Source organism: Populus trichocarpa, chromosome 3 (assembly GCF_000002775.5).
Source record: "Populus trichocarpa isolate Nisqually-1 chromosome 3, P.trichocarpa_v4.1, whole genome shotgun sequence".
Classification (NCBI taxonomy): domain Eukaryota; kingdom Viridiplantae; phylum Streptophyta; class Magnoliopsida; order Malpighiales; family Salicaceae; genus Populus; species Populus trichocarpa.
In genome coordinates, this window is record NC_037287.2 from 2,729,278 (window position 1) to 2,784,522 (window position 55,245).

The following is a 55,245-nucleotide window of genomic DNA, read 5'->3' on the forward strand; positions in this document are numbered from 1 at the left end:
TTTCTTATCTAACTCAAATTTCAAATTTAATTACTTAAAAGTTATTCTAATATGACCCAATCGACTTGACAAGTCTGAAGACAATCTAGATAATAGGTAGAAATGTGATCTAACTTAATTTTTTTTTAAGATGTACTTTTCTTTTTATTGAAACGACGACATATTAGATCGATCAGAGTTTCGTGACTTAACTTATTGAACTCGTAATTCTGATTATGAACTCCATTGAATTTAATAAATGTATTTATGTTTGCTATGTATACGGTTTTGTAATTTCAAACAAACTTCCTGGTATTTAGTTCATATTTGATTTTACAAAAATCTATTTCAAAATTAAATTTCCCATTGAGTTTTTGCTAATCAATAAGGTTTAAGTTTCTAATATTATATTTCTAAGTCAGAACCAATTTTCTTTTTTTTAAAAATGATATTGTTTTGTTTAAAAAATTGATCTAGTTAACCCAATAACTCACAAGTAGATCAACAATTCAACAAAATAGATTTTGAACAGGATCAAAACCTAAACCAGGTTGGACGATCAGACCATAAGTTGCATCTTATTTTTGTCTGTGCAATACAACAATACTTACAAACAATAAATAACTAATTTGTATACATCTTTTTGTCACATCTTTATATATAGTTTTTGAAGAATAAATTGGAACTTATTAAGATAATATTCTTTTAATTCTCAATGCTATTTGTAATCAATAAGAAAGATATGGACAAGTCGTGCGATTCACATGGATTGAACCCCACATCTTCCTCGGAATCGACAACACAATAACCCTGACCATGCTCGACCTTGAGGTGAGTTATAAAATGTTCTTCCAAACTAGATGCACAGCTACGCCTTTGGGAGGGAGGGAGGGAGAGAGCTCGGGCGGGGAGAGGTGAGGGATGTTGGACCAAAGTGAAATAGATGACTTTATTCTTTTCCAGATTCCTTCTAAAAATATTAACGGGTAAACACTCGCTCGCACGCCCGCGCACACGCACGCATATAATGATTAAAATTTGAGTTAAATTCTATTTAACTAGTGTCTGTATTTTTGTTAAACAAACAGATTAATCCTCAAGTTGATTTAAATAATTAATTGATACTTGAATCACATTTTACCGTCAAGTTAGCGGCACAAGGTAAGGAAATATTGCTGAGAAGCTCAACATTTTCCTAACGAGAAATTAATGAAGCGAACAAATTTTTTATTTTTTAGATTTGATTTTTATTATTTTGATTATTATTTATTTTATTTGAGATAATTTATGAAATTATATTTTTTTTTAATTTCATTCTCATTCAACCTTTTAATTTGTAAGATTTGTTCCTCATTATTTTAATAAACTTGAAAAAAATAAAACATTAATAAGTTATTTTCCAGCTCGTTTTCCATGACATAACCAAACACTGGAAAGTGTTTTCCAACTTATTTTCCATTACACTACCAAACATCGAAAAATAATTCACTTTTCCAAAATTCACTTTTCAAAAGAAAACTACTTTCCAGCAAACAAACGGGAGAATTGTATTCTTGTGCTGCTTCACTGTTCATAACTAACAAACTAAAAGAATTATATATATATATATATATATATATATATATATATATATATATATATATATATATAAGAGTGCTTCACTGTATGTGAATCCTGTGGCTTCAGTCTTTATCGCACTCCGTCTCTCTTTTTCGTGTTTCTTCTCGCGCGGTGGGTGTTCCTGCGCTTTCTTCTCATTTGTGAGTTTGGATAAACTCCTAGCATTAGTGATGTATTGTCACCAAGAGAAAAAACTTCAAGTGGTATAATTTCTCAGTGTGAATTTATCAAGGGCATTGTATATTTCACTTGGATTAGTAAAAGAGTACAATACTCAAGTACGGTTAGTACTTGAGGTGTGGATGTAAGCTTACTGAACCACATTAAAAATCGAGTTTGCAATATCTATTTCTTTATCTATTTACTTTAAACACTTTAATTATATTATTGATTATTGTGTTATATGTGTTTAGTGTGTTTATTTGCATTATTTGACATAATTAGTGCAACACCTAATTCACCCCCCTTATATGTTATTGTTGTTTTAATCCTAGAATTACGTAAGTATCAATCAAATTTGTTTTTATCATAAACTTTAGAAAAGTGCATAATGTTTTTTTATGTTGACGTGAAAGAAAAATATTTGTAATTATTTGTATTGTTATAGTTTCGATTGAAAATCCCATTGTGTCTCATAGAAAAACAAATAAATAAAAACATAATTGCAAAGTTAAATTGTTTATTAAATTGTTTTTTTTTTGTGCAGAATTAGTGTGTTAAATTTTTGTGATTCATTTTAATTAATATTATTTGAGATTATATAAGTGTGATATATAATTGCAAAGTTAATCTTGTTATTGAGATAATAGATGGATAAAACTATCCATATAAAATAATATTACAATCACATTGCTATTACCAAAGAGCAAGTAATAAATTGTTTTATGATAATTTATTGTCAATTTATTGATTTTAATTTGTGGCTATCCATACAAAATAGATCTCCTAGACCTATCAAATTAAAAATGGTATTGAGATTTCTAAAACTAGAAGTGAATATTCAGACAATGATAAAAAGTTATTTTTTATGGATGTTAAAGCCATGAATATTTTATATTATGGATTGGGTAAAAGTGAATTTGATAGAATTATATTCTATAAAGATGTTGGATGGCTATTGATTTTATCATTGATAAGAATATATTTTGATACATAGTAAAAGCTAATTAATAATGTCATGTGATAGTGTCCGTCCTATCCCACATGATCAAATTAATTTAGGTTATAATAGAAAAAACAAATAAGCATCTCTTTTATTGCAATAATAATCTCTTTTAATTATCATAATATTAAAATATTTGATTAAATTATTCTATGCATAGAAAAGTAATTCAGTCATGAATATATATATTTTTTTTTATTAACGTAGGTGTCTAGGTCAGCTTGCGCGCATCTCGACTAATCCCACGGACCCTCAAGTTAACGACCATGTAAATCTCCAGTGACCCTGAAATTTATGACATTCGAACTGGCGATTTCTAAAAAGCAAACCTAAATTATAACCAATTGAGTTATATCTCTCAGAATCATAAAAATGTAATTTTGGTAGTTAATATTGTGAGGTGATAGTGTACAGAATCAAATTTAGGTTAAAATAGAAAAAACAAATAATCATTTATTTTATAAAATGTTTTAGATAAAATGAAATAAACCATTTTAAAATAATGAAGCGTAAATGTTTTCATTAATTTGAAAACTTTAATTGGTTATCCTCGTCTGCATACAAAGTAACATAAAAATTTAATGCCAACTTACCTGTACACGTGTACCCTCTACGATGATTGACGGGATCTGAGAAATCTTGGGCCACTCGGAGCCATTCTCCTTTCTACAATTTTCTGATAGAAGTGGGCATTCTGAAATCCCCAATTCCTTTAATTTGGAGAGGCGTTGAATGACTGTTGAGCTTGGCATATACTTGAGATTCTTGCAATCCCAAATCCAGAGAGATCGAAGAGAAGAAAGGTTGGCCAACCATTCTGGCAATGCTTCCTCAAATTCCTCTCCCCTGAAATCACATATCCACAGTGACTCAAGGGCAGTGAGGTGTTGTAGTTCGTGGGGTACACTCTTCAGTTTATCCCATCCTCATATCCACAGTGACTCAAGGGCAGTGAGGTGTTGTAGTTCGTGGGGTACACTCATCAGTTTATCCCATCCTCATATCCATAGTCTTTCAAGGGAGCCACTCAAGTTGAGGTGTTGGATTGAGTTTAAAACTCCTGCAGGAAAAGCCTCCAGCTTCTCTGAGTAACCACCGATGCTCAATTCCTTCAGTTGGGTGAAGCCGCCTAAGCAATCCTCCTCTGGGAAATGACTCAAACTCCGACACCAACTGATTTCTAATTGAACAAGAGAACGCAATTGTCGTAAAGCATGCCAATCAAAACTGATGAGCTCATCACAACCTTTAATCACTAAACTTCAAAGCCAAGACAATTCTTGCAAATCACCGATATGGATAAGCTCTTTGCAATTCTCTATCCGCAATTCCTCTAGAGATGCGCAACATTGTAGTCCGCTTGGAAGAGCTCCCATTTTACATCTATAAATAAACAATTTCTTCAAAGAATATTTCAATTCTCGGAAATCTCCAGGAATTGAGATCAACTCAGGGCAATTCCATATGATCAATTCCACCAGAGCTGCGGAGTGTTGTACGCTTGGAATTGATGCCAGCTTCTCACAATTAATTATCATCAAAATTCTAAGAGATGTGATGCCATGAAATTCACCACATAAATATCTCAGTTCATCACATTTTCGAATTACAAATTGTACAAGAGATGAAGGGTGACATATCGGAATGCTTTTCAACTTGCCACACCCCTCAATGCACAACTTTTCAAGACAAGGAAATACTTGATCACCTTCTCCACCTGGTACCATCCATTCTTCAAGACCATCCATACTGGATAGAGTGAGTTCTTTCAGTGCTAGAAACAGCACTGCTGCACTGCCACTACTACTATAGAACTCATTGCCTATACATTTCACACTAGGCATTCCAGTTATGTGAAGAATCTTAAGGCGAGGAAGACATCCAAGTGTTGGGAGTTGTCTGCTCTTGCTGCAACCGTTCAACGTTAGGACCGTCAGATTATTGAGTTGCAATGTAGACATCCATGATGGGAAATATTCACCACAGTAACCCTTGATTGTGAAGCTTCTTATGTCTGGGTGAGGTTGCAGGCCTTCCAGCGCATCCTCGCTGTTAACACTATTGTTACCTTTATCACTCCATTCAAACACCAATTTGTTCATTCTTTTTTCACGCAGTTTTGCCTTCTCAGCTTCTTCTGTCTCTAACTTGATCAAGCTTGCATATCTTCAATGCTCCTCTTAGTTCATTCAAACATCCCAGCTCTTCTACCATATGATTTGGACCCACAACAAAAAAAAGGCAGAGTTTGAAGGCGTGTTAAGAGTCTCACCTCAGCTGGCACTAGCTTTGGATCATCAAAATGAAGATGTCTCAAGCTGACTTTTCTCATTTTCTTGGGAAACTTTTCTAGTGACTTGCAATCAGTGAATCTTAATGTTTCCAAAAGGTAGAGCTTGGTGATGGATTCTGGCAATATCCTAATAGCAGTGTCGGAGACATCAAGATATCTCAAATGTCTCGGCTTGCAAATTGAATCTGGTAACTCTGTGATATCAGACCGTCGCAATTTGAGAGTTCTCAACCTGTTGAATTTCCAAGATCCATTTAATACATCAACCATTGAGAAAACAGTACGCAATTTTTTAGCATCACCCACTGGAAAAACAGTAAGCAATTTTCTAGCATAACCCGCTTTTAATGCTGACTCAACATCCCCACAAGAAATTAGATTGAGATGACGAATATGAGATGCGCCATCTACAGCCGAATCCACCTCCAGATTTAACGTTTCTGATTTTGAGACCTCCAATGCAAGGTCATGCACAAGATCATGCATCTTGCAACTTGTTACGATCTCATACGCATTCCTTTCAACATCTTGGAAAAAGGAATTTGCAAGCAAGTCATTGAAACACTTGTTGCCTTCGTCTTCCATCCTCCCATTTGATGGCCTTAGAAAACCTTCAGCCATCCAAAGTTGAATTAGCTCTTCCCTTTCAATTTCAAAATCTTTAGGAAAAATGGAACAGTATGCAAAACATTTTTTCAATGTTGGCGATGACAAGTAATCGAAACTTAATCTCAATACGCGGAAAGCTTTATTTCCATCATGAGAATCCCAAATTCTACTGTTTAGAATTGACTGCCACTCCTGCGTCTCCTTTTGCCGCAGCGTTCCTCCCAAAACATTGGCAAGCAACGAAAGCCCTCCACATTTCTACGCAATATCTTTTCCAATAGACTCCAAGTCTGAAGCTATTGTTTCTCGTCCACCCCTGCTCACCTTTTGCTTGATAATGGACCAACATTGATCAGCTGATAGTCTCCCTGGCTCGTGCTGAATCCCAGGAGAAGTCTCCATCATGTCTGCTACTTTCTTACTGTGGGTTATAACAACAACAGCATTCCCGTTCTTGCGGTTAATTTTTAACAGTTGCTCCTTCAAATCATCCCACTTATCATGGTCTTCATTCCACACATCATCAAGAATAAGAAAAAATGTCTTCTTTTCCAGCTTTTTCTTAAGGTTTTCCATAATTGCATTTAGGTTGCTCAACCCACCCGTAGTTTTGTCAATCATTTGCAACAATGCTCCTAAAATCTTCACTTTATTAAAATCATTAGAAACGCAAACCCATAGAGTCACATCAAAATATTCTCTCCCTCACTGCTTCTCAAACGTTTTTTGCTACAGTAGTCTTTCCAAGGCCAACCATCCCCACTATAGGGACAACCGAAAGGACACGGTGTTTGGTCAAGCTAGTCAGCATATCCATAACTATAGAGACATCATCCTTCCTTCCTACAATTTCTGAGCGGTCAAGGAAGGAATCTGTCTCTCGATCTGGACCCCAACTAACTTCTTGAGCACTATCTACTGGTAGAGATGTCAATCCAAGCCCAAATCCGGATGCATCTTTCCGGATTTCATCCAGGGCTTCATTGATCTTCTTAACTTTTTGACCCATAATCAAACGGAATGCAACGGGGTTGTGGAGTGAAAAGCAGTCACATACCTTTCCCTTCTTTTGTTCTTTGCGGAGAATCTCATACGCAAACTCGTCTAGAACATCTTCAGCATCATAAGCTACAACCTGTAGGTTCTGCAGCCAACGCTTCACAGACTCGTCTGTTACTGCCCTTCTGGCTGCGTCTTGGAGCACATCTTTGATCGTGGTCAAGGACTGGTTGAGCTTTCGCAGCTGGCCCTCAAATCCCCAAGCAAGTCTGATCCCTTCAGCAGCAATGGAACTCAGCCTTTTCAAAGTCTCCTCCATGGCAAACGTAAGAAGAAGCTCTGCTGCCAATTTATTTTTTTGGAGAATCAAAGAAGATATTTTGAGCACAAAAGAGAGAGAAGTATGGTGTGAAATAATAAAAGATGAAACGAAGTGTGTTTTGAAATGATGAGATACATTCAACTTTAGAGCATAGTTGCATGAGGGTCCCTTCCTCCCCAATTGATTGATGGTTGCTGGCAGCATCTTCCACGAACCACTACTGTCAAGTTTTCATACCAAATACCATGCCGACAGGAGGAACCGATTCAAAGCTATTGGTCATGAACATGAGGAACCGATTCAAAGCTGAATACTTACGTTATCAACAGGAGAATATGACATATGACTTCATGCAGTGGGAGAACACCTCCTTCCTAGGATCTCCCCATTCCTGCAGTAAACAAAAAGTGATAAGCAAGTACTAGCATCTAGCCACCGACAGATAATATAATTGGAGCAGGCAAACCCATAAATGTACCCCACAGTAAACAAAGAAGTGAAAATCACGTTCCACTGAAAGCCAGATTTAAAGGTGGATACAGTTCAAATTTCATACCTTTACAAGGGAAACAAGGCTTACTGACGCAGCAAGAAAATTAACAGAGGGATCCTCACGTTCACCCTCAAAAGTTTATCTGGAATCCACCAGAAAATGAGAGAAAGTCTCAAAACTGTATTGAATATTTGGAATACAAAGTGACTGTAAGGCAACGCTTACATTAACTATTTATTCTACTTGAAACATGCATGATTAATTATACCTATTGAATGTTATTTAAATCTTAGCGTACAATACTCATGACCTTTTCTTCTTCCCAATGCATCTATCAATTTGTGCTTCAAATTTCCCTGCCAAGCGTTCTGCTTCAGGCTCCTCCACTTTGAAAGAAATCGCCTCTGAGTTGTCTTCAAAATAAAGAGCTTCATCTTCATGGTACTCATACAAATCTGTAACATTAAAAGTGCTTGAAATTCTCATAGATGCAGGCAGGTCAATAACATAGGCATTATCATTGATCTTCCTTAAAATCTTATAAGGTCCATACTTGCGCGGCTTCAGCTTGCTGTAGGTTCCAACAGGGAATCGCTCCTTTCGGAGAAAAACCATCACATAATCTCCTTCATTGAAAACTTTAGCACGCCTATGCTTGTCTGTAGTAGCTTTGTACCTAGCATTGGTTTTTTTCCAGCTTATCTCGCACTTCTTCTTTAACCTCAATAACACCTTAACAATTGACTTGCTGCTTCTGCAGTGGCCCGAAATGGTACATGGCAAATTCCAAAGATCAGCTTGGAGATTAATTTCAAGTAGTACTATTTGGGGTATATGGTTGCTGAGGAACAAAATTGTTTTTGAGGAGGGAACAAAATGGTTTCTATTTGGTTGCATTCTCAAGATTCAAATTTCAATTATACAGAAAATGACCTCTTAAGATCTTCTGATGGCATCAAATTATGGTGTAATAAGAAATCTTAGGTAGTCTTCTTGTTGTTTGCTGTAGTAGATCATTTTTTTTTTATCTCTTGTATTTCTTTTTGGCTATTCGCTTTATGGCCTTCTCAATATACTCTCGATGATTATCAAAAAAAAAAACCTCAATAACATCTTTAGCCATATGCTGAGCGCCTATGCTAACTCCATGAGCTTTGGGAAGTTTTACCAAGTCAACGACATGGTTAGGAATTGAAGTATATACCAAAGAGAAAGGGGACTTTCCTGTGGCACTATGAACTGCGTTATTGTAAGCAAACTCTACTTGCGGCAAGGCATTGTCCCACTTCTTTGATTTATCAATACATACACTTCGAATCATGTTGCCAAGCGTTCTATTAGTCACCTCTGTCTGGCCATCTGTTTGTGGATGTGATGTACTGCTATGCTTCAAGGTAGTACCGAAAAGCTTCCATAGAGTAATCCAGAAATGACTCAGAAATTTGGTGTCACGATCAGATGTAATAGTTTTGGGTACACCATGCAAACGCACCACCTCCCTGAAAAATAGTTTGGCTATATGAGTAGCGTCAGAAGTCTTTCTACAAGCTATAAAATGTGCCATCTTAGAGAACCTGTCAACCACAACAAACACAGAATCAACCCCACTTTGCGTTTGAGGAAGCCCCAACACAAAATCCATGGACAAGTCTTGCCAAATATCGCTAGGAACCGGTAAAGGCATGTAAAATCCAGTATTTTGAGTTTGTCCCTTTGACACCTGACAAACATAGCAGTTTCTCACAATTTTGCCAACGTCCTTCTTCAACTGAGGCCAAAAATAACGTTCCTCAACTCCTGCAATGGTTTTGTCTCTTCCTAGGTGCCCGCTCAAACCGCCTCCATGAATATCTTGAATAAGCTTCTCTCGTAAGGATGAGCTGGGAATGCATAACCTGTTGCCTTTAAACAAATACCCTTCTCTCATGTGGTAGTCTGAAACTGGTTGACTCTGAGCACACTTCACCCAAACTTCTTTGAAATCAAGATCAACTTCATATAATTCCTTTAGAAATTCAAATCCCACAATCTCTTGTGCTAAAGTAATCAACAAGTCTGCTCTTCAACTCAAAGCATTAGCAACACGATTGAGAGACCCAGATTTATGCTTAATCACAAAAGGGAACTTATGAAGGAAAGTGGCCCATCTGACATGCATTTTACTCACACTCTTCTGGCTGTTAATAAACTTCAAGGCTTCATGATCAGTGTAAAGAACAAATTCTCGTTGCACTAGATAATGCTCCCATTGTTTCAAAGCACGCACAACTGCATAAAATTCTTGATCATAAATACTCCACTTTTGACGAGCCTCACTTAATTTTTCACTGAAGAATGCCACTGGTCTTTTTTCTTGAGACAACACAGCTCCCACCCCCAATCCACTTGCATCACATTCGACTTCGAATATCTTTTCGAAGTTGGGAAGGGCCAAAACTGGTGCAGTGCTAAGCTTTTCTTTAATCAACGCAAAACTTTTATCTTGTGCTTCACCCCAATGAAACTTTCCTTGCTTGAGACATTCAGTAATAGGGGCTGCAAGGGTACTAAAGTTTCGTACAAAATGCCTGTAAAAAGTAGCAAGGCCATGGAAACTATGTAACTCACTTACAGTTTTTGGAGTTGGCCATTCTCTGATTGCACGTACTTTGTCCTGATCCACATGAATTCCATCTTCGCTCACAATATACCCAAAAAATAGCAGTTTATTTGTAAAGAATGTGCACTTCTTCAAATTAATATAAAGCTTGTTCTCTTTCAAAACATCCAGAACCTGTCTTAATTGCACCAAATGTTCTTCTTTGTTTTTACTGTAAATTAGAATATCATCAAAATACACAACTACAAATGACCTAGTAAAAGGACGCAAAACCTGGTTCATGAGTTGCATGAAAGTACTTGGTGCATTTGATAATCCGAATGGCATCACCAGCCATTCATACAGACCCTCCTTGCTCTTAAATGTCGTCTTCCATTCGTCCCCTGGTTTAATTCGAATCTGGTGATAGCCACTGCGCAAATCAATTTTCGAAAACACCTTGGAACCCTCAAGGACATCCAGCATATCCTCCAACCGCGGAATTGGAAATCTATATTTGATGGTGATTTTATTAATGGCTCTGCTGTCAACACACATACGCCAGGTGTTATCCTTTTTTGGCACTAGCAAGACAGGAACTGCACAAGGACTCATGCTCTCACGAATAAATCCTTTTTTCCAGCAGCTCTTCGATCTTCTCCTTCAAGATCACATTCTCCTTCGGGCTCATTCGATAATGAGGAAGATTAGGTAGGCTTGCTCCAGGGACTAAATCAATCTGATGTTGAATATCTCTCATAGGAGGAAGTTGTGCTGGTAAATCCTCAAAAACCAAATCTTCATACTCACTCAAAATTTCCTGCACTACTTTTGGAACGTGACTTGAAACAGCATTTGTCACCATAAGCCCCTTAAGAACAATTGGATACATGCATCCAACTTCTTTAATAATGTCTTCAAACTCGTGGCTATTCTTGGAGATAGCTAGAAAATTTGAACTCCCAACTTGTGGTTTTTCTAATTTTCTAGATTGATCAACAGGAGCAAGTGCAATTTTATGAGAAACCCACTCAAAGATAAACACATTATCACGCCCTTTGTGGGTAGCATCAACATCAAACTGCCAAGGCCTTCCTAGTAATACATGGCTGGCATCCATATCAATTACATCGCACCAAATCTCATGTTTGTAATGCTTACCAATAGAAAGAGGAACCCTACATGCTTCTATCACCTTTACTGATGGCCCTCACTTCACCCACCCTAACATATAAGGATTCTTATGCATTTCTGTTGGAAGTTTTAAATAATCAACCAGCTTTTTTGACACAAAATTCTCACAGCTGCCTCCATCTACAATCAATGTGCACACCTTGTTGTCAACAGAACATAAGGAACGAAATATGTGATTCCTCTGTCCTTCTTGTTTAGGTGAAAGGAGAGCTCGTTGTAGCACCATGCTGAGCACTTCATCTTCTTCAATAGCAGTACGATTCATCATCAAATTAACAACCTCGTTATTATCTTCATATGCAAACTCAGCCCCATCATAATCATCATCATAATTTCCACTATGATCATCAGCTTCTTCGGTTCCTTCTACAAGGTTCGCTTGCTTCCGCTTTGGACAGTTATTTGATCGGTGGCCAGGCTGGAAACACCTATAGCAGACATCACCAGTTGCTCTAGCGTATGGGCCATGGTTTGGTCTCTGATTTCGATTCTGATTTATGTCATTGTTCTGGCTGCTCTCTCCTCTGTAATTCTGCCCTTTATAATTATTTCTTTGGATCGGCTGGACCTCTTTCTTCTCCTTGTTAGGAACATATGAATCTGCTGTCTTCCTCGGGTAATTATTGTTGTTGCCATAATTCATTTTTTTCTCGTTCTGTTCACGTTCCTTCAATTCTTTCTCTAACTGTTGTGCCTTCATAGCCATATTTTGAGCCTCATGGATGTCCCAGAAAACTTGTAACCCTATTCTATCCTGTATTGATGTCGTCAATCCATTGACATATCTTGATACCGTCTGCCCCTGAGTCTCATTCAACGAATTTCTCTCTACCAACCGTAAGAACTCATCAGTATAATCCTTTATTGTCCTGCTTCCCTGGGTACAATTATGGTAAAGGCGATAAAGATGCTGCTCATAATCTACTGGAAGGAAACGGTCCATCATCAATTGTTTCATCCTTCGTCATGTCCTGATCGGTTGTTTGGCCTGTCTCTGTCGTGACTTCTGCAAATTATCCCACCATACAGCTGCACTCCCTTTTAAGCGAAAAGCTGCTATCTTCGTCATCCTCTCTTCTGGTACTGACATAATCTCAAAAAATCTCTCTACCTCCACAAGCCAATCTAAAAATGCTTCAATGGATAGATGACCATTAAAATAAGGGATGTCGGCCTTCATCCGATAATCTTCAATGGGTTGTCAATTATTTAGATTAGCAGCAAATGCGTTCTCGGGACATTCCATCTCCTCCTCAGAATTCGATTCAATCTCCTCCCGTTGACGACGACCATCACGGTTGCCTCTGCCTCCACCACGTTGGTTATCTCGTTCATTGTTGTTGTTGTTGTTGTTGTTGTTTCCCATGTTGAGAAGCAATTGTCGAATCTCTTCAACGCTCATAGCAAGAGCGTCGAACTCTCTCCTGGAAACTGGTTCCCCACCAGGAAGGGGCCGATCATTGTTCGGGTCATTTGCCATCAAGCCAAGGCAAACCTGCTCTGATACCAATTGACGCAGCAAGAAAATTAACAGAGGGATCCTCACGTTCACCCTCAAAAGTTTATCTGGAATCCACCAGAAAATGAGAGAAAGTCTCAAAACTGTATTGAATATTTGGAATACAAAGTGACTGTAAGGCAACGCTTACATTGACTATTTATTCTACTTGAAACATGCATGATTAATTATACATATTGAATGCTATTTAAATCTTAGCGTACAATACTCATGACCTTTTCTTCTTCCCAATGCACCTATCAATTTGTGCTTCAAATTCCCCTGCCAAGCGTTCTGCATCAACAGGAGCATATGACTTCATGCAGTGGGAGAACACCTCCTTCCTAGGATCTCCCCATTCCTGCAGTAAACAAAAAGTGATAAGCAAGTACTAGCATCTAGCCACCGACACCTAATATAGTTGCAGGCAAACCCATAAATGTACCCCACAGTAAACAAAGAAGTGAAAATCACGTTCCACTGAAAGCCAGATTTAAAGGTGGATACAGGTCAAATTTCATATCTTTACAAGGGAAACAAGGCTTACCTCCCACTCTGAAGTTGTAAGCGGGATGGTTGGATCAAGCATTGTAGCCAAAGCATCTACAAAAGGTACTCCAGCAAAAGCAACTTTAAACAAATCAGGCCTCATATTAAGGACGGAGCCGATAAGCAACCCCCCTGCATTCCTTCCTTCAATGCACAGTTTTTCCTTTGGACAGAACCTCTGTTCTATTCAATACTCAGCACAAGCAATAATATCTGTGAAAGTATTCTTTTTCTTTAAGTACTTCCGATTCTCGTACCACTGCCTTCCCATTCCACCACCTCCACGAATATAAAACCACGATCTAGTAAAGATAACCTTGATGCCTTGAACGAGGGATCTATGCATACCTACTCCTAATAAAAGATTCAATGATAACATCAAGCATTTCAAGTTGAACTTTAAAATACAAGTGAGGAATGAGAAATACTTAAATCTTTAGACTCCACATTGTTAATGACATTCCATCCTAGTTAACATGCATGCAAACTTGAAAATTCAATGCTACTGGTGACTGACAAATTTGAAAAGAAGAGTGCATATTGAGTTTAAACTTTAAAGTACAGCTGCTTCCTGCAAAAACTCTAAAGATTAAGATTGTCTCAACATCCTTGCCGATCAGGACCTCATCTTGGAAGAATCATAACAATATCAAAGTGTTTTCTGGATGAACAGAATAAAAGGAAATGTTTGTCTAGTGACTCTAGGTATATATTGCCAATCTATGACTAAATAGCTAATAAGCAAATTAGAATGTAAAAGAGCAAACTCTTCATGAAAGACATCCTGTGAGACTGAAGTGAATAAACTATTACTGTAGAGGCATAGTCAACTTTTTTTAAAAAAGATCAAGTTCATTAAAATGTATGGATTGGTATAGTTTAGGACTTTTGGTAGTATGATAAATGTGTTTAAATCATAGCCAAGCTATAGAAGTCAAAACCAAGAATAAAAAATAACTAAATCATAGCTAAGCTAGCTTTTTAATAGTGTAAAAAAAAATGTATAATGGAGAAAGATAAACAAAATCAGAAACCAGGGCAGGTTGGGGGATTTAGATCTTTGCCCAACACTTTTGCGATGTTTTTAAAATAAAAGAGAATATAAAAAAGTAACAAAGCCCTTGAAGGCTTAGAAGTAGGTATAAATGAATAAAACTTGATAAATATATATATAAAAAAAAAGGGGAAAGAGGGATTTGAAAATTGAGGGTGAGTGATGGTAGGAGAGAAGAAAAGGGAAAGAAGAAGAGAAAAGAGAGAAAGATAAAGGAAGGAAAAGAAAGTTAGAGAAAATAAGTATAAAGAAAAGTGGTTTGACAACAATGTCGCACACGACATCGCGGCGGCCCACAAAAATATTGATCGATTATGGAAAAAGAACATATTTCTGGCATCTGGTTCTTTTAAGGGAAAATGTCTTGTCTAAGGAGTCGCCACCTAGTATTACGGTCACTAGGAACCCTAACTGGTCAACAGAGATTCTATGGCTCGGGATTGGTTACGTAAAAGGGAAGATATTATCACCCCTTAAACGTTCTGCCTGAGGCAGACTGCATTGTTGGTTTTGTCTTAAATTGCTAAATGTTTATTAGTTTATGCTTTGATAATTTGCTTATAATATTCTTGACTCTGACGCCAGTGAATATTCGAGCTCGAATAATTCCAACTCTGGCGTTGGTAAAAATTCGTAACTACAAAAAAAATTAGATCAATATTTTTTATTACATACTCTAGCGCTAGTGAATAAATAAATAAATTTATTTTTACGCATGCACATATTTTTTTATTTTTCTAGCTAAATAAAATAAAATATAACGAATAAAAATAATATAAATTTAAACCGGTATTTTTATTCCTGACTCTGGCGTCAGTGAATAAACCAATAAATTTACATTATTTTTATTCATGCATACACATTTTTTATTTTCTATCTCTATTTTTCTGTTTTTTTATTTTTTTTTGGGCTGGGCTGGGCCCAGCTCAGCCCATGTGGCTGGGCTGGACTCAGCAGGCCTAGCCAGGTCAAAGGCTTGACCCGGCTGGCCATTTTTCTATTTTTTACCCGCAGGCGTGCGTGAACCGCTCACGCACGCCTGTTACAGCAACATGCAATTAAAATGCAGGGAGGGGCAACGCAACTTACCTGTTGCTGCACTGGAAGACGGGGATGACAACTGACCAGCGTTACTCCTCTCTGTTACTGCTTTCTGTCTACTCCTCTGTTTTAGCTTTCCTTGTTCTGTCGTCTTCTTCTTTTTTGTTTCTGTTTGTTCCCCTGCTAGTCGTCTTCCCCGCTCGTCCGCGGCCGTCTATGTTTGTTCTTCTCGTCCACCGGTTCTGTCCTCTCTTTTTCGTGTTTCTCCTCAGTTTTTCTTCCTTCTCTGTGGCCTTCTCTTGCTTATAAAGCCAGAGAATGGCCTTTCTTCACGCGTTCGTGCCTCACGATCGTGAGGCACGAACGCCTCTGTTTCTTAGAGAAGAAACAGGGGCAGAAAACTTGCTCCCCTCTGTACAGTTTCTGTTCTTGCGTCTTGTTGTGTTGAGCCTGTGCTTTGGGGAGAGGGGAAATTGGAATCCCCTAAGCTGGAGTTCCGAAGGAGTGCCAGCAATCTCTCCGGCCTGTTTCAGCGTTTCTTCCTTTTTTTATTTCTGCTTGTTTATTTCTAGTCCCCCTCTATTCGTGGCTCTCTTTTTTTCCATTCGTTTCTGTGATTCCTTTTTTTCTCTGCTCCCTCTCTGTCTCCTGGATTTTTTTTTCTTTTCGGTCGCTCACAGTTTTTCTTTTCTTTTCTCCCCCGGTTCTGTGAGTTCCCCCCCTCGGTTCTGTCCCTCTCTCTACTGTCTTTTTTTTCTTTCCTGTGGCCTTTCGTTCTCTGGCTTTTATAGCCAGAGAACAATGCCGTTTCATCCATTGATTGCAGGTGTAATGGTGGTGGCGGGCGGCTGAACCGTTGAGGAAGACGAACAGTGTCGGCACCGTTTTTGTGTTTAATGGTTGTTTTCATTTTAGCCCTTGAAGTTTTAAAAGTTTTGTAATTAAGCCCTTCGTTTAAACTGTAATTGGCCCCTGCATTTGTGCGCCATTTCCAATGTAGTCCTTGGATTTCAATTTTGCAATTTGGACCCTCAATTAATCCCAAACTTTGCTGTTTCTTCAATTAAGTCCCTGATTTCATTAATTTAATTAAATCCAAGTCCAATTAAGTCTCAAAACTTATCAATTATCCAATTAAACCCTTGATTTGATTAATTAAATTAATTTCAAGCTTAATTAAGTCTCAAAACTTATCAATTCACCAATTAAACCCTTAATTGAATTAATTAGATTAATTTAATTAAATCTCAAAACTTCCAATCATGTTGCCCTTAACCCAAATTTTAATTCATTCTTCATTTATTTCATTTTACTTGCTTTTCATCATTATTATTTTTTCATCATCATTTTTTTTTATATCCTTTTCAGTAAATGAAATAATAATAATAATTAAAATAAAGGGTCAAAATTTGGGTTATGACAGTTGCCCCCTCTTTATAATATTTACTATACAAAGATATTGGAAAATTTCATTTTCTTTTAGCTTTGTGTAGTAAATTTATAAAGAAAAGTAGATACAGAAAGAACCTTTGCTTCTTTTTTTTTTTTAGTCTTGAAAACTTTGAAAACAATAGATTGACACACGACCTTTACAGAGAGAAGAAAACAATAAATTGTTCCAGGCGACCTGCCCGATAGGAAGAATAAAACGCGAAAAGGGTTTCGCGAGTGGTCTTATTGTTCCAGGCGACCTGCCCGATGAAGAATAAAACGCGAAAAGGGTTTCGCGAGTGGTCAAATTGTTCCAGGCGACCTGCCCGATAGGAAGAGTAAAACGCGAAAAGGGTTTCGCGAGTGGTCAAATTGTTCCAGGCGACCTGCCCGATAGGAAGAGTAAAACGCGAAAAGGGTTTCGCGAGTGGTCAAATTGTTCCAGGCGACCTGCCCGATAGGAAGAGTAAAACGCGAAAAGGGTTTCGCGAGTGGTCTAATTGTTCCAGGCGACCTGCCCGATGAAGAGTAAAACACGAAAAGGGTTTCGCGAGTGGTCTAATTGTTCCAGGCGACCTGCCCGATAGGAAGAGTAAAACGCGAAAAGGGTTTCGCGAGTGGTCTAATTGTTCCAGGTGACCTGCCCGATAGGAAGAGTAAAACGCGAAAAGGGTTTCGCGAGTGGTCTAATTGTTCCAGGCGACCTGCCCGATGAAGAATAAAACGCGAAAAGGGTTTCGCGAGTGGTCAAATTGTTCCAGGCGACCTGCCCGATAGGAAGAGTAAAACGCGAAAAGGGTTTCGCGAGTGGTCAAATTGTTCCAGGCGACCTGCCCGATGAAGAATAAAACGAGGAAATTGTTTTTTTTTTTTTGACAAATACAAAGAAAAGGGTCTCTTTGTAATGGGTGACCTGCCCAAGTAAAAAAATAAAGAAAAAAGAAAAAGAAAGGGTCTCATTGTGATGGGTGACCTACCCAAGTAAAAAGAGAAAGGAAAATGAGGGCTCGAAGGCGCACTCAAAAGGATGGTCGAGGGCTCGAAGACGCGCTCGAAATGAAGCGAGGGCTCAAAGGCGCGATCGAAATGAAGCGAGGGATCAAAGGCGCGCTCGAGAAAAAGGGAGGGCTCAAAGGCGTGCTCGAAATGAAGCGAGGGCTCAAAGGCGCGCTCGAGAAAAAGCGAGGGCTCAAAGGCGCGCTTGAAATGAAGCGAGGGCTCAAAGGCGTGTTCGAAAGAGATGAGGACTCGAAGGTGCACTCAAAAAAGAGGTAGGGTTAGGAAACGCACTACCTTGGATGGTCAAGGGCTCAAAGGCGCACTTGAAAAGAGATGAGGGCTCGAAGGCGCGCTAAAAATGATGATCGAAGGCTCGAAGGCGCATTTGAAGGAGATAAGGCTCGAAGGCGCACTTGAAAGGAGATAAGGGCTTGAAAGCGCCATAAAAAATGAAAGATCAAAGGCTCGAAGGCGCATTTGAAGGAGGTAGACAAACACAGAGATTTTCAGGTGGCCTAATTCTCATGGGCGGCCTGTCCAGGTTGAAAAATTTTAAAAAACGAAAAGTTTTCAAAAGTAATTTCAATCTTTGGCCATTTCAAAGTTGGCCTTCCACTTGATGGATTTCGTTGGAATTTTCTGTAATGAAATTTGCAAAACTCATTGTTCAATGTCTCAAAGATGATATGCATGCATCTTTACCTGTTTTGAAATATAGGCCCCCATTTCTTCTTAGTCTTCTTGTTGCTTGACTGATGAGGACTTGCTACCTCTGATTTGGGTCCTCTTTGTCGCTTGGCTTCTAACCTACTCGAGTTGGCCCATGTAAGTCTATTTCCAGATTTGTTTGCACAACTCAGCCTTTGTGGTGCTCCATTGTGACCCACTTGCTTGCTAGAGATTTTCTATCTCGTCAAATGATTTGAGAGGATCATTCATTACTCCTCGTCTCACTGCTAAAAACATTTGGTGTCACTTGCTGAAATGATCAAACTGTCTTTCATAAACCAAAATGCCCCCTTGTCTTGTTGTAGGAAATGTTCCTCTCTTTTTCTAGAAGAGATAGATTTTCTTTAAATACAATGTTACCCCCTTGTACTGGTCATTGCCCCCAAGTGTGCTATGTCACTGACTTAGATGAATAATGGTTTTAAGAAGCCATTCTCTCATTTCTCTCCTTTTCAGTTTGGTGAAGGAGTATGGGTCTAGAATGAATCTTGAAATCTTGATCTTGCATTTTGAAAACAAAAACTGTTTCGATGTGAGTCTAAAACACTTTGCTTTTGAAATCTTGCAACTCCTTGGTTATTTCATTTCTTGGAAAAGAGATTATTTGCTCTTGTGTTTGGCAATGAGGTCTTCGGTGGAAATATGTCATGAGATGACCCTTTGTTTTAAAGTGAAGGACTCGAGAAAAAGCTCGAGGTTTTGTATGAGAAAAACTTGTCTCTTTTTGAACATTCATTTTTATCAGCATGAATAATAATGAGTAGTTTATTCTTGATGTCATGAATCTTATGAAAAGTATCTTTGCATTTTGAGAGCATTGTTTATTGTTCTAGGTTGCTTGCTTGCTTGATTAGAAAAGACTTCTACAGGCACGTAACGTAGGCTGTGGTTTTTGGCTATGAAAGAAAAGGATTCATAAGGCTCAAAGAGTGTTTCAGGGTTTCAAAGACTGAAGATCACGATCAACAGTTTGACTCTTGACGTCATTCATATTTTCTTTTGCCGCTCTTCTTTGATTTGCCCTTTTTTCTTTTCTTTTTTTCTTTTTCATTGCTTTGCTAGAGCATACTCACTTTATCTTGGTTACCACTTTTTTCTTGTGATTTGGGCATGCCCCCTAGCATTTGAGTTTCTTGGGCTCTTTTGCCTTTTGGCTTTCTCACGGCTTTATCATCTTTCTTGATCATTGAAATTTCACTTGCCCCCCGGTGTGGGGTGTGATCCTAGTCGGGATTTTTTTTTTCATGAAAGAAAAATTATTCAGGCTCAAAAAGGGATCTCAAGGGATGTACTTATTTCAGAACGTGAAAGGAATAACAAAGATGGCCTTTCCTCATTTCAAGCGCAAGCAGTTAAGATCAATAAACTTTGACCTCATCCAATATGATAGTTTGGTCTTTGCAAAGATGCATTTCAAGGGTCATGAGCAACGAGTTCACTACATACCATTATTCATACATTTAAAAACATATGATTCAAGAGTCATGGGGTAAGGGTGTTTATTCATTTCTTTTTTTCTTTTCTTTTCTTTTTCATAATTTTTATGGTTTATAATTTAGTCACCTCAATGATGGAGCTGCTTGATTCACTTGTCATTCTACAAGTAGAATGTGAAAAATATCATTTTTGAATGAACATCAAATTATTTTTGAAATCAAAATACCAGATCAAATTTTCAAAACTCCAATAGGGAAATGGATTTTGGTACAAGAGATGAATTGCATCTATGAGATCACGCGAGGCTTCAAAGGTGTATTCGTGAGTTCTTATAAGAAAAACTCTCTTAATCAGAATAATGCTTGGTCGTGAACACGATTGAATGACAAACTCATTATTTCATTGAAGCTTAGGAAAAGAAGTTCAACAATAAAGATCTTATGCCAACATGAATACTAGCATGATAACACATAAAGGGGCTAAACATTTAGTGATCATTGATTGGAATTTCTGAAATTTTTCAATCATTCATTCTCCTCAACAAGGGCATCTTTTCAACAATCAATTGAAGTGATATGTAGACCATTCTCAACCTAACATCACCAAAGCTTTATCTTCAAGATAGTTGATTTCTGGGAATTGGTGTGAAGAAATTAGCTATAGGGACGATAAGTGACTTGGCCACCACTTTCATTGTCCTTTCCTTTTTCGGTGAAACCGTTCTTTTCAGTTGGATCAACAATTTTACCTAACCCAATGGCTTGTTCAATCCTCTCAACTTTGATAACCAGGTCAGTAAAATGTTGTGCAAAGCTTTTAACCAAGAATTCAAAGTATGGAGCTTTAAAAGTGTTGGAAAATAAACTGATCATCTCTTTTTCCAACATGGGAGGATTAACTTGTGCAGCTACCTCACTCCATCTCCGGGCATATTCTCTTATGGACTCCTTGTTGTTCTTCTCCATAGCTTGCAAGCTTAAACGATTAGGGCCCACATCTATATTGAACTTATATTGTCTCATGAAGGCATCAACTAAGTCCTTCCATTTTTTAACCTTGGTATTATTTAATCGCATATACCAAGTGAGGGCAGCACCACTTAAGTTGTCTTGAAAGAAATGAATCAGCAATTTCTCATCATCAACTACCTCAACCATTTTGTTGCAGTATGCCTTAAGATGAGTTATAAGGGATTGGGTTCCCGTATATTTAATAAATTTTGGCACCCTAAACTTCTTAGGAATGACTACGTTAGGCACCAAACACATATTGACAGCTTTCACCAGGTCACACAAATGGTTTCCCTCAACTGCCCTTATCCTCTCTTCTAAGGCAGTCCATTTTTCCAAACCCTCTTCTTTCACCATCTTGCCCTTTTGAGATTCTTTCTCGGTAGAATCAATGGTAGACGAAATTCTTGAGGGGTATGCTAACTGAAAATGCATAGCTTGTTGAAATTCAGCTGACACCCTATTTGCCCCCAGATTCTGTGGATCAAAATGAGTTATATGCATATCTTCAGGTTGAGCTATAAGTATTGCTTTTCCGGATTTATCTCTCAAGGCCTGCTCGAGTAGACTAGTAAGCCTTGCAACTTCTTCTTTTAAGATTATCCACCTCTTTTTGATGTTGGGCTTCCAACTGGGCTCTTTCTTCGTTTTCCATTTGTCTTTTTCTCGAATGAGTGTTATAGACGGGTTTCAAGGGGAACCTATATTTTAACCTGCTAAATGTAAATCATGCAATTTATGCAAAAATGTTGATTAAAAAAAATACGTATGAAATGCAAACTTGTCCTTCACGGGGTGACAACCTAGTGGGAAGATCCTAATTATTGAGTGCATCAAGGGGTTGGTCATTATCTAGTTTCAAAGGGTCTCTCGCATGCTCAGTAATCGTCCATGAAAGGTCGATATGAGACTTACAAGTAGTGTGAAAATAGAGGCCCTGAGTAATATCAGTTTGGCATATCAACCACTTCCAAGTAAACAATCAAGCGAGAGTTGGATGGTTTCACGAGTCTTACCCAGGCTAAAGCCATTGGGGTACCGTTACTCCCCCACTTATCCTAGGTTGTAAAGTGTGTGCTCTCAAAGTGATGCATGACAATATAAACAAGGGTGCATGCTAAAGCAGTAAATACAGGAAAAATAAACAAATAAACACAACAATCAAAATAGCAATAATAAGACAAAAGACAAAGCTTAATCCTAACTTCCCCAGTGGAGTCGCCATCCTGTCGCACCCGACATCGCGGCGGCCCACAAAAATATTGATCGATTATGGAAAAAGAACAGATTTCTGGCATCTGGTTCTTTTAAGGGAAAATGTCTTGTCTAAGGAGTCGTCACCTAGTATTACGGTCACTAGGAACCCTAACTGGTCAACAGAGATTCTATGGCTCGGGATTGGTTACGTAAAAGGGAAGATATTATCACCCCTTAAACGTTCTGCCTGAGGCAGACTGCATTGTTGGTTTTGTCTTAAATTGCTAAATGTTTATTAGTTTATGCTTTGATAATTTGCTTATAATATTCTTGACTCTGACGCCAGTGAATATTCGAGCTCGAATAATTCCAACTCTGGCGTTGGTAAAAATTCGTAGCTACAAAAAAAATTAGATCAATATTTTTTATTACATACTCTAGCACTAGTGAATAAACAAATAAATTTATTTTTACGCATGCACATATTTTTTTATTTTTCTAGCTAAATAAAATAAAATACAACGAATAAAAATAATATAAATTTAAACCGGTATTTTTATTCCTAACTCTGGCGTCAGTGAATAAACCAATAAATTTACATTATTTTTATTTATGCATACACATTTTTTATTTTCTATCTCTATTTTTCTATTTTTTTATTGTTTTTTATTTTTTTTATTTTTTTTTGGGCTGGGCTGGACTCAGCAGGCCTAGCCGGGTCAAAGGCTTGACCCGGCTGGCCATTTTTCTATTTTTTACCCGCAGGCGTGCGTGAACCGCTCACGCACGCCTGTTACAGCAACATGCAATTAAAATGCAGGGAGGGGCAACGCAACTTACCTGTTGCTGCACTGGAAGACGGGGATGACAACTGACCAGCGTTACTCCTCTCTGTTACTGCTTTCTGTCTACTCCTCTGTTTTAGCTTTCCTTGTTCTGTCGTCTTCTTCTTTTTTGTTTCTGTTTGTTCCCCTGCTAGTCGTCTTCCCCGCTCGTCCGCGGCCGTCTATGTTTGTTCTTCTCGTCCACCGGTTCTGTCCTCTCTTTTTCGTGTTTCTCCTCAGTTTTTCTTCCTTCTCTGTGGCCTTCTCTTGCTTATAAAGCCAGAGAATGGCCTTTCTTCACGCGTTCGTGCCTCACGATCGTGAGGCACGAACGCCTCTGTTTCTTAGAGAAGAAACAGGGGCAGAAAACTTGCTCCCCTCTGTACAGTTTCTGTTCTTGCGTCTTGTTGTGTTGAGCCTGTGCTTTGGGGAGAGGGGAAATTGGAATCCCCTAAGCTGGAGTTCCGAAGGAGTGCCAGCAATCTCTCCGGCCTGTTTCAGCGTTTCTTCCTTTTTTTATTTCTGCTTGTTTATTTCTAGTCCCCCTCTATTCGTGGCTCTCTTTTTTTCCATTCGTTTCTGTGATTCCTTTTTTTCTCTGCTCCCTCTCTGTCTCCTGGATTTTTTTTTCTTTTCGGTCGCTCACAGTTTTTCTTTTCTTTTCTCCCCCGGTTCTGTGAGTTCCCCCCCTCGGTTCTGTCCCTCTCTCTACTGTCTTTTTTTTCTTTCCTGTGGCCTTTCGTTCTCTGGCTTTTATAGCCAGAGAACAATGCCGTTTCATCCATTGATTGCAGGTGTAATGGTGGTGGCGGGCGGCTGAACCGTTGAGGAAGACGAACAGTGTCGGCACCGTTTTTGTGTTTAATGGTTGTTTTCATTTTAGCCCTTGAAGTTTTAAAAGTTTTGTAATTAAGCCCTTCATTTAAACTGTAATTGGCCCCCTGCATTTGTGCGCCATTTCCAATGTAGTCCTTGGATTTCAATTTTGCAATTTGGACCCTCAATTAATCCCAAACTTTGTTATTTCTTCAATTAAGTCCCTGATTTCATTAATTTAATTAAATCCAAGTCCAATTGAGTCTTAAAACTTATCAATTATCCAATTAAACCCTTGATTTGATTAATTAAATTAATTTCAAGCTTAATTAAGTCTCAAAACTTATCAATTCACCAATTAAACCCTTAATTGAATTAATTAGATTAATTTAATTAAATCTCAAAACTTCCAATCATGTTGCCCTTAACCCAAATTTTAATTCATTCTTCATTTATTTCATTTTACTTGCTTTTCATCATTATTATTTTTTCATCATCATTTTTTTTTATATCCTTTTCAGTAAATGAAATAATAATAATAATTAAAATAAAGGGTCAAAATTTGGGTTATGACAAACAACAAAGTTTTTTTCTTCTTTCCATCTTTTCTCTCTCTTGAATTTTAGTATTAAACCTGATCACCTCGAGTTTAAAAATCAATCAAATGTAGAGTTTAAAAACAAAGGAACAATATGACATTGTTATTAAACCTGATCTCATTGACAACCTTGAAACATCTCGACTTGACTTCTTACCTAGCATAGGTTTAACAATAATTCGCAAGGGAGTTGTCCGTACATGGCCTAGTTGGCTTGACATGTGCAAATTAAGGCAACTCAAATGACCAATAAAAATATGGTTTGAATTTTAAAAAAGAAACTCAAGATGACATCTTTTTTTAACATTGAGATGACAATATATTATATCAACTCGAGTTTCGCGGTTTACTCGTCAAATGCGCAACCATATCATGAACTCCATTGGGTTTAAAAAATATTTTTTATATAATGATGCAATAACTAAAATAGATACTTACAAAATTAAGCACTAAACAAATTTAGAGACGTTTATTTGAGACTATGATAACTACATATAAATGAAACAAAAACAAATTAAGATGACCAATTCAAAACCAACAAAATATTAAAGTGAAATTGAAAGGAAAAAAAATGGCAAAAATCATTCAATCAAAAGAAGAAAAAATTAGAAGATAGAATATATTTTTTTAAAAGGAAGAGGATATGAATAGTGAAGTAGGAGGGAAAACCCTAACTTTTTTAGTATAATAAATAATTTTTAAATTAAATTAAAATCTTTATCTCATACAATTATACCCAAAAAAAGTTAAATAAAAAAGGGAAGAAAATGTCTAAAGACCGATTTGTGAAAAAATGAAAGGAAAAAAAATGAAAAAAAAACCAAATCATGAACGAAAAAAAATATAAGGACCACTTTAAAAAAAACCAAAAAATATATATAAAGAGAATCATAACGTTTTTAGTATAGTAGTTTATTTCTAATTAAATTGAAAACTTTATCTTATACAATGAGGCCAAAATAAGAATTAAATAAAAAATAAGGACTAATTTGTAAATCCTGGGAAAAATAAAGGTTGCTTAAATTGCAAACTAACTACATGAGAAATTAAAGTAAAGAAATTTATGCATATGGTTAAATAAAAACAAGAATTCAGAAATTTTTTAATATAAATTTCCAAGCGAAATAATTCGAGACATTATAAATAAACCTGGTAAGGTTGAGGGTTGTATTTAATTGAAAAGAATAATACACTTAAAGGAAATGGGGCCTAAGTATAAATAAGAGAAATTATACAGTATAAATACTCATCTCCTTACCAAAAATCTGCAGCAACCATAAGAAAAGAAAAGAGGGAGTTTTGTATCCATTCTTGCAAAATCAAGAGAGAAACACCAAAATTTCAAGAATCCATCCAAGATTAAGCGTTTATAGATGGAATAAAGACTTGTAGGTAAGGGATTAATAAGAAAATTGAACAAGAAGAGAAGATAGAGGGTCGATTGTCATTAGAAAAGAAAGGAGGGAGTTGAAAATCTTCAACTGGTTGAAGATCAAAACCTTATTTCATACCGGGTAAGGTGTTCTAAACATGATCTTATAATTCATTTCAAATCCGATAATGAATTGATGCCTTGATGTTTAATTATAGATTAGGGTTCTTAGACTTGAATTGGGGAAAAAGTATTTGGTGTTAAAATTAAGTTAATTCATGTGAGGTATGTGATTGGGGATGTGAAACCATGATAATTTACTAGAAAATGTAGTTTGTGAAAGTTATGTGAAAAGGGAAGGGGGTGACGAATCTGGACAGACTCGTCTCCTGACTTTCGGTAAGATTTAGGATAGAAAGATGAGGGAATTAGGACTAGGTTTCTCATAGAAATTATATTTTTGGATGTTAGCTAACTAAGGAAATTAGTCTTGCTCAATTTAGAGTTGTAAAACTCCAGTTATGGATTATAAACCGAAACTGGGTCATGACAAACCCTATAGCACGGCTTTTACAAGCCCAAAACAACAGTAAATTTTTTTTTTGTACTTGACACACATCGTGTCGGAAATTGACGAACATGTTCTCTTCACATCATCAATATATAATCCATACATCAACAACAATCAACATTTCATTTAAAAGTGAATCTTACATAAACTTATAATATTATGTTTGCATGATTAGAAGTTCGCATTTAAAATATACATGCATAGTCATGAGTTTGTATTCTATCCTACAAATAGTCATCATGAATTTAATGTAAAAGGATCTAATAATAGTTATACATTCAGTACATTGATTCATATAAAATACATCATGATTTAGAATGCAACTACATGATTCCTTGCAAAAGTAGGTTCCCATGTATCGGGTTTCCTAGGCACCTTGTTGGTATGACGTCCCTACTGCAGTACAAAACATTTACAAGAATGTAATTACTTAATAATAATAATAATAATAATAATAATAATAATAATAACAACAACAACAACAATAAGAAAATGGTCTGGCAGTTTAACGAAGCATTAACATTATCTCATGTTTGAAGCGTGACATTTGTAGTTCCTTAATGTTCTTGGTATACATAACTTGCAGTATATATATATATATATATATATATATATATATATATATATATATATATATATATATATATACACCAATTCTTGCAATCAACTATAATCTTAAATCCGGCCATTCTTTTAAGACATCATTTGTCGAGGTTAACTATTCACTCACCCCGGCCATCCCCTTCGAATTCCATCAGCCAAAACTAATCAACCGTTTGTCCTGGTCATCCCTTTGGATGCCATTAGCCGAAGCTAATCGTTCATTTATTCCGGTCATCCATTCGGATGCTATTAGCCGAAGCTAATCAATCGTTTGTCGCCGAAGCTAATCAATCGTTTGTCGCCGAAGCTAATCAGTCGTTTGTTCCGGTCATCCATTTGGATGCCATTAGCCGAAGCTAATCAATCGTTTGTCCTGGTCATCCCTTCGGATTCCCGGTCATCCCTTCGGATGCCATTAGCCGAAGCTAATCAATCGTTTGTCTCGGTCATCGCTTTGGATTCCCGGTCATCCCTTCGGATGCCATTAGCCGAAGCTAATCAATCGTTTGTCCCAGTCATCCCTTCGGATGCCATTAGCCGAAGCTATTCGTTCATTTATTCCGGTCATCCATTCGGATGCCATTAGCCGAAGCTAATCAATCGTTTGTCCCGGTCATGCCTTCGGATGCCATTAGCCGAAGCTAATCATTCATTTGTCCCGGTCATCCATTCGGATGCCATTAGCCGAAGCTAATCAATCATTTGTCAACATTTAAGCATTTGGCAATCCGATATCTGAATTAACACAATACGACAACGTTCATGATAAGGTATTTCAATGTTCAAGGTCATCTCTTCAGATGCCTTTAGCTGAAGCTAATCGTTCATTTGTTAACATTTAAGCATTTGACACTCTGGTATCTGAATTAACACAATACAGTAATATTCATGATAAAGTATTTTCATTATTCAACATTATTTAAAAGGAAGGTGAAAGTCACCTACCTGCAGTAGAAGCTCTAATTGTGCTCCCCTGTTGCTGCTGTTGCACCACACCGGTGGTGCCTCCTGCAGTCACAGACTCATCTCATAAATTTTCCTCATTCAAGGATATGTTTTATAATAATCATATCAATAGCTAATAAATCTTTCTTTCAATCATTTCTTTCTTTATATCTTATGTTTTTCTCATTACACCCATTAATGTTGTCATCCTTTATCCAACCATAGTTATCATTCCTTCAGGCCGATATTATAGAGAATCCATATTCATCCATTACTCATATGTTACTTTCTTATGCATGTTCATTTCCTCATAATAACATACATACATATATCATGTATATTTTCAGAGTTAGTATATCAATGTGCAAGTGTTCGTATGACTCAATTCCTTTATATAGTATTCACGTGAAAGTCTACTGTTACTGTCTAACTTTGAACTGTTACTGTCCACTTTCCAACTATTACTGTCTAACTTTGAGCTATTACTGTCCAATTTCCAGCTGTTACTGTCCAATTTCCAACTGTTACTGTCTAACTTTGAGCTGTTACTGTTTGACTTTTCCAACCGTTACTGTTTGACTTTGAACTGTTACTGTTTGACTTTTCCAACCGTTACTGTCTGACTTTGAACCGTTACTGTTTGACTTTTCCAACCGTTACTGTTTGACTTTTCCAACCGTTACTGTTTGACTTTGAACTGTTACTGTCTAGACATTTGAACTGTTACTGTCTATACTTTGAACTATTACTGTCTAGACATTTGAACTGTTACTGTCTACACTTTGAACTGTTACTGTCTACACTTTGAACTGTTACTGTCTAGATATTTGAACTGTTACTGTTTGACTTTTCCAACTATTACTGTCTAACTTTGAGCTGTTACTGTCTGAACACTCATCAGATTTTTAACTATATCTAGACTTATAGAACTCTGTTTCAAGCGAGATTAGTCTCTTTGGAAAGCTAATACACAAGGCTACAAGTTCTTTGAAGGAAGGAGAACCCAGTTCTACCTTTGAGATAGTCAAAATTGCTCATCAACAAACACTACCCTACAGGGTCTGTCAAGACCCAATCTCGATTGATGACCCATAGCTGGGGTTCTACAGCTCCAGATTGAGCAAGACCAATTTCTTAGTTAGCTAACATCCAAAACTACAATTACTATGAGAAACTTGATCTTAATTCTCTCATTCTTCTACTCGAATTCTCTCTAAATGTTAGGAGACGAATCTGTCCAGATTCATCAACCTTTCCATTTACACATAACATCCACAATTTAACTCTTTCTCTATCATCTCAACCCCTGGTCATATCACATGTCGTTTAAGACTATAAAAAAAAGAATATCTTTATAAGAGCCAATTTATCTTATTTATTTCAATTTTCCCTCTTAACGTCAAAATAAAACATTCTTGTCGATTTTACAAACTTTCCGAACAATATTCTTCTAAACACAATCCTTGACACAGTTCCTATAAACCATAAATAACAAACGAATAATATTCCAAACAAGCTATACTGTCAAGTTATAATGCATTATTATGAGTATAACATATCCAAATATTAACTTCATCAAATGGTGAAATTTCCAGAAATATGGGTTTAACCGAACTGACCTCAAACTTGCAGACCTATTGTGCGAGATATACAACTTCTATACCAAATGTTTGTTTCAGATCTCCACCGTTCAGAATCTAGAAAAAAACAGGAAGAACAACATATCCAAGTTATAGCCTAATCCAACGGTGGTGGAAGGAGAAAACAGACAGCAAAGAAGACTCTCCAGAAGTGTATTTTCCCAAATATTTTCCTCCCTCGATATCTCTCAAACGGGGACTGATATAGAAAATCCCTACGGTGACAATGTACACAACATGGATGAGAACAACATACCTGAATATCGTGCTGATCCAATGGTGGAAGGTGGAGTTATAGCTGTCGGTTGATTTACCATCAATATATCTTCTCTCCAGCCTCTCTCTAAACTCTCTCTTACTCTTGCCAGTCACTCCAAGAGAGAAAATAGAATGATATTTATAGTTCTAACATCTTGTTAATTGCACATTTATCCCCACCCCTTTTATCATTTATATATAAACTCCCAACCTTCTGTTATTTGCATATTGACCTCTATTGATCTTACATATTCATTTTGTCCTCACAAAGTTTTTTCTTTTCAATGATTTAGTACTATATTCACTTTTCATTTCATTAATTTCACTATTTTTATCTTGATTAGGTTTCTTTAATTTAATTTAACTCATTTTACTATTGGTTAAATTTCTCATCTTTTAAATACCCAGAAAAATTATAACCGAGGGTTTACATGTAGCCCCATGTCTTAGCTTTCCAACACGACCAACCTCGCTTAAAACGGAGTCTTAGAACTCTAGATATAGTTAAAAATCAGAGCAGAGGTCGGAATATAACATTTGTAGACAGTAACACTTGAAGACAGTAATAGTTCAATGTCTAGGTAGTAATGGTTAAAGACAGTAACAGTTCAATGCCTAGACATTAACGGTTCAATGTCTAGACAGTAATGGTTCAAGGTCTAGACAGTAACGGTTCAAGTTCTGGACAATAACAGTTAGACAGTAACAGTTCGAGGTTTAAACAGTAATAGTTCAAATATAAAGAAAAGAATGATAACTATAGTTGGACAAAGAATGATGATATTAATAGATGAAATGAGAGAACATAAAATATAAAGAAAGGAATAATTGAAAGAAAAACCTGTATTGGCTGTTAATATGGTTATTATGAAATGTATCCTTGAATGAGAATCACTTATGAGATTATGCCTGTGATTACCAGGAGGGACCACAAGCGTTGTGCAGCGGCAGCAGCAGGGGAGCACGAGTAGAGCTTCTACTGCAGGTAGGTGATCCGAACCTATACTTTCTAGTTAAACTCCATGATTTAATATGTTATTGATGTGATATGTGAATTACCGAATGTTGGATATTATGGGAAATGAGGAAATTTTGCGTAATGATGTCGATATTTTGAATAGTATTCAAGGTGAAAGGATGTTGTGTGAATTGCCAAGTGATGAAATTATCGCTAACAAAGAAAATATGAGAAGTGTGATATGGGGCATGGACTAGCATACATTTAGTGTATGTTAGGATCCCAGCATATATTTAGTGTATGTTAGGATCCCGGGTAAGGGGATCACCTTGCATTGACTCCTGCGGGGTGATGATGATACCAGTGAAAGTGGTATCAGTAATGTGTTAAGCAAAAATAATCATGGTTGGTCTTATGAAATCTTGAATGGAGGTTGATAATGAAAGAGGAAACAATTTTTAGTAGTTGAAGGAGAAAGAGTTTCCAATGAAAACCAGAAGGGAGAAGTGAATAAAATATGAATGCATGTTTGCCTTTTTAAATTGCTGGATATTTGTATTGTTATATTATTGTGATATTCATGTTTCAATAATATTTATTTTGTTTCAAAACCATCTCATGCACGACAGGAGTAGATCCTAGCTTATGTTCAACTTTTGTAATTTAGGTTCTAGGGAGTATACCCTTGTATTTTGTAATATTACAACTTTATATAACTTAATTTGTATAATTGATGTTTAAACTTGAATAGATGAATTTAATTCTATAGCTTGTATAACCATGTTCCATGTATGCATGTTTATATCTTTTATCCATCCATAATGATAATTGTTGTTCAAAAACATTGTGGTTGATATGAACGATGATGTTTGTGGGATTGAGACTCAGGATGATTGGGTTGAATTGAGTTAGGAGATGTGGGATATTAGAAGTGTAAACAAGTCGTATGATGATAACTTGGTACCTCTCGATATATGGGAGACTCTGTTGAAATTTTAGTAAAAATTTCGATAAATTTTAATATGAATACCATGTACATATATATCACTCTGTTTATCAGTTAACATGAGATCGTTGCTTTATCCCTGATATGGGGGTGCTACATAATTTGCAAAAAAAAAAAAACCAAATCAAAAAGAAAAATAAAGTGTTTCACTATTCATATAAAAATGAAACACTATTATAATATCCAATGAGACAAGTGGCCCACACTTTTGGCTATCCTAATTTTTTTAACACAAAAAAAAGTTTCAACATTGTCAAATGTGAGAAAAAAATATTTTAAAAACAATTATCTACGTGCAAGAGAAGAGAGATTTGGTTTGAGAATGCATACTAAAAATCTAAATATATATATATATATATATATATATATATATATATATATATATTAGAAATATACTAAAACTGCTCAGCCTTTCATTGTAGCAATTCACAGTGAAAGGCTGAGCTATTTTTTTTTTCTTTTGATAAATTTTGTTTTGTTTAATTTAGTTTGTTAATGTTACTAAAACTGCTCAGCCTTTCACTATAGCAATCCACAGTGAAAGGCTGAGCTGTTTTTTTTTCTTTTTTCATTTTTAAGCTGTTTTTTTAAGTTATTTTTCTTCATTTTTTTTGTTTTTTTTAATAAATAGAAATATACTAAACCTGCTCAGCCTTTCACTGTAGCAATCCATAGTGAAAGGTTGAGCTATTTCTTTTTTTTTTTTCATTTTTTAAGATGTTTTTTTTTAAGTTATTTTTCTTCATTTTTTTTGTTTTTTCTTTGTTTTTTTTTAATAAATTTTGTTTTGTTTAATTTAGTTTAAGTTATTTTGTTTTCATTTTTTTAAATTTTTTCTTTTTTGATGCCTTTATCTTCTTTTTTTTTCTTTCTTTGTTTTTTTTCTTTTCATAAATTTTGTTTTGTTTAATTTAGTTTGTTAATGTTACTAAAATTGCTCAGCCTTTTACTGTAGCAATCCACAGTGAAAGGCTGAGCTGTTTCTTTTTTTTTTTTCTTTTTTTAAGATGTTTTTTTTAAGTTATTTTTCTTCATTTTTTTTTCTTTGTTTTTTTATAATAAATAGAAATATACTAAAATTGCTAAGCCTTTCACTGTAGCAATCCACAGTGAAAGGCTGAGCTATTTCTTTTCTTTTTTAAGTTTTTAAGCAGTTTTTTTAAGTTATTTTTCTTCATTTTTTTTTCTTTGTTTTTTTTTAATAAATTTTTTTTGTTTAATTTAGTTTAAGTTTTTGTTTTCATTTTTTTTAAAATTTTTTTCTTTTTTGATGCCTTTAGCTTTTTTCTTTATTTGTTTGTTTTTTTTCTTTTGATAAATTCTGTTTTGTTTAATTTAGTTTGTTAATGTTACTAAAACTGCTCAGCCTTTCACTATAGCAATCCACAGTAAAAGGCTGAGCTGTTTTTTTTTTCATTTTTTAAGTTATTTTTTAAAGTTATTTTTCTTCATTTTTTTTGTTTTTTCTTTGTTTTTCTTAATAAATTTTGTTTGTTTAATTTTGTTTAAGTTATTTTTTTTATTTTTTGATGCCTTTAGCTTTTTTCTTTCTTTCTTTGTTTTTTTTTCTTTTGATAAATTTTGTTTTGTTTAATTTAGTTTGTTAATGTTAATATCTTTTTAATTTAGTTATCAGACTTTTATGACATTGATCCCGGGTTTAACACGTTAACTTGGTTTCACGAGTTAACCCAGATTTTTTTTCTTTTTAATTAATTTTTTTCGTTTACTTTAGTTTTTAATATTAAATTTCTTTCTATTTAGTTATCAGACTTTCATGACACATATCTCAGGTTTCACGGGTTAACTTGGTTTCACGAGTTAACCCAGTTAATTCTGGATTAACCCGTCCATTTTTTTTGTTTTTTTATTTTGTTAATGTTAATTTATTTTTTATTTAGTTATCAGACTTTCATGATAAGGATGTCAGGTTTAACAGGTTAATCTGATTTGATGAGTTAACCCAGAGTTTTTTTTGTTTTTTTCTTTTTAATTAATTTTTTTCGTTTACTTTAGTTTGTTAATGTTAAATTTCTTTCTATTTAGTTATCAGACTTTCATGACACATATCCCAGGTCTGACGAGTTAACTTGGTTTTACGGGTTGATTCTGGTTTAACTCGTCCATTTTTATTTGTTTTTTTCTTTTGTTAATGTTAAATTTTTTTTATTTATTTATCAGACTTTTATGACATGGATCCCGGGTTTAACGGGTTAACCTGGTTTGACAAGGTAACCCGAAGTTTTTTTTTCTTTTTAATTAATTTTTTTTGTTTAATTTAGTTTGTTAATGTTAAATTTCTTTCTATTTAATTATCAGACTTTCATGACACATATCTCAGGTTTGACTGGTTAACCTGGTTTCACGGTTTAACTGAGTTAATTCTTGGTTAAGCCCTCAACTTTTTTTTTCCTATTTAGTTATCAAACTTTCATGACATGAATCCCAAGTTTGATGGGTTAACCTGGTTTGAAGGGTTAACCCAGTTAATTCAGATTTTTTTCTTTTTCTTCATTAATTTTTTTCTTCATGTTGGTCACTACAAGATTTCACAGTTTTACCGATGGAAAAATTCCGTCGGTGTGTGATTAGACGTTCGTCGGTGATTTTTTTACCGATGTCATCACCGACGGATTACGTCCGTCGGCGATTCCCCATTCCGTCGCTATATCGGTCGGAAAAACAAAAAAACCATTTGCCGATGGTTTTACAGATGGAATTTGCGCCCCAAAAAAAAAAGATTCCCGCTTGAAATATACCAACGGATTTTTAGTCCGTCGGTATATTGTGATTGACCGACGGTAAATAACCATCGGTAAATCTGTCGGTGAGTGTATGAAATACCGACAGAATATGTCCGTCTGTAAATTCATCGGTAATTGTGGAAGCTACTGTTAAATACCGACGGATTAATTCCGTCAGTAAATCTGTCGGTGAGTGTTTAAAATACCGACCGAATTCATCCGTCGGTAAAATCCTTGGTAATAGTTTTTTTCTTAATTTGTTTTTAAAAAATTATTTAGGATATATAATATAAAACTATATAAATTAATTGCAATACAAACCAATTATGCAAATAAAATTTATATTAAACATAAAAAAAAACAAAGTTAAATAATATTCATTACAAACTGAATATGTTTCAAGAAAAATATTAACTGAAGTTTTAAAGGTAAATAATGTTGATTACAAATTAATATAAAGATGGTGGAGCTGGAGGAGGAGGAGGAGATCCTGGCAGAGGCTGGTGGTTATACGGCCATAAAAGATTAGGCGCACATGTTCCGCTATTTGACAATTTCATAATTATTTCGTGAAGGTGTTCATAAGCCGCTTTTTGCTGTTCATGAGCCGCTTCATACTCCGCTTTTTGTTGTGCTTGAGACGCTTTGAGTTGCTCGGACTCTGCTCTTTGTTCCACTCTTTGTTGTGCATGAGACGCTTTGAGTTGTGCGTACTCCGCTTTTAGGTTATCGTATTTCTCGGTGAGTTGCTGCAAAGCCACGAACTCCTTAGATTGGGAGCTCAATATTGATTGGGAGCTCCCAATGGTTGAAACACTACGGGTCGACCGCAAGTTGTCGGCCGTAGTGTTGGAGAGCCCGTAAACCCGATTTTTATCGGGTCCACCTGACGAGCCAACCTCCATCCACAAATCCAGATCGAATTCTGGATGGGTCAAAGTATCGTCCCTGTATCTCTCCCTCAACCGATTATTATAGGTCTCCTGAAAATAAATAAAAAAAGTAATCATCATGTTCAATACAATAAACATAATAACTTACAAAATAAAATGGTTGAACAAACATACCACGAAATGCTGAGCACGATTATCAACGAACTGTTGCGCTCCCTTCTGGCGGTCTTGACTCCGCACGTGCGTCTCCACAAACAGCTCCATCAGGCTCGGCTCACGTTCAAGAGACACAACCTATAATGAAAAAAGATATATTAACAACAACTGAATTTAACGATATATTTCATTTAAATTAATCTTACCATCTGTTTCGCATGTGCAGCAAATGGAACGGAGCCGCCAGTGTGCGTTGTCACCCAGCCATGAATTGGCTGATTCCGGTTGCCAGCACCGGACTGTGAGCGTCGTGTGAACCGCTCAGACGTCATGTGCTCAAGATAGTGCGGCCATATATCTTCCGGGATGTATATCGGTTTGAAATCCCTCCAAACCGCAACATCGTTCCAGCCTTGAAAAAAAAACCGGTTTTTTCTTTGTTTTTTTCTTTTTAATTAATCTATTTAATTATCATACTTTTATGACACGATCTTGCAGCCAGACCCACATCCAAGGCTCTTGGATCTGGTGTTGCAGTCAGATTCACTTAAACTTGAGTCATGTGAGTATAATATTATAAATATTACTCTTGGGTCAAGCGTTGCAGTTAGACCCAAGACTTTTTGGTATATCTTTGCAGAAAGACCTAACACTCTTAGATCTTAGCCTTTTTTATATTTTTTATGCAAGAAAAAACAATTAACCCATGGGTATGCCTTTGTTTTTTTCCCTTTTCTTTTCCTTTTTAAGCATTTTATTGTGGACTGCACAATGCAGTCCACAGTGAAAAAGCTGATGCCTTTAATTTTTTTCTGGCTTTTTTCTTTTTTTTCTTTTTTAATTATTATTTTTAATTTACTTTCTTAATATTAAATTTTTTTCTATTTAATTATCAGACTTTTATGACACAAATCCCGGGTTTGATGGGTTAGCCCAGTTAATTCTGGGGTAACCCGTCAATTTTTTTTTTCTATTTAGTTATCAAACTTTCACGACACAAATCCAATGTTTGACGGGTTAACCTGGTTTGAAGAGTTAACCCAGTTAATTCGGATTTTTTTCTTTTTCTTCATTAGTTATTTTCTTCATGTTGGTTTTTTTTCTATGTTTTTTTTTTCTTTTTACTTAATCTATTTAATTATCACACTTTTATGATACGACCTTGCAGCCAGACCCACATCCAAGGTTATTGGGTCTGGTATTGCAGCCAAACCCACTTAAACTTGGGTCATGCAAGTTTAATGTTATTATTAATATTATAAATATTACTCTTGGGTCAGAAGTTGCAGCCAAAACCAAGACTCTTGGGTATAGTTTTGCAGAAAGACCTAACACTTTTAAATCTTAGCTTTTTTTGATATTTTTTATGCAAAAAAAAATTGACCCGCGGTAAAGTTGATTCATCTAACTAGTATAAACCTAAAAGATATCAATGATTCAAGTGATTCATTATAAACTGTGAGGTAAAACACTATGGATTAGCACAATATATTTACCTTTTTCCCTACTCTATACCAAACAATTTACTTGTTAACGAGGTAAAGTTGTCCTTTTTATGTGATCTAAAAGTTATTTGTAAATTGATTGGGGATAATTTAATAGGTGTACTCTTTATTTGCACATTAAAACTACATCGTTGCCCTTGCAAGCAAAAAAACAATTGACCTTTTGTTCAAGGTTTATTTTGTCTTTTCTATTTTATTTACATAGTAAAATGAAATCAATACCCTTGAGAGTTCAAAAATATTCATTTTTTAGTCATTTCCATGTTTTGTTTTGTGTACTGTAAAATGACAAAGTTAACCTTAGAATTAAAAAAATCTAAAATTAGCTTGGGATAGCGTTTTCATCCTTGTAATATAGTTTTTTTTTTATAATATTTAGATGCTCTTAGGAACTATTTAGTAATTTAAAGTATTGAAATATTAATAAATCAATAAAAAGCTGACATATACATAGCACGTGTTAGCATGTCATAGTCCACCATATCTTCAGGAGGCGTGTGATAATCCAATGTGTAATGTAAAGATGTAGTTGATCATGTGGCATGTGTCGTCATATTCACATAGTGGTTTGACAGCAACAAAGTTTTTTCTTCTTTCCATCTTTTCTCTCTCTTGAATTTTAGTATTCAAAAATTTAGTTGTAGCCTTTAAAAATTGTATTTATATTAATGTAACTCTTTTATTTTTCCGATCTTATGTTTTCTGTTTTTTCATATCAACACGACAACAAAGGAAAATACCATGCAACATAAAATTTATTTCCCCTTAGAATCAATGCAACAAGCACACAGATAAGCAACGACATGGAATTTAGCATAGTTATGTATACACTTTACTTTTCTTACTAAAATTAAACTATTTTTTTTTAATCTATGTCAACATATAATCAATTTGTTCTCGACAGATTATCTATTCCATGTATAACCGGATCATCATACATATATACAGAACAAATATATTAGAAAATAAATTGTTTTAAGATTATTAAAACACCTTAAATAGTTCATAAAATTATTGTTCCTTTTTACTATAACGATCAAGTTTCCATGTAATATAAAACATGCATATAAATTAATAACCCAAATAAATATAAAATTAAGGAAATGATCAATTCTTTAGCCTTAAAATAATTTATCATTTGCTCTCTAATACTAGTAGTGTGATTGCATTATTTTATAAGTAACTTAATATTTTATTTTTGATAGCATAGCCAAGAATAAACAGCAAACCAGAATTTAAATGGTATTTGCTATAAACATATTGATAAAAAAATATATAATAGAAAAGAGTTTATAAAAACAAAAACAATGTCTGAGTTAGAATAATTTTTCCATTAATGAGAAGGCCCGCCGCAGACAAAGAGGACAGGTTCAATGAAGCCTTCCAGATCCTGTTTGTTTTTGCATTTAAAAAGTTTTTTTGAAAAAAATTGAATTTTTTTATTTTTTCTTTACTTCAAATTAATATTCTTTTAATGTTTTCAAATTATTTTGATGTGCTAATATCAAAAATAATTTTTAAAAAATAAAAAAAATATTATTTTAATATATTTTTAAATAAAAAATACTTTAAAAAACAAACACAACTATGCAGCACTATTCAATACACAACACCGGTCGATGAAAAGACACCAGGGAGCCTCAACAGCCGAGAAGAAATGCGAAAAACAGAGACGGAGCGCGGTAAAGACTGTTAAGCCACAGAATTCACACACAGTGCACTGTGTTTTAATGAGCGCTCTTAGTTTATATACTAGAAACATGGCCTGTGCTACGCCGCGGGTCAATTTTTTTTGCATAAAAAATATCAAAAAAAGTTAAAATCTAAGAGTGCTAGGTTTTTCTACAAAGTTATACCTAAGAGCATTGGGTTTGTCTGCTACTCCTGACCCAAAAGTTATATTTATAATATTAATAATAATATTAAAATTGTATGACCCAAGTTTAAGTGAGTTTGGTTGCAACATCAAACCCGGAGCCTTGAATATGAGTCTGGTTGCAAGGTCTTGTTATAAAAGTGTGATAATTAAAAAGAAAAAAAAATTAATATTACAGAATGAAATTAAAAAAAAAGATTAATTGAAAAGAAAAAAAAATAAAGCAAAGCATTATTCCGATGAATAATGCTTTGCAAGGAGGGGTACAGTAAAATCCCCTTATGAGATCACAATAATCTAATGAACAGTAAATAAAACAAATCATAAAGTTTAATTCTTAATCAAATCGATATTAAAAGATGAAATTGAAAGAAAAAAACTACTTAAGAAAAAGAAAAAAAAATTGAATCAACTGGTTTAACATGTCAAACCTGGGATTCGTGTTATGAAATTGTAAGAAAAAAGATTGATATCTCTTAGTTATAGTTAATTACAATATTTAAAGAAGAAATTGGAAGAAAAAAAATAATAAAGAAAAAGAAAAAAAAATCTGAATCAACTAGGTTAGTCCACCAAATCAGGTTAATCCATCAAACCTGGGATTCGTTTCATGAGAGTGATAACTAAATAGAAAAAAATTAATATTAATAAACTAAAGTGAACAAAAAAAAGATTAATTAAAAAGAAAAAAACAAAGGAAAAAAAAACCTACAGGAAGAAAAAAACTAATGAAGAAAAAGAAAAAAAATCTGAATTAACTGGATTAACCCGTCAAATCTAGGATTCGTGTCATGAAAATTTGATAACTGAAGAGGAAAAAAAAATTACGGGTTAACCCGTCAAACCCGGAATCTGTGTCATGAAAGTTTGATAACTAAATAGAAAAAATTTAACATTAACAAACTAAATCAAATGAAAAAATTAATTAAAAAGAAAAACCAGAAAAAAAATTCGAGTTAAACCGTCAAACCCAGAACCCGTGTCATGAAAGTTGATAACTAAATAGAAAAAAATTTAACGTTAACAAAAAAAAATATTCATTAAAAAAAACAAAGAAAAAAAACAGCTTAAAAAACACAAAGAAAAAGTAAAAAAAGAAAAAAAAACAGCTTAAAAAAACAAAGCAAAAAGCAAAAAAAAATAAAACAGTTCAGCGTTTCACTGTGGACTGCACTCGAAAAAATTAATTAAAAAGAAAAACCAGAAAAAAAAATTCGGGTTAACTCGTCAAACCCGGAACTTGTGTCATGAAAGTTTGATAACTAAATAGAAAAAAAATTAACTTTAACAAAAAAATATTCATTAAAAAAACAAAGAAAAAAACAGCTTAAAAAAAGAAAAAAAGAAAGCAAAAAGAAAGAAAAAACAACTTAAAAAAAAAAGAAAAAAAAGAAAGAAAACAGCTCAGCGTTTCACTGTGGACTGCACTGTGCAGTCTACAGTAAAACTAGCTATTGTTATAATATATGTGTGTGTGTGTGTGTAAAATTCCTAGTTTGTTAGTTATGAACAGTGAAGAAGAATACAGTTCTTTTAGTTTGTTAGCGAATTTTTTTATGGTAAAATAAATGTTGAAAAAACCTGTATATTTATTTTTATTGTAGTTCAAAGTATTAATATAAAAAATATTATTATTTATGATATAAAAATTATTATTTTTAATATCATTAAAAGTATTAATACTAAAAAATATTATTATTTGTGGCCTCAGCGTCACGTCGGGTTTGACCCAATGCATAGGCAGGGTAACCCAAGCGTCAGGTCTCGCCACGTGGCGCGCGGGTCTTGCTAGGTGCCGTGGGCAAGGCAGCCCAAGTACAAAGTGTCCCACATGGAGGCGCGGGCCTGGCTTACACCCAGGGCAAGGGCAAGCTAGCCCCAACACCACGTGGCACTCGGGCTTGACCCAGTGCAAGGACTGGTCAGCCCAGGCGCCAAGTGTCATCACATGGGGGCTCGGGCATGACTGATACCCAGGGTAACCCCACCAAAACTTGAAGTGACTATTTTCTCCTCAACAATCCATTCAGTGCCAAATGCATCCTAGTGAAAAGACAACACCACCCCTCCACCGCTATCTTTGCAACTCTTTGTGGCAAGGGATGAGCTGTCATTACACTGCTCCAATCCACAGTGCTTTGAGTCTAGGTAAACAGTAAGAGGAGCACTGAGCCCTTTTAGTATATTGTATAATATAATATTTTCTTTCAAATATATTAATTATATTAATTATAATAAAAATAATAATATTTCTTACATAGGCGTCAACCCAAGCGCCACTTGTGTGCTGGGTCTGCCCAGCATACAGGCAGACAGTCCAAGCATCCAAGGCTAGGTAGACCGAGCGCCAGGTGGCTATAGCCTGAGGCGCGTCCAGCAAGCGTGGCCTACCTAGCACCCAGGCCTGACAGCTAAGTGCCAAGTGTCTGCAACCCCAATGGACGTGCCTCCAGCGGACGTGCCTCTAGCCTGGCTCTCGGGTCCTGCAGGCTGTAGCCTTACAACATGCCCCCATCAAATAGTGTAGTCCATAGTGAAAGCACTCACAATCTATAGTACTCGTGCTATAGTGTAGAATAGTGCAATTCACAATGAATTCACTTACAAAGCATATTAGCCCGCACTACAGTGTTAAAGTGAAACACTGATAAGTTTGAGTTATAGTTTATATATATTCTTTTAGTTTTAGTTTTAGTTTGTTAGTTATGAACAGTGAAGGAGCACAAGAATACAATTCTTTTGGTTTGTTAACGAATCTGAAAAAGAATAAAGTCAACTGTCAAGCTCTGTACACTTTGGTCTGACATTCCTCACCTCTCCCCACCTGAGCTCTCTCTCTTTCCCTCCTCCGCTCTAGGAAACCGCCGCCTCCGCCGCCACCTCAACCAATAAGGCTTCAAATCTCCACCAGGTGCTTCCTTTTCTATCATGTTTTTTATTTTTAAAATTTAAGTCTTCATTTTCATTTATTTAATTGAAATTATTATCCAGAGAGAGAAATTTGATTTTAATAAGTAAATTAAAAAGATATATAATCGGACCCGATGAAATCGCTGCTCGTGAACGCAACTCGTAGAAAGGCGCAATCAGGTGGTATCACAAAACATGTAGAATTGCATGGCATCTAATAGAGTTCAAAGTTATGCTGGTTTACAAGCGGCTCTGCCTGCAGTCTCTAGTGTAACCTAGACTATCCCCACCACTGTTGTCCAGAATCCTAACATGCAGAGTATCCCTGGTGTTTCACAGAATTCAGTGGGGAATTCAATGGGACAAGGGAATCTCTCCACAATGTTTGCCAATTCTTAGAGACAAATGTCGGGTAATGCTTTTTTTGGTAGCTTTATGTGCCACTGCTGCCACTTATGGCATTAGAAATGCCACTGCTATTGGAACTATTGCAATCACACATGCATTTGTCACCACACGATGCCCTCCAGTGCGCTACACCAACTTTTCACCTCTCATAATTGTTCTAGTCAGCAATGCTCTTTTAGGTAGCTTTATGTGCTACTGCTGCCACTTATGGCATTAGTAATGCCATTGCTATTGAAACCATTGCAATCACAGACGCATTTGTTACCACATCATACCCTCTAGTGCATTGCACCAGCTGCTCACCTCTCATTCTGGATTTATAGGGTCTGTCCGTCTGTTTGAATGATTACATAACGTTTAGATGGAGTTCCTAGTACTCCTAGTCTGAAAAGGACTTGAATTCCTCTGTAGGAAAATAGTAATAGTCCTATCTAGAATAGGAAAAACCTAATGAAGCTAATGAAGCTCGTAATTTTATTAGTTAGGAAGCACTGTAAGTTCCATGATTGCAGCAACTAAGAAATGATTAATCATTGATAAGATGAATGAAGGTAAAAATATTCAAATTTCTAGGTCAAGAGGATTGCTTTCTTGGTTCTGGCAAGGCAGTTTTTTATTGCAAAGCTCTCCCTTTCTATTTTTTCCCTATATTTGTTGTGTGGTGAATTATTATTTTATTATTTATTTCCAACAAGTCCTATTGTCATTACTTCTTACTGCATTAGACAGACTTAAAAATAAGAGTGCACTATTTCTGAATGACTTACAGTTTATCTTTGCATGATTCGTTCTGAAACACGTGACAATGGAAGAAAAAAGAAAGTAAGTGGACCATTGACCATATCCAGTATTGTTAAATTTTATAGAAGGTGGATTTTCTTGCTCCGATTTCAATGCTTTGATTGAATAACTGAGGTGGGGTCGCCATTGAAACAGAGGCAGATGTAAGTGTTGTCACACATGCATAGAATATTTTGTTTCTACTAGGTAATGGTTTTGGCAATTTATTCTCAAAGAAATCTTGAGAGTTGAAAGAGTAATCACACCTCAGGAATGAGAAGTCCAGCTTATATATTTAGCCGAAATAACTAGTCAAATAGAAAGGCTGAGCTTAGAGATAGTACACTACAAATTAAGCACCCAACAACTAGACAAACAATCATCACAAACCAGGAAAGATCGTCTCCTCAGTAACAAATTCACCTTCTGAAGTTGGAGAACTTGTGAAAACTAGCCACCACAAAATAGTAGCAAGTATCTATGCAGTCTTCGATGAAGTACAACCACCTGCGTCGCCAATATGGATTGATGTAGAGAACAGTTGCAATCGTCATCACCACAACCGTGTAACATACACCGAAACTGATGTAGAAAAACTCCATGTCTATGAAACCATCATCTCCTTGTTCATCATTATGCACTGGCTGCAACGGCACTGCTTCCTCACTACAATTGTTTTGCAATGGAGTTCCACACAAGAAAGGATTTCCTTTGTAACAGCTTGCATCAAAGGTCCCAAACTGATATTTTCTCTCAGGCGTCTTACCTGACAAGTTATTGTGCGCCACACTAAAAACTTCCAGTGTGGTAATTTCAGTAAGTTGTGGAGGGATGGCACCATTCAAGTTGTTGTAAGAAAGATCCAAACTCTCAATATGCTTTAGGTTTGAGAATGTTGCAGGGATAGATCCAGTGAGATTGTTGTGTGATAAGTTTAATGACAGTATCGCACTTAAGTTTCCAAATTCTGGTGGGATTGCTCCTACGAAGTTGTTATTGGAGAGATCAATACCATACATATAGTTAAGAATTTTCCCCATGTAACTATAATACATATTTTTAGTTGTAAATTCTATCACTTCTGTAAAGTTAAGCTGAAAACCTTTTTCCAAGTTGTACATACTATCCACTAATGGTGGACCCATTGTTTCATAATAAGCTTCTTTTATGGACTTGGTTAGAAAAACATATCTGAGATACACGAACGCTTTCTGGGAACTTTCCTTGAAAGTAAGATTGCCCAAACAAGAGGGTAGTGGACCAAAGAGCTGGTTTTGTGAAACATCCAAAATGTTTAATTTTTCTAATAAGCATAACTGAACAGGGAGCTCACCATCAAAGTGATTAGCCTTTAGAAGAAGAACACTCAATGATGAAAGATTGCCAATCCAATTTGGAATGGAGCCGGTGAAGCTGTTGTCTCGAAGATCCATCGTAACCAGGGAAGAGCTGTTATAAAATCCATGTGTTAATGGACCGCTCAATCTATTTTCGGATAGATGCACATGGATTAGAGTCCGTGGACTGAAACAAGATGGTATATATCCAGACAAGTTGTTCTTAGAAAGGTCCAAATATAAAAGCTGGTCAAGCTTACAAAAGTCTCCTGGGATCGGACCTTTAAAATGGTTTTTGGACAAATCAATTGACCTAAGGAATGTAGAATTGACGAACCATCTTGGAACCTTACCTGAAAATTGATTGTTACTCAAATCCAATACAACCCACTCTTTCCACCCATTTAACGGAAAATCTGATATCTGACCCCAAAAGTTGTTACCACTTAGGAAGAGAACATCAAGGCTAGAAGAATTGAACACCGAGGTTGGTATTTGCCCACCCAAATTGTTGTTTGATAGGTTGAGAAACATTATAGCTGTTAGTTGTTCTAGTTTTACTATAGACAATTGATTGTTGGACAAATCTAAAACTGAAAAAGAGCTAATATTTCCTAAACAAGAAGGAATACCACCTGTGAATCCATTCTTAGCCATCTTTAAGCTCCATAGATTTGGAAAGATCAAACAAATATCTTTTGGAATTTGACCATTCATGTTGTTGTTGGATATATCTAATTCGATCATATTCGAATATGGGTGATCTTGCAACTGCAAAGCACCAACAAAGGAGTTCTCGCTCAGCCATAGTTCCTCCAATCGTGTATTGTTCTTCAACAACCACGATGGAAACATTCCGGTGATGTTGTTGTGGGAGAGATCAAGGACTCTTAAGTCGTATTGGTAATAGAGGAAGTCGGGAATTTCTACATTGAGTGCTTTCGTTGTTTTTGACAATCGAAAAAAGACTAGTTGGAACTTTGGAATCAAATTATCAAAGGCAGCAGGTTCTGTTACTAGTTTGTTGTTCTCACTGGAGAAAAACTTGAGGCTTGAGTGGTTCATGAAAGGCTTCATTGAAGTGGGAACTTCAAAGAGATTATTTGATAATGAGAGGAATTCAAGGGATATGAGATTGGTAAAAGGACCGGAGGCAATATTTCCAATAAACTGGTTTTCAGAAACATCTAATAGTTGTAGAGAGGACAAGTTTCCCAAACAATCTGGGAGTGAACCTCCAAAATTATTTCCAGAGAGATCTAACTGCTTTAGATTCTTCAATTCACACCAACCTGTATAATTTATCTCGAAACAGTCAAAATAGTCTTGAAAGAATCTTTTATTGATGATGTGATTATAGTTGTTAATTTACCTTGAACGGGTAGGGTGCCATGGAGGTCACATCCAGCAACAGACAAAACTTTAAGAGCATGCAATGCTCCAATGTTCTGGAGAAAGTTTATTGGGAGAGAAGTATTATCTAGATACAATTCTTCAAGGGTGCTTGAATAGAAGAAAGTCCCTGTGAAAAAGAAAGAAGAAGAGATATGATGAAAATAGTGGTGGTACAGAATAGCCATGCCATTCAATATTATTAATTAAGATTTTAAGAAACTAAACTATGATTAACCTTGACTTAAATTAGTATCCTTGAGAGAAAGGGTCTTCAGGGATGGCAATGACTGCAGGAATTCCAGCTTCCTTAAACCTATGATGTGTAGAATTGAAAACAGGCAATCAAGTAAGTATTGAAACTAAGTGTGATCTTGATCGAGTTTTTAAACCTATCATAAAGAAATGAAGCATGCTGAGATTTCAAAAGGTATTGTTAAGAAATGAAGTAAATAATAGAAGATGCCAAGAGATATTCACAACTTTACCATTGATAGTCGTCGATCCTAGCAACATGTTGCCTGATAAATTTAAAGACTTGAGAGAAGAAAGTCCATGCAGATGTGATAAAATGCTGTCGTTGAATATATTATAGCTCAGGTCCAGGTTCTCGAGTTTCCCCAAATGTGATGATATGATCTCAAAACCTGCATAATATATAGAAACTAAATATAATTAGAATTGATGAGATGCTGTTGTTCAATTGATATATGATTCTCAAATTAATTACACATAAAAAGAACAATTTTTAATTGTAAAATAGGATGTGTACACTTCAAAGATTAAGAAACAATTTTTAATCATTCTAATTTTGATCTTATTGGAAAAAAAAAACAATTTATGAATATAAAGTCGTTGAAGATAATCATACATGATAAAATGCTATCAATAAAATATTGATCATCAGATAAATATAAAATCTTTATTTTTTTATGATAATATAATGAGTATTATTGATTATTCTTCTTGTTTTAATTATCGATTATAAGTTTTGAATAATTATTTGGTTTATTAGTTTTGAATAATATAATATTTTTAAAGATAATACAAATAAAGTGTTTTTTCGACACCGATTCTATGTTGCTAGTCATGAACCTAGAACTCGTGTTGCGACAAAATTGATCTTTACATGGAAATAGAAGTCCTCATTTTTGTTGATAAAGAAACGATATAATTAAGAGAATGTCATGTGAAGCATTTAGGTAGAAACTGTGTAATATACCTGATCCTGTCAACATATTATCTGATAGATCCAAAGACTTGAGGGATGAAAGCCCACTAAGAATTGATAAGATGCTGCTGTTCAATTGATTGCCACTCAGGTCAAGGTTCTCTAACTTTCCCAGCCTCATCGGTTGGAGTTGAAAACCTACAAGATATATATTCTCAAATTATACATAAAAAATATAATTTTTTTGAGGAAGATAGATTGCAAGTCCTCAATTTTCTTGATAAAGAAACCGTATAAAAGAATGCCACGTAAAGCAGTTAGGTAGAAATTATATATAACTTACTATTGATACTAGCAGATCCTGTCAACTGATTATATGCTAGATCTAAGAACTTGAGAGATGAGAATCCAGTTAGAGAAGAAAAAATGCTATCGTTGCATTGATTCCCACTTAGATGAAGGTTTTCCATCTTTTTCAACCTTGATGACAAGACTTTGAAACCTGCATGATGTTTCTCAAAAGCATATTGGAAGGAAATAAATGCATAGAAAGAAATGATATTAGAAGGAGAAAAGAAAAGGTTTCGAAGCTAAATAATTAGAAGGTTACCACAGAAGCTACCTGATCCTCTCAACTCATTGTCTGATAGATCTAAAGACTTGAGAGTGGAAAGCCCATTGAAACATGACAAAATGCTTTTATCATTATTAAATCGGTTTTGACTTAGGTCAAGATTCCTCAGTTTTGATGATAGGACTTCGAAGCCTGGAAAGAGAATCATCAAAGCAAGATAATTGACATTAAACACCAACCAACCTTCATTTATTTTATGATTATATTTAAGTGCAGAAACATTGAACTAACCTTCATTCTCCAAGCAACCAACAATTCCATTTTTTCCCAATTCAAGACTTTGCAATTCTTTGAAAGGCTGAAACAAAGATGCGTTGAGAACCCAATCGCCTAACCCCCAATCCCTTCTACCTCTAAGAGAGAGTTGGATCACTCGCCTTGTAGTGTTATCACACTCGATCCTACGCCACTCACAACAATTACTACTGTCCATCCAATCTCTCAAGTAAAATCCATATGGGTCGATCAAAGATTGGATCTCCAAGAGACCAATCCTCTCTTCCTCCAAACACCCATAACAACGACCATACCATTCGCCAACCAAAGTCAATAATGCTAGCAACATCCAAGCCCCCATTCTTTTCATCATCATCTTAGATAATATTCTATGAACTACTACGCAGAATATTGTTGTTTGTTATGTGCCTTTGGGCAACCATAGAGGTCCTATTTATACTACACTCTGGTCATTTCCATTACTTTATCTACATATCTTATGCAGGTTCTCTGTTTTGATATTTGAATATTATTTTATTTCTTTTTGGAATATTCTTGGATTCGAATATTATTTTATTTTACTGTTTAGCACTTAATCTATTTGCATTTAATTATATTTTGGTTACTAATTATCCAATTTTAAAAATATAAAAAATAAAAATTGTTGGAGTACTTCAACATTTTTATCAACATTCATGTGTGATTTCACGTAAGATCCTTTTAAATTTATAATTGTACTTCTCGCGTTGTAATTTAGAAGATTGATAAAAATAAACTAATATAGAGACTTGATTGTTAAAAATTTATAAGAGCAAGTATTCAAATTACAAAAAATAAAAATATTTCTTGAAAGTAATGCATTAAACAATATAAAAATATTTTTAAAAAATTAAAATAGTAGCAAAAGTAAATTGAGTTTTTGATTGAAGTGTAAACTAGTGGTAAATGAACAAAAAGAAACTTTATTGATTATCTAATGAGTTACTTCTCCAAGAATAATATATACAATATTATTGATTATCTAATGGAAACTCCGCCTAATATATATATATATATATATAACAGAGAAATTGTCGATAATAGCAATCATTTTCTTATCTCTTGTATCATTCATATCTTCCACAAATCTTTAAGTAATTGACTTTTATGGTGTGTGGCATTTTGATTTTTAAACAAAACCAATTACCTTATCTAAAAGAATGCTAAAAGTGACATTCTCTTGGGTGACCACCACAAGCCCATCTAAAACACACAAGCCTAACCATCTAGGTGGTGGCCCAGTGGTAAGAGCTTGGGATTAAGGGGTTTGCTCCCTCTTAGGTCTCAGGTTCGAACCATGTGGACGCTCATATGATGGCCACTGGAGGCTTACATGGTCGTTAACTTCAGGGCCCGTGGGATTAGTCGAGGTGCGCGCAAGCTGGCCCGGACACCCACGATAATAAAAAAAAAAAAAAAAAAAAAAAAAAAAAAAAAAACACACAAGCCATATAAAAATCACACGACAGCCAAATTACCTTATCTTGACCGAATCTGAGTCAACTATTGTCGCAGTGCTTTTATGCACCATCTGTGTGCGTGAATGGAAAGAAAAGCAGGGTGGCAACTGGGGTGTAAAAATGAATGCTTTCATTTTATTGTTTAGCACTTAGTCTATTCGCCAGGTTGGGAAAAATATTCAAATTAGTTTTGTTGGCATGTAACCTCACCAAACAATTTAAGACTTCACTAAACAATTTGCGTAGACCGTATTGACTGGGAGTCAACTATTGTCGTAGTGCTTTTTTGCACTATCTGTGTGCGTGAATGGAAAGAAAAGCAGGGTGGCAACTGGGGTGTGAAAATGAATAGAAAACTACAAGGAAAATGGATGCTATGTATTTCTTTTCTTTTTGGAATATTCTTGGATTTGAATCTTATTTTATTTTATTGTTAAGCACTTAGTCTATTTGCGTTTAATTACATTTTGCTTACTAATTATCCAATTTATATAAAACAAAATAATAATTGTTGCAATATTTCAGCATTGTTATCGAACATTCGTGTGTGATTCCGCGTAAGATCTTTTTAACTTTATAATTATACTTCTCTCATCATAATTTAGAATCATTTAGGAACCTACTTGCATGGTGTCATCTCACTATCATATATATAATTAAATACATAAATTATCAATAATAATAAACACGGAATAATTATAAAGCTTATCCCCGTGGATTGTGTGGCTACAACATTATATACAAAAAGAAACTTTATTGATTATCTAATGAGTTACTTCTCCAAAAAGCAGGGTGGCAATTAAATGGGGTGTGAAAATGAGTTACTTCTCCAAAAAGAATATATACAATATTATTGATTATCTAATGAAAAGATTCATCAAACTCCGTCTATATATATATATTATTGAATATCTAATGGAAAGGATTCATGAAACTCCGCCTAATATATATATATACACATAACAGAGAAATAGTGGATAATAGCAATCATTTTCTTATCTCTTGTATCATTCATATCTTCCACAAATCTTAAGTAATTGATGAGACAATGGATATTGCCAAGATAGGTCGTGAACACGGATGCTTGACTTGCTGTGTGCCACTTTGATTTTTAAACACAACCATGCAGTGATATCCTTGTGATTTCCTTATGCAGAATCTTGGAGGAACACCACAAGCCAATCTAAAAGAATGCTAAAAGTCAAAACACACAAGCCATTTAAAAATCACACGACAGCCAATTACCTTATAATATTTTTATAATTTTATAAAATAAAATAAGCCAATTACCTTAACAATAATAAAATAAAATAATATTTTTATAAATTATTTTAAATAAAATCAATATCAATTAAAAGAATTAGAATCAAATCTGATAGATAAAAAATTTCAATTAAAAAAATACAAGAAAAGTAAATGAGAATCAAAGTTGATATAAAATTCAAATTATAAGATATAAAATTTTAAAAAAAATCAAAACAAAATAAAACCAAATTTTTTCTAAAAGATATTCAGATTAAAAGCATTATAAAAAGAATGCCTCCTTGTTTCTTCCTTTTCAACAACTTGATTAGTTTAATTAGTATCATATTGGTTCTACATCGAAGAAAATAGAAAACATATTTAGTAATAATCAGACCACCACAACATATATTATTACATTACCAATATTATTACAATCATTACATCATCATCACTGGAACAATTACTCCTCTTACTTACACTTTCATCGCTTCAACCTCTTTATATGAAGTCACCGTAGCAATTAAATGCCTCTTGATCAATCATAATTAAATTACTCCAATAATATCTTTTTTTATCTTTTACATGAAGTCTTAATTTATTTATTTTTTTATATAGGTGGTTATGAGTTACAGAAATTGAGCAATTTGGAGTATATTGACATGAGATTTAATCGTTTCGATAACAGTATTCTATCATTTGTAGAGGGATTTTCATCTCTTAAATCACTATATTTAGATTATAATAGACTGGAAGGGTTAATAGATTTAAAATGTTAGTTTTTTTATATACTTATTTTTTCTCTATTAAATTTAATTTCAAAAGAACACAATTTTTGTTTTGTTTTGTAATTAATTAATAATATTTTTATAAATATCAAGAATCTTTTAGCAGCTTGGAGGCCTTGAGTTTGAGCAGCAACAATATTAACAAATTGATAGCCTCAACAAGTAATTAGTAACACATTCACATTACCTACCTGGTAGCGAAGATAATATTTGAGCCCATCCATACAATATTAATTATTTTTGCTTTTGGAATTAATTATTTTTATTCTCTAGATTAAAACTTCCTTCAAAGCTTTTGAGCATTGTCTTCTCTAAAACAACTATCTTTGCAAAGACTCAGTGACACTGTATCTTTTCAGAGGTAAATTAGTAAATTTAAATTCTACTATTACTTATCATTGACCATTATACTTTTTTCTAGCTATGCCTGCTACTATTAGATGTGTCTGCATAGAATTCCTCTTTTATGTTTTCGCAACCTACTAAACAAGTTTTGGAGAATTCTCAAATCCATTAAAATTTAAATTCATAACATCAATTAAATCTCAAATTTAAAAATCAACTCAATTGAAATCTTTATTATTTTAATTAAAAGTCTACCATCCATTTAATATGAATAATATTCCAATTCGATTTTGGCCCTCTCTCAACACCATTTTGGCGTAATGTAAATAGAATGATAATAACCATGAGAGGTGTAGTTTAACTGGTCAGACCCTGAGAGTGCTCTTTAGAGATCACTAGTTTAAATGCTACAAACCTCAGGCCATGGAATTTGGAGAAGAAATGTTCAGAGTTAGCATTGCTTTCTCAGTAAAATGCACAACATGAGCTTCAGGTAAGGGCTCTACCCTTACCTTTTTTATATATTTTTGTTATTCTTGTAAATGTTATAATGCGAATTGTTCATATATATATATATATATAAGGGCTCGTTATTGGAAATTCAATATTAAATGAAAAATGCATTCAAAGGCAGAAAAATTGAGATCAAATTAGGTTAGGATGTTTATATCTATATGTCTTTGGGGTAGGATTATTATATGCCTTCGAGGAAAGAGAAAGATATGATACATATTATGCTTTCAAGGCAAGACTATTACATGTATTATGCCTCCAGGATAGTGAAAAATATATCTTAACTACAAGCTATGCTTTCAGGGAGGGAGAAAAGTATCATATAAAATATATGCTTTTAGGGTGGAAAAGATGATATGACAATATATAAGCTTTAATAGCAAAATGTCGTGGTCAGGGTTTGAAAGTAATAATAAACCTAACAAAATGTAAAAGACTAAAAGAATGGTTCAGAACATGGGATAAAGGCAACTATAAGAAAATTTATTAGTTATGATAAAACCAATAATTTTATAAAATTATATGTCTTCCTAGTTTGTCACCGCCATTTCGACACCGCACTCTAGCTTTCCTAGTTTCTTATAATAGGTTGTTATTTTGTAAAACTTTAACTATATTTATTTTATGCACTTTAATTAAAAATAAATTTTGGATTGTAAGAGAGACATTATCTCTTTTTTATTTTTGGGGAATGTAATTAATTACATGATGCAAAACTTTAATCTCAGGTATAGTTGTATTGACATATATATTTATATATGTATATGATGATTAAATATGTTATTGATAAGATTGATGGATAGTGAGTTTGAGGCCATATTTATGTGAGTATTGGTTGCATAAGAAAACAAATCATAAAACTTGATACTAATTCACTAAATAACTCTTAATTATTCATCAAACCTATCTGAAAAGGATAATATTACAGCTAGGGACCAATCTTGAATTTTTGCAGATTTTTAAGGGTCAAATTGTAATTTTGTCAAATTGAAGGACCAAAATGAAAATGTCCTAAACTCATAACTATACTGGAATTTTGCCCATAATTCATCTTTAATTCTGTCCAGAATCTTGGATTATGCTTCAGGCACCAATATGGAATTTTAGCAGATTTTTAGGGGTCAAATTGGAGGACCAAAATGAAAATATCATAAATTCATAACTATACTGGAATTTTGCTCATAATTCATTTTTAATTCTGTCCAGAATCTAGGATTAAGCCCCATGGACCAATCTGTAATTTTGCCAAAGTTTGGGGACTAAACTGAAATTTTCACAAATTGAGGGACCAAACTGAACTTTCATCATCTTCAACCTCAAACCCAGATTTTCCACGGATCACCTACTGATATGTCAAGATTTCTAACTCAAATTCATCATTTAAAAAAACCATAACTCAAAATCATCATCTTTTCCTAAAATTTTCAAAAATCAACTAAATAACTCATTACCCATAGCAATCAACCCCGTAACATTCAAATTAATTCATCAATCAAACCCAAAATAAAATCTTTAAAACCTTAATATTCAACAAAAAAAAAATTAAAACTAAAAGAAAACACATTTATACACATCAAAACCTAAATCTTATCTTTAAACTTATTTTCTCTAACTCTCTTCTCTTTCCTTTTATCGTTCGCTCTTTTCTCACTACTAGAAATTCGCTAAATACCAACGGATTTACCGACGGAATATTTTCTGTCGGTATTTTGAGGTCGAAATTACCGACGGCCAGTTTCCGTCCGTAATTCAGTCGGTAAAAACCGACGCAAACTTTTCCGTCCGTAATTCAGTCGGTATATACCGACGAAAAATTTCCGTCGGTATTTACCGACTGAATTACGGACGGAAAAGTTTCCGAATTTTAAAAAAGGCGGGTCACTAACGTGGAGGTTTTGGCGGGGTTTTTTTTTCCGGCGGATTCAAAACGACTGCCCATACAGTGCCCGTAAAGTGATGTGACCGGTTCGCCGTTTAAATTTCCGACGGACTCACCGAGGGATTTGAAATGGCAGATCCGTACGGTGACATGTCTATGTTTCCGTCAGAATCACCGACGGAGTGTCCGTTGGTAAAACCGTCGGAAAAGGTTAATATATGACAGCTCTGCCGACCCTCTCATCCCCTATTTCTCCTTCTTCTTCTTCATCCCAACTCTCCCCATCTGCAAACAACCAGCCCCCCTCCCCCCCCAAAAAAAAAATCTTCCTCATAGCAGCACAGCAAGTTATATTTCTTGAAGTTTTGTGGTCACAGCATCCGCGCGTGTTCTGATTTACCGACGGATTTTATCAATTTTTGTAAGTAATTATATCTTTTTAAATGTTAACATTTAATTAAATGTCAATTTTATTGTTTTTTTAGTATATGTATTTTGTTAGTAGATGTACATGTTTTATTGTTATTTCTCAAACAAACTTGTAGTATATGAATGTATAATTTTGTACCTGTTATGGTTTGTTTTAGATTTTGTAAGATTGTATTTGTTTGTAAATTGTTATTTCTTTATGGAATTACCGAATTACATGTGCTATTTTGAAATAATTAATAGCTTGCTTAATGGACCCGTTTAAAGTTTTATCAATGGTATTGCGGAGTGGTAATTTCCGTAAATTTATATTTTTTAATTCGTATGGACGTTGATAAATGATAATGAATATTTAATATTTATGAGAAGTTGTGATTGGTTTGTTGGATAATCTCGAGTTAAAGTAATATTTGTACAAGTTTATTTACCTAACTTAGTTAATTAATACATGATGTCATCATAATTTTATAGAGGTTCGATATAAGTCATGGATGATCGTTCATGGATGTATCGAGATTCACCCCAAGGATTGCGGAGGATGGATTATTGTAATGGGGTTCAGGGTTTTATTAATTTCGTAACATCTATTCCCAGAAATTTTACTGGAGGCGGTATTAGGTGTCCATGCAGGAAGTGTGAAAATAAAACGTATCTGCATCCAGATGTTGTAATGATGCATCTTCTACACAAAGGGTTTATGGAGAATTACCAGTGTTGGTATGCACATGGAGAAGTATTTGTTA

The 55,245-nt window shown here is 34.9% G+C and overlaps 3 protein-coding genes across 4 annotated transcripts in view; all 3 read right to left on the reverse strand.

The window, feature by feature from the left end:
• Positions 1–6,981, reverse strand: part of LOC18096642 (putative disease resistance protein RGA3) — a 10,908-nt gene extending 3,927 nt beyond the window's left edge. The window contains exons 1-6 of the mRNA XM_024592291.2: positions 6,397–6,981; positions 5,988–6,305; positions 5,034–5,921; positions 4,037–4,908; positions 3,855–3,941; positions 3,355–3,607 (exon numbers count right to left, since the gene is read on the reverse strand). Of these exons, the coding sequence (XP_024448059.2) occupies positions 3,355–3,607; positions 3,855–3,941; positions 4,037–4,908; positions 5,034–5,921; positions 5,988–6,305; positions 6,397–6,981 (3,003 nt within the window). The remainder of the gene's footprint in view (positions 1–3,354; positions 3,608–3,854; positions 3,942–4,036; positions 4,909–5,033; positions 5,922–5,987; positions 6,306–6,396) is intronic.
• Positions 6,982–10,674: 3,693 nt separating this feature from the next.
• LOC127905090 (uncharacterized) lies at positions 10,675–12,192 on the reverse strand. Its single transcript, XM_052451418.1, has 2 exons — positions 11,270–12,192; positions 10,675–11,164 (listed from the first exon to the last, which is right to left on the reverse strand). Exons 1-2 carry the CDS (start codon positions 12,190–12,192, stop codon positions 10,675–10,677), a joined length of 1,413 nt encoding a protein of 470 aa, XP_052307378.1.
• A 31,132-nt stretch (positions 12,193–43,324) lies between these two features.
• Positions 43,325–48,240, reverse strand: LOC18096644 (receptor-like protein 15). 2 transcript variants are annotated; one of them, XM_052450939.1, is made up of 9 exons: positions 47,823–48,240; positions 47,580–47,723; positions 47,301–47,459; positions 47,009–47,155; positions 46,275–46,433; positions 46,025–46,102; positions 45,767–45,916; positions 45,030–45,686; positions 44,202–44,506 (listed from the first exon to the last, which is right to left on the reverse strand). In XM_052450939.1, exons 1-9 carry the CDS (start codon positions 48,181–48,183, stop codon positions 44,424–44,426), a joined length of 1,938 nt encoding a protein of 645 aa, XP_052306899.1. In that variant the 5' UTR covers positions 48,184–48,240; the 3' UTR covers positions 44,202–44,423. The 2 variants fall into 2 exon arrangements, with proteins under 2 accessions (XP_024448040.1, XP_052306899.1); XM_024592272.2 differs by having other exon boundaries at positions 43,325–45,686.
• Between the last annotated feature and the right edge of the window lie 7,005 nt (positions 48,241–55,245).

What these genes read in the sequence shown, in the direction of transcription:
- LOC127905090 (XM_052451418.1), bottom strand. Translation starts at nt 12,192, where the DNA reads ATGGACCGTTTCCTTCCAGTAGATTATGAGCAGCATCTTTATCGCCTT. An exon ending in TATATGTTAGGGTGGGTGAA is followed by an intron (nt 11,165 to 11,269) that starts GTGAGGGCCATC and finishes TATGGATGCCAG; the next exon opens with CCATGTATTACTAGGAAGGC.
- LOC18096644 (XM_024592272.2), bottom strand. Translation starts at nt 48,183, where the DNA reads ATGATGATGAAAAGAATGGGGGCTTGGATGTTGCTAGCATTATTGACT. An exon ending in TGGTTGCTTGGAGAATGAAG is followed by an intron (nt 47,724 to 47,822) that starts GTTAGTTCAATG and finishes TTCTCTTTCCAG; the next exon opens with GCTTCGAAGTCCTATCATCA. An exon ending in AGGATCTGCTAGTATCAATA is followed by an intron (nt 47,156 to 47,300) that starts GTAAGTTATATA and finishes TATATCTTGTAG; the next exon opens with GTTTTCAACTCCAACCGATG.